Source organism: Rana temporaria, chromosome 1, assembly GCF_905171775.1.
Source record: "Rana temporaria chromosome 1, aRanTem1.1, whole genome shotgun sequence".
NCBI classification, from domain to species: Eukaryota; Metazoa; Chordata; class Amphibia; order Anura; family Ranidae; genus Rana; species Rana temporaria.
This window is the reverse complement of record NC_053489.1, coordinates 336,849,842-336,921,852: the sequence shown is the minus strand read 5'-3', so window position 1 is coordinate 336,921,852 and position 72,011 is coordinate 336,849,842. Positions and strand designations below refer to the sequence as shown.

At 43.1% G+C, this 72,011-nt stretch overlaps 1 protein-coding gene across 1 annotated transcript; it reads right to left on the bottom strand.

Moving 5' to 3' along the window:
- Positions 1-45,013: 45,013 nt before the first annotated feature.
- Positions 45,014-70,726, bottom strand: LOC120946612 (INTS3 and NABP interacting protein). The gene is made up of 4 exons (XM_040361188.1): positions 70,489-70,726; positions 52,819-52,921; positions 50,854-50,944; positions 45,014-45,344 (listed from the first exon to the last, which is right to left on the bottom strand). The coding sequence occupies exons 1-4, from the start codon at positions 70,709-70,711 to the stop codon at positions 45,249-45,251; spliced, it is 513 nt and encodes a 170-aa protein (XP_040217122.1). The 5' UTR covers positions 70,712-70,726; the 3' UTR covers positions 45,014-45,248.
- Between the last annotated feature and the right edge of the window lie 1,285 nt (positions 70,727-72,011).

The window sequence follows — 72,011 nt, the reverse complement described above, 5'->3', positions numbered from 1 at the left end:
CACAATGGCACCCTGACTGCCATTAGGTATCGGGATGAAATCCTTGGACCCATTGTCAGACCCTACACTGGTGCAGTGGGTCCTGGGTTCCTCCTGGTGCACGACAATGCCCGGCCTCATGTGGCGAGAGCATGCAGCCAGTTCCTGGAGGATGAGGAAATTGATACCATTGAATGGCCCCCACGCTCACCTGACCTAAATCCAAAAGAACACCTCTGGGACATTATGTTTCGGTCCATCCAGTGTTGCCAGGTTGCACCTTAGTCTGTTCAGGAGCTCAGTGATGCTTTAGTCCAGATCTGGGAGGAAATACCCCAGGACACCATCTCGTCTCATAAGGAGCATGCCCTGATGTTGCCAGGCATGCGTACAAGCACTTGGGGGCCATACAAACTACTGAGGACCATTTTGAGTTGTTGTGATGAAATTTCAGAAAAATGGACTAGCTTGCTGCATAATTTTTTGATTTTTGGGGTGTCTTTGAATTCAGCCCTATGTAGGTGGATAATTTTCATTTCCATCAAATTATGTGCCATCCTTTTATTCCTAACACATTACCCAGTCCATATCAGTATAGATATCCAGCATGAGATTTTTGCCTGTTGATATCTGATATGCTTTCAAAGTGTTTCTTTAATTTTTTAGAGCAGTGTATAAATACATCAAATTTCCTGATCTTGCAATTGGCTTAGTGCTTTCCCTGGAGTTTTCCTCCCATTACAACACTGAGACTGATGTGACCATGATGTAATCATGTGACTGACATATACTCATACCCAGAAATCTTGGTGCATGGTACGTTTTTGTAAATGATTTTACCATTTTTGTTCTTGGGTTCCTTTCTTTCCGTTCCTTTCTTTGGTTGTTAGGTTTGCTGTCCAAAGCTCAACATACACATCATAATCCTAATGTTCAATCTGCTTTAACCACTTGCTTAATGGGCACATATACCCCCCTCCTGCCCAGGTGAAATTTCAGCTTCCGGCACTGTGTCGCTTTAACTAACAATTGCGTGGTCGTGCGACGTGGCTCCCAAACAAAATTGACGTCCTTTTTTCCCCACAAATAGAGCTTTCTTTTGGTGGTATTTGATCGCCTGTGCGGTTTTTATTGTTTTCGCTATAAACAAAAAAGAGCGACAATTTTGAAAAAAATACAATATTTTTTAATTGTTGCTATAATAAATATCCCAATTTTAAAAAAAAAAAACACACATTTTTTTTCTCAGTTTAGGCCGATACGTATTCTTCTACATATTTTTGGTAAAAAAAAAAAAAACGCAATAAGCGACTGGTTTGCGCAAAAGTTATAGCGCCTACAAAATAGGGGACAGAATTATTATTTTTTATTAATTTTTTTTTTTACTAGAAATGCCAGCGATCTGCGATTTTTATTGGGACTGCGACGTTATGGCGGACACATCGGACACTTTTGACACATTTTTGGCGCCATTCACATTTATACTGCGATCAGTGCTATAAATATGCACTAATTACAGTATAAATGTGACTGGCATTGAAGGGGTTAACACTAGGGGGTGTGGAAGGGGTTAAATGTATCCCTGCATTGTGTTCTAACTGTAGGTGGAGGGGGGGTGACCGATCTATGTCCCTATGTACAAGGGACACAGATCGGTCTCCTCTCCAGAGACAGCACCGCTGTCTCTGTGTAAAACGGCAATGAGAGATGATCTCATATGTTTACATATGAGATCATCTCTCATTGGCCGCACAGATCGCATCGCAAACGCCCACTCTGATTGGCCGTTCGCGGCGATCTGTAATTGGCTCTGTCCAAGGGACACGGCCAACACAGAGTTTCCCCGCTGCGCGCTCTGGAGCGCGCGCAGGGAACGCCCAACGGGGCGGACGTCAATTGACGTCCTGTTGGATTTTGGGATCCGCGCTGTAGCCGTCATTTGACTATAGCGCGGGTCCCAGGAGGTTAAAATTAGCAAAGGAAAAAGGTCAGTCATCATTATTATATGAGGACCTACCTAAACTATTCAATTATTTTGTATCCATTCAGGCAGGCTATTGCACTACATAGTTTGTAGATTTAAAGGAGAATATACAGTTGTAGTGTGTGTGGGGAACTTTATAGGGAATAAATTGAAAAATTACTTGACGCAAACCATTACCTTCAAAACTTCACCGTTGCCTTGAATTCCTCCAAAATATACACATCCTACTCAGTCCTAACTTGAATGACTGCTATTCTCATGAGATGTGGAGTAACTCCCTGAGTAATGTAGTAGCAGTTGGTAATGTCACTACTGTGCTATTCATCGCTTTTCAGAGGTCTTTCTTGAAATGTGGCTTCACCTGCAAGAATCTCCTTGCTCCCACTTTATCCATACCAATGAAATGTGCATCCTCCACCTCTCTTACTGCTTTTTGATTTCTACCTCACCAGTAGGGATGAACCGAACACCCCCCTCCCCCCCCCGTTCGGTTCGCACCAGAACCTTCAAACGGGCCGAACGTTCGCGCGAACATTTAAAACGCCATTGACATCTATGGGACTTGAACGTTCAAATTCAAAAGTGCTTATTTTAAAGCCTAATATGCAAGTTATTTTAGTAAAACGTCTTTGAGAACCCGGGTCTTGCCCGAGGGAACATGTATCAATGGAAAAAAAGTTTTAAAAACGGTCGTTTTTTCAGGAGCAGTGATTTTAATGATGCTTAAATAAAAAAATAAAAAAAGAAAAGAAAAATTCCTTTAAATATTGTACCTGCTGGGTGTCTATAGTATGCCTGTGAAAACGTCTTTGAGAACCCGGGTCTTGCCCCAGGGAACATGTATTAATGGAAAAAAACTTTTAAAAACTGTCATTTTTTTCAGGACTCCTAAAAAAACAACAGTTTTTAAAACTTTTTTCCATTGATACATGTTCCCTCGGGCAAGACCCGGGTTCTCAAATACGTTTTTACTATAGACACCCAGCAGGTACAATATTTAAAGGAATTTTTCATTTTTTTTTTTTTTAATTCAAGCATCATTAAAATCACTACTCCTGAATCAGGAGCAGTGATTTTAATGATACTTAACCACGCAATTGTCTGTTAAAGCGACGCAGTCCCGAATCGCAAAAAGTACTCTGGTCTTTGGGCAGCAATATGGTCCGGGGGGTAAGTTGTTAAATAAAAAAAAATAAAAAATTCCTTTAAATATCGTACCTGCTGGGTGTCTATAGTATGCCTGTGAAGTGGCACGTGTTTAGAACTGTCCCTGCACAAAATGAGATTACTATAAGAAAAAAGTAATTTAAGACTGCTTGCGGCTTTAATGTAATGTCTGGTCCCTGCAATATGGATGAAAATCATTGAGAAAAATAGCACAGACACAGACAGTACACACACCACGTAGCTTTAGGTGCAAACTACAGAGCACACGGCCAGTACATACCAAGTAGCTTTAGGTGCAAACTACAGAGCACTTGGCCAGTACACACCAAGTAGCTTTAGGTGCAAACTACAGAGGACACGGGCAGTACACACCAAGTAGCTTTAGGTGCAAACTACAGAGGACACAGGCAATAAACCACGTAAGAATGCTGCAGCTAGCACAATCACCTGTCTGCCAGTAAATTAGGAAGAACTGATCTAGCTAAACTATACAGTGTATAAATATATGTACAACACCTGGGATGTATATATATCCTATACACACTGTAACATTAACTGACTAGCCTGCCTGCCTGCTCTATCTACCTGCAAAAAATGACACTCTGTCTCTCTCTGTTCTTTCTTAACCACCGCAACACACTACACAAGGCCGACCTTCAGGCAGCCATTTATAGTGTGGGGCGTGTACTAAACCCCCTGAGCCATAATTGGCCAAAGCCACCCTGGCTTTGGCCAATTATGGCTCTCCGTTTTTTGCAAGCTGTGATTGGCCAAGCATGCGGGTCATAGTGCATTCTTGGCCAATCAGCCAGCAATGCACTGCGATGCCGCAGTGAATTATGGTCTGTGAAACGTAACTCGAATTTGGCGCAAATGGCCCGTAATGTTCGTAATCCGACGAACGATCGAACATACGATGTTTGAGTCGAACATGAGTTCGACTCGAATACGAAGCTCATCCCTACTCACCAGTCAACAGTTTACCAGATCACTGTTTAAAAGGGGATCAGATCTGATAAGAGGAAGCAAAGTGTTAAATTGTAAGTCAGTCTTGGGCAAAAGATCAGCTGCAGGGAGCCCACAGACAATTCTGTGACTAGTCCTTCGACTTCTGCTTGATTTTTTATTTTTCCGGTACAATTTTTTACATTATGTCCAGTAAGCCTTCTTTAAACGCTTCAATAAAAGGTCTTAAAGCCTGTGAAATACTTATGTAAATGCTAGGTCAATCGGATGCTCTTCAGACTATTGAAGACCAATAACTATCCAATACTTGAATTCTTAGGCAGTTCTGAAATATTTAAGAAGTAGCATACTGTAGACACTGCAGTTGTGAAATTACCTGGATTTATTTGTCTGGATATACACTAGATTTCCAAAAGTATTGGGACGCCTGCCTTTACACACACATGAACTTTAATGGCATCCCAGTCTTAGTCCGTAGGATTCAATATAGAGTTGGCCCACCCTTTGCAGCTATAACAACTTCAACTATTATGGGAAGGCTGTCCACAAGGTTTAGGAGTGTGTCTATGTGAATGTTTGACCATTCTTCCAGAAGCGCATTTGGGGGGTCAGGCACTGATGGTGGATGACAAGGACTGGCTTGCAGTCTCCGCTCTAATTAATTCCAAAGGTGTTCTTTCGGGTTGAGGTCAGTCAAGTTCCTCAACATCAAACTTACTCATCCATGTCTTTATGGACCTTACTTTGTGCAGTGGTGTACAGTCATGTTGGAACAGGAAGGGGCCATCCCCAAACTGCTCCCACAAAGTTAGGAGCATAAAATTGTCCAAAATGTCTTGCTATGCTGACGCCTTAGGAACAAAAGGGTCAAAGGGGCCAAGTCCAACCACTGAAAAACCAACCCACACCATAATCCCGCCTCCACCAAATGATTTGGACAAGTGCACAAAACAAGGTCCATAGCAAGTTTGGGGTGGAGGAACTTGACTAACCTGCACAGAGTCCTGACCTCAGCCTTCTCTCCAACATCAGTGCCTGTCCTCACAAATACACTTCTGGAAGAATGGTCAAACATTCCAATTGGTAGCTAAGACTGGGATGCTATTAAAGTTCATATGTGTGTAAAGGCAGGCATCTCTATACTTTTGGTAATATAGTGTATAGTAATCTGTGAATATCTTTACTTCTGCTATTATTAGACAGTAGCTTTAAAATAAACATATCTTGAAAAAATCAAACATCTGTAAAGATCTTTAGTAATCTGTCAAAATGTTTTCCAATTGTTCATGCAGTTGATGGCACAGTCAGCAAATTGGGTGCCACATTGAATATCTTGGATATCTTCTTTAACTCCATCTACAACAAAAACACTTCCAAGTTATCATAGTTTTGAAATTAGATTATTTCTTTACAGTAATCTAATATTTTTTTTTTTTACTGAATTGCCTTCAAGTGACGCTAATCTCTGGTTTAAAAAAATAATAATTATATTCTTAACTCAGAAAAGTACCTTCTATCAAAAGTACAATCTAAAATGTATTTCCCTGTATTTGCAGAGTACTGACAAGCTCATCGCCTTTTCTATGTTAATGCAGTACAGCAATAAGTCATATTAGATCATTTACAGCAATGGGGCTAATCATTCTACCATTAAAGTGTATGCCCAGCTAAAACAGTAATGTATTCGATTTCCTGTCCGTTTTTTAGCGCTATCTAGCAAAAAGCCGGTGGTGGATTACACCAGGCAATGTTGGATTTGCTAGGCATCAATGCTTTTTTTAGGACAACCCCCGGGACAAGGTAAGAGGGGACAGAGAAAAGCTTAACAGGGGGAGTTAAAAGAAATACACAGAGCAGCATACAATAAATAACCCACTCTACCTGCGCTCAGCTCAACTTACCAAAACTGCTGGCAAAATAGCACCCTGTGGTATTTTAACTCAAATATCTAAAAACCAGCACTAAAATATACAAACTTTACACTTTGCCGTGGTTCAGCATTACATTGCTTCTGATCAACGCACGATTTATCGTGTGATGTCACAGCAAGTGGAGGTGGTATATTTAATAGTGTTTTAAGAGGGCTCTGCTAGTTTTACCTTTTTGTGCATTGAACTTTGAGGAATTTTACCTTTGGGTCCTGTGAAACAATCTTAGGAAGGCTTTTTAACATCAACAGAAAGACTGATTGGGCCACTAGGATACTTTTGGTAAGCCTTTGTCCACTTTGAGCATGGGTGATATAGTCCTTAAAGGGGCGGCACACTGAAATTGCACAACAAGCAATTTGGCAAGCAACGAGGGCTGTGTATGTGATGTGGATTATTATTGTGTAAGTGTATAATTTGCATGTGTTTGGGCGTTGGGTTTAAACATACTGCACAATAATCTCTTACTTGTTTTTGGCTTATATACCGGTCCTGAGAAAAAAATGGAGGAAAATATACTGGAGGTGCTGTTGCGTGTGAAGGAACTGGAGCTGACTGGAGGGGAATTGTCTTAAAATGTTAGCTTGGCCTGCATATAAAAGAGTGGGTCATATAATTCTGGTGAGGATATCATCTACCTAATTACATAAGTGTGGATTTTTTGAATGAACGTCATATGTAATGCATTATTGACCCACAAATGTAGTGGGTCAATTTTTTCTAGTAAGCGTTCTACCTGCTTGGTTATATAGGGATTGAAAGACATGAATGACCCATGCTTGTGAGAAAATTGTATGTTCAATTACATTTATTTGAAATTTGATTTACTACACTATGAGGTCCTATTTCTTCTTATGATACATTCCATTGTGACTGAGTTAAAGAGAGAATAACGTACCTTGAAGAAAGGATTCCCATAGAGTTTGCAGGGAGCTGAGACTCTACTGAAAAATGTTGTATGACTCACTTTTTATAAGAGGCCATGGAACTGTAGTACAAAAAAATGGCACCCACCTCCCATGGTTGTGGACAGAGTGCTGCTAGCCCGATAGAATATATGAAAAGAGACAAAATACTCCCAAGGGCCTATACACAGCTTGCAAGTAATAAATGTACTTGTTTTGTATAAAAAAAATATTTTATTTTCAATTGATATAAAAACAGCAATAGCAAAAGGTGAGGAGGAAGGGGAAGGGGGGAAAATGGAAAAAAGGGGAACAACAAGAGCTCTGGTGTACACAAAATTTTGCATGATAGATGTCCAATATCACATAGACATTGAACAATACACAAACAATATGTCTGTGAATGCTACTGTTAAGGATAACTCCAACGCGTTTCAATCATAATTTTGTATTCTATTTTCTTCAGGGGATATAGACATCTATAACATATCAATACATAATATTAATAATATCATCAACATCATAATAATTTGAAAAGGACCTGTATATACAGGAATCCGAAATATCAAAAGGTCCTACCTTTGATAAAGAAAGTGTTTGAATGGCCTGAGCAGAAATACAACACATCACACCAGGATATTCTCATGGTGGTCAGCCATCCAAGGAGTGGACAGTGGACAGTGGTGGAGGGAGTCATGGGTGTGCATACATTGTGTATTGTTCAATGTCTATGTAATATTGGACATTTATCATGAAAAATTTTGTGTACACCAGGGCTCTTGTTGTTGTTCCCCTTTTTTCCATGTGCCCCCCTTCCCTACCTCCTCTCCTTTTGATATTGCTGTTTTTATAGAATTTTTATATCACTTGAAAATAAAATATTTTTATACAAAAAAAGTACATTTATTACTTGCAAGCTACGTATAGGCCCTTGGAAGTATTTTGTTTCTTTAAAGTTAAAATTTAGTAAGCCTCCTTCCCACTTGAGGCATAAGGGTGGTGAATGAATTGATCTTACTGAAGATTTGTGTTGACTGTTGTGGCGATAGAGGGGACATTCTCTTTTGGATCTTATTTTATGGGACTATTGTACAGGTATTTCACTTACTTAGACACTGTTTTTTTTTTATAATAAGAGATGTGTAAATTTGTATATTTTAACAATGGGTTTTGGAAGTTTTTGAGCCATAATACATTGTATCTCCCTTGTAATGTATTAAGATTTTTTTGGTGGTAATATAAAAACATTATTTCCACCTTGGGCTTAGAACGTTTCTTAAAAAAAATAAAAAAATCTAGCATATTGTAAATGCCAGAACTGCTTTTTAAGCTTAAGCTGGCCATAGACGGTGCGATTTTCTTTTCTGAAAAATGGTTTGATTCCACCATCAACCCAGTCAGTGTTGATGAGAGGGAATCCCTCCCGCGGAGCTATTGTATTTGGTTCTTCTGGTGGGGAGGGGGGAGGGCCTTCCCTGCCAGGAGAACACATAATGATTATTGCTAGCAGCTGTAGTTGCTGGCAATAATCACATCTAAAATCTGACAGACTGGTTGTACCCAAGTTGATCAATCAATTAACTTGGGTACAATTAGCCCGGCCATACATGGTTTGAATCGCGGCCAGTCCCTGCTGAACTAGCTAAAATTCAAACCCTCTATGGTAGTGGTTCTCAACCTTGCCGTGACCCCTTGATAATATTTTACAAGTTGTGGGGACCCTAACAGTAACATTTTTGTAGCGTGGGTTGTCAGCACCCAAGGCAAGACAAGTAATTTGCACCCCTAACCCACGAACATTTAGCGCTCCCTGAGTCCTTTCCACTCTCTCTTTGTTCTCCTTTCTTTCCCTTTTATCTCTCTCTATCCTAAATTCTTTTTTTTCCCCCATCCCTCTCTCTAGCTGTCTTTCTTGTTCCTTCTCTTATTCTTTCTCTCCCTTTTTCTTTGTTCCTTCCCCTCTCTTCCTCTCCCTTCCATGTATTCTCTATTTTTATTCCTTTTCTTGCTCCTTGGTGGGGGGTGGGAAGAATGGGATGAGTGGCAGTGCTGGTAGGTGGTGGGAACAGTGGCAGTGCTGGGGAGAGTTCTGATCAGCCAACTTAGGTGCTCTTGTTCAAGTTCATCTGCTGATCTGAGAACTGTATTGGGGACTTTTAATGGCAATTATAATCACAGGTAGTGTTACTCACTGTGTCTCCAGCTCTGTGGTGTCTCGCAGCAGTGACACCTATGCCAAAATCAGGAGATAGTGTCTCAGCCCCTCCCACTTCACATTCCTCACGAGTCAGCTGACCTCTAGTCTAAGCCCCCCAGCCATGCTGTGAACTGAATGGGCAGCTGCGAAGAGGCTGAGTGGGCGCCCACATGCTCCAGGAACAGCCTAGCTGAGCGGCCACAGGCTCCAGGGACCGCTCCGGCTGGGTGGTCGCGAAAAGGCTGGGAGATCAGTGCAGGCATCAGGAACTGCCCAGGATTTGATGACCCCTGGTAAATTGTCATTCGACCCCCGAGGGGGCCCCGACCCCAGGTTGAGAACCACTGCTCTATGGCTTTATTCTGGCAGTTCCAATACGTTGTTGACAGTAAGCAAAGGCTACCATATCAGTCTTTTCTACTATTAAACAAGGATGGAAACAAAAACAGAAAAAAAAAAAGAACGACCAGATAAAAATCTTAAAAAAAGATTTTGTACCTATAAACTGATAGTTGTTTCTTGGGAAACTGCTCATTGTGCATTCTTCCAATCCAGGTAAACACAAATAAATGATACAATCTGTAATAACAAAGTAACAGTGAGTATTGGCCAATTATTCTTCAAATAAAATTGTAGTGATTATTGTTTATATTAATAGATCTTGGATTCCCCTCCTCTCTAACCATCCATATTACCATTGTGCACTAAAGAAGGTTTTGGACTGCCTCTCCTTTGCATGTGTTTATACTGTACAGCCTGCATGGTCTACTGTCTTTGCGAATGGTGAGAAGTGGTAAATTGTCTTTCGGTCCCTCAGAAGAGTCTGTGGTAAAAAAATCACCATGTACTCAGTGTTCAAGTTTTCCATCCCTGAAAAATATGGCACCAATGGCCATCCTTCCCACTAGAGGGTTTTTGCATCTGCTCCCTCTGCTGAGCTAAGCCAAAGAGTGAGAGTTTTTTGCCTAAGAAAAAAATGATTATGTTGTTTCCACTGTATTTGATATGCTGCCCCCTGACTTGGGAAGTTGAACTAGACTAATCTACATACACTAGCTTGTAATTTGAATGAAAGTCCATACAATTTGAATACTTAGGTATAGGTGCTCATAAAGTAACTACTTACTGTATTTCCTATTTTCCTCATAAACTGGAAGAAATGATCTCTTGGTGAAGAAAGCTGCAAAGAGAAAATGAACATCTTTGAAACACTGTGCATGTTCTCTCTCCTATAAAGAATTTGCCAGAGATAAAGAAAAGAGATAACAAAAGCATATTAACCCATGACAACCAATTGCCTTTTTATTTTCAAATTGACTTCAATATATTGAATTCTGGATTGTTTCTACGAGTTACTAAAAAAAACACAGGTCTTTCCATGAGTTGGTACAGCACATACTTCATATTTAATATATCTATAAAAGTTCTCATAAAGGATGTAATAATTATTGTAAAAATTGCCTCGTTTACATGGGCTTACTTAGCGTATACCCATGAGAGAGGTGAGTTTGCCTGCACAGGGATGCACAGAACACCTAAACACATGTAGTCAGTCCCATTTATGTGACAGGGGCTGCTTAGACACACTTTGTGCGTTCATAAAATTTTGCTGAAAATCCACTGCCCATTTTCAAGGCTAATGTGCAAGCTAATGTCAAAAAGGGCCCGGGAGCCAGGCACTGCTATCGGGTACATTTACCACAGAAAAAATAGAATTTCTTAATTATATCACACAGGAGAGGGTACTTTTATTATGATTATAAGAGTGATATTGGAAAAACAACAATCCTGCTTGGGATATGCCTTTATGCAGTATGTTGTGTTATTGAACCATTGTCTTAAAAGCAAGTTTTATATTTTAAAAAAAATTTGAGTATTATCTAGGGGGCAAAAGCCAAAAATATTATTCAGTGGCTGGACAGTAGGTACGCAATCTGGTAAGGCTGCAATATAACAGGAAGAGATGAGACAGGCTTAAAAAATTGTTAAATAAAAATGAGTGTATTTGAGAGACAATAGCCACAAATATTGTACAGTGGCTGGACAGTGCAGGTATAAATGGCAATTGGCATGAGCTGCTATCTGGATATTTAAAAATGATCAGCGTTGTAACCACTGCTAGGTCCAGTGGTCTGAGTCCCATTTTGTCTAAGCTCTTTATGCTGCAAACCCTTGTCCTATGAAATCTAGAAATCAAGAGTTACAGATTCCCAACTACATCATCAACGCAGGTTGAATGGCAGGCAGCAGCAAATGAAGGGGGGTATGCTATGGCCAGGGGGAAGGGCAGGCAGCAGCAAACAAATAAGTGAAGTATCATACAGCCGTAGCCTGTCTGCCCTTTCCCAATTCAGGTTGTAAAATTTAAAAACAATCTATTATAAAAGCATGTAATGCCATAATGCAGTGTCAATTTATTTTTCTTGCTGTGGATAGAATAGGAAAGGTTTAATACCCTACCGGGTCATTTTTTTTTGTCTTTGTCTGCTGGGCAGATTTCCTTTCAGGTAATGAGAAGTAATCTCCCCAAAGTGATGGCAATTCTCATCTTAGACAGTTGTCACTGGAACATTTGTCCCTCTGAGAAGATTTCCCCTCGCCTCATGTTATCATTACAACTCAAATTTGACAGAAGGTCTAACCCTCACCCAATCTATTTAAAGCCAAGTTTTGCCTTTACATACAAAAGTGGTGGTTGCGAGGCTTCAAGTTGTACATAAATGTCTCATATTTATGGTACATTTATTATTTAACTCATGGTTTCTGGCATGTGTAAACAGTTATAGCTAGATTCAGAGAGGTTTACGCCGGCGTATCAGTAGATACGCCATCGTAACTCTGAATCTAAGCCGTCGTACATTTAAGTGTATTCTCAAATTGAGATACACTTAAATGTAGCTAAGATACGACGGCCTGCGCCGTCGTATCTTAGCTGTCTAGTTCCCGCCGGCTGCTAGGGGCATGAATGCTGATTTACGCCTAAAATGCGTAAATCAGCGAGATACGCCTATTCACGAACTTACGCTTGCCCGTCGCAGTAATGATACGCCGTTTACGTAAGGCGTTTTCCGGCGTAAAGTTAGTCGAACAAAAAGCTGGCCTAGCCAATGTTAAGTATGGACGTCGTTCCCCGTTGAATTTTGAAAATTTTACATCGTTTGCGTAAGTCGTCCGTGAATGGGGCTGGACGTAATTTACGTTCACGTCGAAACCAATACGTCCTTGCGGCGTACTTTGGAGCAATTCACACTGGGATATGTCCACGGACGGCGCATGCGCCGTTCGTTAAAAACGTCAATCACGTCGGGTCACGAGTCATTAACATAAAACACGCCCTTCTGTTCCTCATTTGAATTAGGCGCGCTTACGCCGGCCCATTTACGCTACGCCGCCGTAACTTAGGAGGCAAGTGCTTTGTGAATACAGCACTTGCCTCTCTGACTTACGGCGGAGTAGCATATATGCGATACGCTACGCTGGCTCAAAGTTAAGCCAGTCTTTCTGAATCTGGCTATTAATCTATACAACTGATTGGAAACAAAAGTAAACAAAATTTGTATTCTTCAATAAAGTAAAAAATCATTGCCTGTATTTTCGTACTACTTTTTCATTCTACTGATGGAATAAAGAAAAATGTTATACAAAAGTAGATTTACCTTATTAACTAAAACTTATAAACCTAACTTTTCATCTATTCATCATTTTTATATTGAATTATATATTACATTTCATGAAGCATAAGTATATTTTCATTAAATATTCTGCAGCATGAAACCAGCTAGCCTAAACCTATTCAAATGAATAACTGTGTACTAATGCTGCATAAATCTGCATATATCACTTCTGTTAAATACAATAATAAGAATTCAACATACTTCATCTCTGAGTCTACACAGTCATAAATTTAAATCTTGCCCTAAATACATATATTTAACTTCAGGATTCCCCACCTTCAAATTAAGAACATATTTTCATTTGATTTTCAGTGACATTTTCCTTATGTGATCTACTAATAATATTACAATGCTGAAGAACTTGACAAATATACAAATGGGAATTAAGTAATGCTATCAAATGCTAGCAAATGTAAAAACATATTAAATGTAATACTCCTTCACACTATACAGAATATACAGAGCTGACCTGTAACATCAATGTTCAAAGAGCAAACACTACATGAAGTGTATTTCATTTATATGTACCAGTGCAAAGAATTATACTGTCATAGAAAAAAAAGTCCATGAAAAATGTCCAACCAGTCCTCAAAGTTCTTAAAGTGCTATAGTGCTATGCATATGCAGTATAGTATTAAAAAAGACAATATAATTATTTGCACTGGTATATATAAATGAAATACACATGTTTGCTCTTTAAACATTAATGTTACAGGTCAGCGCTGCATATATAGTGTAAAGGAGTATTCGGCTATCTCTTAATACCAACCTTAATACCAAATGTGACAGAACTCACTGTGTGTTTTGGAAGGGACTGTGGGCTGGCCTCCTACACACAGATTATGGCCCAAAAGAGACTGGAGACCTGGGCACAAGCTGGCATTGAGATAATGTAATGCTACATCCCTTCTCCCCCCACCCCCTCTTGTCTAATTGTGTTGGTAAATGGCACATAGACAATGGTCTGGACTGGAGACATCTCTCCGCAGGGGATGTATTGAGAGGCTGCCTGCTTACAGGGCAGAGTTCCGCTGGCCTCTGCCCAGCATCAGAAAAAGAGTTTGAGAGATGATCTTCGTGAGCCATTTCCCCAACAGCAGATATCCCCACCGGGAGTGGAGGAAGCAATTCTCCCTCCCCAGCAATTGGACACTACCCCAATGTTCACCCCCCCAGCAGAAGCGCTGGCTATGGGGCAGAGTTCCGCCGGCCTCTGCCCACCCTCAGAGTTAGATCCAGGGAGTCCGAGGGATGACCTCAGTGAGCCGTTTCCCCAGCACTTGGACACTACCACAGTGTTTATCCCCCCCAGCAGAAACGATGGCTGTTGGGCGGGTCCGCTGGCCTCTGCCCACCCTCAGGCCCCATACACACGAGAGGATTTATCCGCGGATACGGTCCAGCGGACCGTATCCGCGGATAAATCCTCTCAAGGATTTCAGAAGATTTCTATGCGATGGCGTGTACACACCATCGCATTGAAATCCGCGCCGAAATCCTCTGGCGATGACGTGTCGCGCCGTCGCCGCGATTATGACGCGGCAACGGGCGCGACGCTGTCATATAAGGAATTCCACGCATGCGTCAAATCATTACGACGCGTGCGGGGAATCCCTTTGGACGGATGGATCCGGTGAGTCTGTACAGACGAGCGGATCCATCCTTTGGGATGGACTTCAGCAGATGGATTTGTTGAGCATGTCAGCAAATATTCATCTGCTGAAAATCCATCCCAGGGGAGATTTATCCGAGGATAAATATCCGCAGGAGTGTACACACCATAGAATCTATCCGCTGAAACCCATTTGATGGGATTTATCTGCGGATAGATTCTATGGTGTGTACGGGGCCTTAGAGTTAGATCCAGGGAGTCCGAAGGATGAACTCAGTGAGCTGGTTCCCCAGCACTTGGACACCACCCCAGTGTTTATCCCCCCAGCAGAAGCCCCTGTCAGAAGTCACCTCAGCAGCTGGTCACAGAACCCCTCTCTAGCCGCTGAACTCTACCATTGTATATGTCCCCCTAGCAGAAGCGCTGGCTACAGGGCAGAGCGCTGTTGGCCTCTGCCCAGCATCAGAAAAAGAGATGGAGAGTCCAGGAGATAGTCCCTGCAAGATACCTTCTCAGCGGCTGTTAACTACACCAGGAGAAAAGCAAGTACCTTTTCCTCCCCAAATGCATAGCCCTACCAGCCTACGTTCCCTACTAGCTGAAGCGCTGGCATCGGGGCAGAGGATTATTCAGCTCCCCCCAATATTTGCAACACAGCCCCGGATCAGGGGAGTGCGGACAGCTGTTCCCACTCTGCAGCGACTGTTTTTATTCACGGGAGACCGTATGTGTGGTTTTGCTCCCCAGCGCCAGAGTCGTACTTTTACTTCTCCTGTTTGCCTGGGGTGGAAGTTTGTGACTAACGCAGGTCCAGAAATGTTGAGGGTCAGGAACCTGGTTAGTCTGTTTTTAAAAGGCGAGAAATGTGACAGAACTCACTGTCACTGTGTGTTTTGGAAGGGACTGTGGGCTGGCCTCTACCACAGATTATGGCCCAAAAGAGACTGGAGACCTGGGGACAAGCTAGCATTGAGATAATGTAATGCTACATCCCTTCTCCCCCATCCCCCCCTCTTGTTGCTAATTGTGTTGGTAAATGGCACATAGACAATGGTCTGGACTGGAGACATCTCTCCGCAGGGGATGTGTATTGAGAGGCTGCCTGCTTACCCTAATCCCTTTATGTTTAGCTGTAGTCTGTTTCAATGTACAAGTGTTCAGTTCCCATTGGTTGTTCCTTGTCCCCTACCCCCTCCCCTCTATGACAAAGCTAAGGGGAGTGTCCTTAACTGTGTGTAAAAGTGTATGTCTTGTAATTAATAAACAGTTTATGCTCTGCATGTTTAACCCTCAACATCTGTGTGGACTGTCTCGTGATTAAGGGGTTAAGGGCTGGTTATGGCAAATCTGCAGGCTGCGGGTGCGTTTGGAGGACAGGAGACACAGGTCTGGCGGATGTGCCCACCTGGGGTATCTGAGATCCGTCATACCAACCTTAATAAACATCCTACTTGTTCCCTATGTTCCTCCCAAGACCTCCTGCTCTCTAGTTCCCTTGTCAGCCTCTCCTATAGAACTCTATACCCCAATCTGTCCGACTATATCCTACTCTGCTCACTTTTATACGATCCTTGAATACACTTCTCTTCAGAGAAGCCTATCCGGCCCCCACCTAACAACTGGAGATTTACTTACTCCAACAGATCATCCCCCACAGCCATTACCTTTTGTATCACTTGACCCTCCCTCCTAGATTGTAAGCTCTAATGAGCAGGGCCCTCTGATTCTTCCTGTATTGAATTGTATTGTAACTGTACTGTCTGCCCTCATGTGGTAAAGTGCTGCGCAAACTGTTGGTGCTATATAAATCCTGTATAAAAATAATATGAATATTAATACTGCATAGCAGGGATCTTAAAACTACGACCTTCCAGCAGGTGCAGAACTACACGTCCCATGAGCTATTGTAAAACTCTGACATTCACAGACATGACTACGCATGATGGAAATTGTAGTTCCTATACAACTGGAGGGCCATACTTTGCAGACCCCTGCTGTATGGGGAGTGAAATACAGCTGCTCTACCTGCAATTAAATCCCAGCGCTGGTATTATTTGTATTTCTATACTTAATGTAATATATTAGCTCTTAGCTGTTTCAAAAAGTTCCCACAGATAACCCTAATGAAAATTACATTTATGCTATTGGTGGACACTGGTGGGCTCACTTAATATCCCATATTTGCTTTCTCCAACATGGATTATCAGACTTTATTCTGCTGCAAGAGATGTCGAAAGCTGGCTATACATAGCTTGACTGTCTGCCGATTCCAGCACATTTAGCTGAAATTCAAGCTGTGAGTGGTCCGGTCTTCACCACTCACTTTGGCAAACGTCAAATCAAAATTCAAAGGAGCTAGGTGGAAAATTGTCAACTGCATTAAATGCAATTATTGTTTGGGTTTGGCTATACAACAGCTAGAAGGGGAGATTCCATATATAGGTCTAAACACCTATACACAAAAAAATAAAAGGATCATATCACTATAACCCGTATGGTAATAATGAAGTTGATTTACTAACAACAAATACACTGTTTATTTTGCAAGAGAAGTGTCACTATGCAAGTGAATTTTCACCAGAGCTTAGTAAATGAACAAAAGCTCTGCAGACTTCCACCATCCAATAATGGGCAAGCAAAAATACAATGTAATATTTTCCTTGCATGTAATTGGGTATTCTTGGCAAAGTAAAAATGGCAAATTCCCTTGAAATTTGTACAGCCCATTTGCCTTAATATCAACACCAATGTATCAAAACTCTAGTTGATCAAGCCAGCGAGAGCATTAATGCCTTATTCTGGTCAGTTAACAAATTGAAGAAACTATATGCAGGTCCTTTCTCCATGTTTATCTTTCTGTTTACAGTCCAGATACACATACATGACAGCTATGTTTAGTGATAAAGGCACAATTTGTGTAAGGAGTTGTATAGTTTTAAGTGACTCTTGGACTGCCAGTCAAATATCCTAAGTAAATGGGAATTGAACGTACTCTTACTTGGTTCAGTATGCATTTTTCTAGTTTCTTAAATCTTTCTGTAACAGGATGACCCGTGACACCCAGAGACTTTGTGAGGATGGGGGATACTCCTGTGTCAGCGTCACTGATAACTCTTGGGTCTGAGTCCACCCTGTGCCCTTTGGGCATGGGGTGGCAAGTGAATCATAATTCATGTATTACATGAGATGGGACATTAATAATAGTTCATATTGCAGGATCTTGAGAGATTGCAAGTTGTTGGTTAATTGTGACCCAACCAGTCAATAGTGACTCATCTCTCTGGATAGCCTAGTGACATGTTAAAGTGGAGTTCCACCCATAAATATAACATTACATCAGTAGTTTTAAAAAAATGTCATTACTCCTTTAAGAATTTTTTTTTTTTTTAGATGCCTTCAAAGTGTTTTTGCTAGGCAGAATAGTTAATCTTCCCACTTCCTGCACCTAGGTGCTTAAGCTTCCTAACCTACACCGCACAGACTCCTGGGAATGTAGTGGGTGTAACTTTCCAGGAGTCTGTGCACTCCCCAGTCTCGAAGAATCATGTGACTTGAACAGTACAGGTGCTGAAACCTGATCTGAAACCTATTACACTGCTTGTGCAGCACTGAGCATGTGCGAGATCTGCAAGGCTGAAATCCAGGAAGTCATACAGTCTGGCTTCATGATGCCCACACTTAAGATGGCCCCAGTCAATTTCTATTTTATAAAGTGTCTAAATGCTGTAACAACCCAACAAAACGGACCTTAGTTTACAGACTAACTTTACTAGAATACATTAAGCTTGTGTATTACAGGGGTATTTATATTTAAAAAGTGAAATTGTGGCCGGAACTCCGCTTTAAATAAGGCTGGCTCTTGAAAGGCCTTTAATTGTGTGATAACACTGTCTAAAGCCTATTGATGCTCAGAGGTGTGAATAGGTGTCAAGCTGTATGCGGAGACGGAACGTCTGCCTAGGGAACTCAGTGTGTGATGGCGTTTTGTTTGTTATGCTGTTAATGAAGGAATGTGCAGTGATTAGACATGATAATTATAGGCTGGCGTCGACACGTCTAGAATGTTTAGTAATTAGCCTTGGTGTGTGATTAGGGGGGTGGAGATCTCATTGTCCCTTTGAATACTGTCACATGATTGTAACTGCATAAAAAGCTGAGAAGAAACCATTAAAGTATCATTACATTTGAAACCAGAAGCACAGAGCTGTGTGTCTCGTGTCTGGGGGGAAGTCTTATGGATCAGGTCCTGTTGGTTGGAGTGTCGATGAGCTGTCTTGGATGGGATGGAAGGTCGTAAACGGTGGTGACCGTTACAATTGGTGGCTAGCAGCGGGATAATTCCATCGCTTAAAGGACGGCTACAAGGACACGGGACAATGGAGACGCTGTATGAACAGCTGAAGCTCTCTTCCCTCAAGGACTTACTGGAGAGCCGGGGCAGATCGGCCTGCCATCGTAAGAGAAGGGACATTATTACAGAGCTTGTCCAAATGGATAGAGCTGAAAGGCCCAGCATAACAGACAGGACACCCGATGAAGAGTTTTGTTGACCGGGCTGTTAGACGTGGACTGGCACAGTATGGACCTAATCCTCCACCGGAGATCATAGACCGGGTTATAGCAGCTGTGGATGACACTTGGCTACAGCAAAGAGGTGCTGCAGCAGCATAAGTCACAGCAGCACCAACTGAAGAGAGGGGAGAGGTACAGATGCCAGTCACCATGAAAGTGGAGTTCCAGGGAGCCGGGGCAATTGGCCGCTCTCCCCAGCAACAAGCTGTGGTGGTAAAGCATTTACTCCCAGCTGAATCGCTGGCCGCAGGGCAGGATGCTACTGGCTGCTGCACACAACTGCAGCTTGAGCTGACATCGGGGGATGGGACTGTGGTCTCCCCTCAAAGCGACCCAGCAGAAGGGCTGGCAACGGAGCAGAGTGCTACAAGTCTCTGCTCTCAACTAGCAGGAGAGGGAGTTCCTGTGGGAGTGGATGGGACTGTGGTCTCCACTCAAAGCGACCCAGCAGAAGAGCTGGCAACAGAGCAGAGTGCCACAAGCCTCTGCTCTCACCTAGCAGGAGAGGGAGTTCCTGGGGCAGTGGATGGGACTGTGGTCTCCGCTGACACAACCCCAGAAAATGGCGCGTCACCGAGACAGGAGGATGTCGGCTTGGCTTTGCAAGCATCGGGGGATTTTCACCTACCAGTGGATCGGACTTCAGTCTCCACTGGTATACCCCAGGGATGGGGGCCAGTTGGCCCAGATCCCCAACCACATGATGGACTGAGCCCAGTCACCCTGTCTTCTCTCCAGCGGCTGAAAGGACTCCAGGGAGAAGGGCCAGTCCAGGCCTCTCCCCAGCGGCAGGCAGGTTCTCTGAGAGAGACAGAGGTTGGCAGGGTGAGTAATGCTCTGTTCGGAGCAATTTATTTGGGGTACGGTATGGATACCAGCATTGGAGGACTGGATCTAATGACTGACTTCGGAGTCAACCCGTTCGGGGTCTCCTCCTGTGTCAGTCTCCCACCGAAAGGGGAGAGATGTAACAGGATGACCCGTGACACCCAGAGACTTTGTGAGGATGGGGGATACTCCTGTGTCAGCGTCACTGATAACTCTTGGGTCTGAGTCCACCCTGTGCCCTTTGGGCATGGGGTGGCAAGTGAATCATAATTCATGTATTACATGAGATGGGACATTAATAATAGTTCATATTGCAGGATCTTGAGAGATTGCAAGTTGTTGGTTAATTGTGACCCAACCAGTCAATAGTGACTCATCTCTCTGGATAGCCTAGTGACATGTTTGTGACGGTATTAGAATGATATCCCCGTCAAACATTCCCTTCTTCCATAAAGAACATCACACAATATTCCATGAGGAGGAATATTCCTGGAATCTCCCAATAAGCCACACATGAGCCCAAGCTTACTGCTGGAACAAGACAGTTTAATGGCAGCTTGCTGCTGGTATATATGCAGTTTACAAGCTAAATCCTCAATCAAGGAACAATGAAATCTCCACCCCCTTCTCACACACAGTGGGGGCTCTCATACAGATTATAGGCAGACACTTCGGAGTTGACCCTGAAAACATTTCTTTAGATAATGACATCAGTGAAGGTAATTACTAGTTGTACAGAATACATTATCTAGACAGCCTGGCCCCGCATTTAGAAGGGATAATTACCACAATGAAGCAATCAGAATAATTGACATGAGCCCCTTCTAATCACAGTAAACAGTAAACACAGGTCTCCTTCACACACACACACACAGCATTAAACAAGCAGGGAGAATTACACTGAAGCATATGCTTCACAATGGCCCCCCTTTTTCTCCCTGCTCCGGCAACCTGGTTGGACCTTCCCTGGTCCAGTAGGGTTGACGGGTTCAGAGCTTTTAGTCCGAGGTTAACTCCGTTTGGCGTGACTGACCTCCCTTGGCAACCGCTTCCGACTCAGGTATGCCACCGGGTCGTCTAATCACACGCCGGTCAGTCCCCAAGTCTTTTGTGCGATCTGCAGAGTCACCAGAAGTCAGTGTGAAGACGGCGAATGGGTCTGTGCGCCGCCGTCTAGGTGTCCCGCTATGGGAGGGGGCAGGTTATGGCTCTGAAGTGACAATCACAGGAGATCCATAAAAAGAAAAAGTTATATTTGTTGAAATGCTGTAGCACTGGTGCTCAGAGTCCGGGGGGGGGGTTGGATCAGTGCCCCATAGGGTCAGCCACCCCTTGCTCCCTCCGCAGCCGCCGGTTCTCCTCTTTGAGCTTCTCCAGCTCCCTCTCCAGTTCATGGAGCCTGGGGGGGTCAGCCTGCTGTGACCTCAGGCGGTTGTTCTCCTCCTCCATTCGGCTTATGCACTCCTCCAGCTCCATGTACTCACGGATCAGCTCCTGCTTGCTCATGTCCTGCAGGCTCTCCACGTGGTCCTTCATCATCAGGAACTGGGTGGTGGTGTAAGGGGCCACCGGTGGGCCCTTGGCGAACATCTCGGCTCGCATCTGGGACGCCCGCTGCGACTCCCTCTCCTCCAGTCGCTTCTTCTCCTCCCAGGTCAGCTTGTTATACGGCTTCCATGACCTCTTCTTCTTGGGGGGTAGCCGGCGGTGCCTCTTTCTGCCCAGCTCCCTCCAGGGCCCCTCCGGCTCATGGCTGTCGCCCATGACCAGCTGACAATGGTGTATCCTGTTGTCCGTAATAACAGATTGTACCATGAGGGCTTCGTAAGGGGTGCCCAATGGTTCTTCCTGACCCAGCTCCTGGAGATACACAATGGGCTGCTGCTGGTGGGCGGTACCCAGGTTGAGACCAATTTGACCTGGTGTTGTTGTTCATGGGGCAATTCTGCTTGAAGTGACCCAGCTGTTTGCACCGGAAGCAGCGTTGTTCGTTGTCCTCCTGGCGTGGATAGCGAGGGCTAGATGTCACCGGTCTGTTAGGAGGTTGGTATCTAGCGGCTGGTGGGTGTGGGGGCGCCGTTGGTCGTGGAGGTTGTACCTGTGGTGTGACCTGGTTCGTCTTGCGAGTATCCGCATATTCATCCGCCAACTTAGCGGCCTCTGGTAGAGTCATGGGCCTGCGATCTCTCACCCAGTCTTTGACGTCCGTCTGGATGTGATTGTAAAATTGCTCCAGGAGCATTAGTTGCAAAATGTCATTAATAATAGTTCATATTGCAGGATCTTGAGAGATTGCAAGTTGTTGGTTAATTGTGACCCAACCAGTCAATAGTGACTCATCTCTCTGGATAGCCTAGTGACATGTTTGTGACGGTATTAGAATGATATCCCCGTCAAACATTCCCTTCTTCCATAAAGAACATCACCCAATATTCCATGAGGAGGAATATTCCTGGAATCTCCCAATAAGCCACACATGAGCCCAAGCTTACTGCTGGAACAAGACAGTTTAATGGCAGCTTGCTGCTGGTATATATGGTATATATGCAGTTTACAAGCTAAATCCTCAATGAAGGAACAATGAAATCTCCACACCCTTCTCACACACAGTGGGGGCTCTCATACAGATTATAGGCAGACACTTCAGAGTCGACCCTGAAAACATTTCTTTAGATAATGACATCAGTGAAGGTAATTACTAGTTGTACAGAATACATTATCTAGACAGCCTGGCCCCGCATATAGAAGGGATAATTACCACAATGAAGCAATCAGAATAATTAACATGAGCCCCTTCTAATCACAGTAAACAGTAAACACAGGTCTCCTTCACACACACACACAGCATTAAACAAGCAGGGAGAATTACACTGAAGCATATGCTTCACAATGTTAAATAAGGCTGGCTCTTGAAAAGCCTTTAATTGTGTGATAACACTGTCTAAAGCCTATTGATGCTCAGAGGTGTGAATAGGTGTCAAGCTGTATGCGGATACGGAACGTCTGCCTAGGGAACTCAGTGTGTGATGGTGTTTTGTTTGTTATGCTGTTAATGAAGGAATGTGCAGTGATTAGTCATGATAATTATAGGCCGGCGCCGACACGTCTAGAATGTTTAGTAATTAGCCTTGGTGTGTGATTAGGGGGGAGGAGATCTCATTGTCCCTTTGAATACTGTCACATGATTGTAACTGCATAAAAAGCTGAGAAGAAACCATTAAAGTATCATTACATTTGAAACCAGAAGAACAGAGCTGTGTGTCTCGTGTCTGGGGGGAATTCTTATGGATCGGGTCCTGTTGGTTGGAGTGTCGATAAGATGTCTTGGATGGGATGGAAGGTCGTAAACGGTGGTGACCATTACACTTTCTAATGGTCATCTTTTTCCATTTAAATCTTCCTGCCAGTTGAAATGTATATATGGAATAGCCTTGGGCCACTTAGGTAAATTCAAAGTTTCTACTTTGAAACTACAATTTGACTTTGATAATCCAAATTATGATTTTCCAATTTTAGCATTGTGAGTTCAAAAGTCAAAATGTTAGTTACTTTATTTATTTTAAGTATATAAGTTAAACCAGGGCTCAAAATTTCAAGTCCTGAGCTACTAGCCAGGCCTTAAGGCCCCGTACACACGGTTGGACAAAACCAATGAGAATGGACCGAGGTTCAGTTTCATCGGTCCAAACCGACCGTGTGTATAGCCCATCGGTCCAAAATTTTAAAACATGCTTTAAAACTGAACCGATGGACCGCTGCCCGATCGGTCCAAACCGATGGTTAGTACAGAAAGCATCGGTTCAAAACCTGCGCATGCTCAGAATCAAGTCGACGCATGCTTGGAAGCATTGAACTTCGTTTTATTCAGCACGTCGTGTGTTTGATGTCACTGCGTTCTGACCCGATCGGTTTTTAGAACGATGATGTGTACGCACATCAGACCATCAGGCAACTTCAGCGGTGAACCGATGAAAACGGTCCGTCGGACCAGTCTCATCGGTTTTGTCCGACCGTGTGTACGGGGCCTAAGAGTTAATTGCCACCAGTTGCCCCAGCCAACCCTCTACCCTGCCCCGCCCATAATTCCACCCCTAAACACGCCCTCATAAATGATCTCATAAAATTACACTGTTAAATGTTTTATGCAGAAATAAGTTACAAAAATAAATATTAACAAAGTGCAGCCTCATCAGTGCCCATCAATGCAGCCTATCAGTGCCCATTGGTGCAGCATCTCAGTGTAGCTTATCAGTGTAGCCTCACGAGTGCCCCTCAATGCAGCTTCACCAGTGCCCATTACTGCATTCCGATCAGTGCCCACCAGTGCAGCCTAATCGATGCACACCAGTGCAGCCTAATCAGTGCTCATCAGTGCAGCCTGATCAGTGCAGCCCGATCAGTGCAGCCCCAATGCAATGCAGTGAAATTGGAGGTATGATAGATTGGCGGGTGGGTGTGTGGTGGAATTGGAGGCATAAGTATGATTCAGACCTATGCCTCCAATTATCCCCCTACCCAATCCAATCTCAATCCCCCCCTTCCTTTCCTCACATCTTGTTTAATCCCCCATTCAATGTCTCCAACCCCTCAAGCACATGTGCTGCTTCCAATCACAGCACACTGTCATAGTTACCATTCTCCTTTCTCCTGCAGCGGGGGGAGGGGGGGCAAGCATCGGTGCACACTGAGAACGGGCTTGAGGCATGCAGCATGAGAGAGGTGGATAGGGGTGGTCCCAGGCGGCTGACTGTTTCCGGGGGTGGGATGTGTGACAGGGAGAGGGGCGGTCCCTGGCGGCTCACTACTGTATTCTAAATGTAATGCCCGTGATGCGAGTGCGGGGGGGGGTTGGATGTGCAGCAAGGAGGGAGGAAGAGGGGCGGTCCATAGGCGGTTTACTTTTCCTATTGTAATGCCCGCACTGCGAGTGCGGGGGGCTGAAATGTGTAGCAAGAAGGGAGGGAGAGAGGCGGTCCCTGGCAGCTGACTTCTGTATCCTTGTAATTTTCACGCTGCGAGGGGGGCAGGTGTGTGCACTGGCACGGAGGGAGGGAGAGGGGCGGTCCCCGGCGCTAACTATTCCTACAATTGTAATGCCCGCACTGCGACCCTGTGCACGGCGGGGGGAATCGGCTTTACATTCCTGGGACAGCGCAGCACTGGAACATACTCGCACACCTCATAATTCCACTCACAAAATGTGAGCAGGCGAGTGGAATTTTTGAGGGCTGAGTTAAACAGTTTCTAACTTTTTCTTTATAGTTAGCAGGGACTATTTTAGTAATTAAAGTAGTTAAAAAGTGGGCAGAGATTTTTTTCTGAACGAGTACAACATCCTGAAACCTTTGGACTAGTCTTTATGGTCCTAAGTTTCAAAAGCTACATGCCCCTTCGACAGAAGCCAGATGTTGGAGCGGCTTCTGTACACACAGGCAAAATGTTGGTTGGTCTCTATTGAACCGATATTCGGGCTGTGTGGTACGTGTGTTAAGTTGCCCATGTGGTTATAAATGATGGGATATCTTCCTGACACTTATTAGATCTGAGGTAGATATTTAGATGAGTGATAAAGTATCTTCAATATTACAGAAAATATTCAATTGCAAGCCACTAACTAGTACTAGCCATATCATGACCCCAATAAATGAGAACATTCACAGGAAAGATATCACCCGATGATAGCAGCTCCTTTAAAGTGGCATCTAATTTACATGTGTACATCAAGCAAGTATATGGTAATGCAGATTCTGTTATCATGTAGAAAAGTATATTAAAACAAAAAAAATTAAAACATTTTTAAGACCCTTGTACCTGCATGTCATCTGGAGGCTACAAATCTAGAAGAGGGAATTCATAAGGGAAGTAATAAGCTCACAGTAAACATGGTCACTTCATTGCAAAACTTATAAGAATACATGGTCAATTAAAAAGAGAATAATGGCCATAATTATGACCACAGAATGTGACTATTTGTTACCATTTATACAGTACATAGACAAGCATATTTGGATTTTAAATATTCATACCTCTCCTCAGCTTTAATTTTGTGTTGGAACTGAATCCGTCACTTCTATCTAATATTAAAGGGCAATATAACAATAAAAAAGGAAATTAGAGAATGTAACAAACACAATACAAAACATAAAATATATATCCTGAAAATCCCAAATGATTCATATAATTTCCTATTTACCTTCTATTTTAACTGACGATTACTCTAATACTAACCCCAATATTGATTGTTCTTTGCTTTCTCTCTGATAAACACGGAACTTCGATTCAGAGCTTCTCCTTTCCTGACAGACTCAATGGCAGCCTACGTGTGGGTTAATCCCGCCTCTCATACCTCATAGGACCCTACTCCCATAAAGCTTTGCTTCTCACCATAGACTGTGTTCTTTTTTGTCCTCCTCTTAGGACCTAGGTAGTTTTACCTTAAAACGAAATGAAAATACCTTTCGGTCCAGTCCTGGTGGTTTGCACGGGAAGATTGATTATTCAGGCGGTTCTGGAGTCCAACAAATCCCAGCTATTAGCAGGGGGGACACAGGCAGTGGTTGCAAAATTTTACAGAGCTTACTAACCAGCCATTGGCAGGCAAGCAGCAACATGGCCAAACGTCCTAGCTATTAGCAGGAGGCCGCTTTTAGCAAAAATGCCCTGGTCGTGCAGTTTGAGCGTCATAGCTCCCAGTTCCAGGCCGGATCGGGTGGATTCCTTGGTAATGTATTGCTTATCTTGTTTACATGGCAGCTGTTTTTGTGTGTTGTTTGTCCTGGCTCCGTTCGGTTTCCTGGTCATGGCCGCTGGAACGCATCTGCGTTCCAGTTCACCGCTTTCGGTCATCTGCGCATGCGCAAGTTTCGGTCTCAAATCGAGGCTTGGTTGCGCGTGCGCAGTCCGGACTGGTTGCCGCGATCACACCACTCACAGCGCAGGCACGCGGTGTGCGTGGTGTGCGCGGTGACATCATCACAGGGCGGCAGGTTTGAATGGCTGTCAGATACAGCTATTCTTGGGACACCTTACTGGCTTGTTGCTGCTTCCCCAGGGACACGATCCCTGTTCCTTAGGTAAGGTGCTATGCTGCACTGCTGCTCTATTTTTTGCTGAATTGTCTTTACCATGCCATGCTCTTATCGTTTGTTTGGTGAATCACTTCCAGTTGTGTCTCCTTCTGCTATAATCATGTCACCGCCCCCCAGTGGCCAACCCTTACGCTGCAGGTAGGATGGAATTTATTTTTCCTCTGCCTGTCTGTTTGGGTATATTGTTTAGGAGTATGTTAACTCTTTCTTACAAATCGGGCCCTCTAGGTCTGAACATCAGCCTTCAGCACGTGAAGACAATGACAATTCTAGTCCATAACATCGTCAGTCCAGGTCAAGCTCTAGACGTCCCAGATCATCCTCTAGACACCATAGAGAGGATTCCAAATCCATGTCTGGGCGTCATTCTCACCGCCATTCCAGCCACTCTGATAGAAGAGTGTGATGGGGATGTAGGGCTCAGGTCTCGGAAGGTAAATCCCTCTGTGAGCCATGTTATTCCCGAGCTGTAAGGGAGAGAGGAGGTGAAGACCAACAAGTGGAAGCTCTGGTCAGAGGAGTGGTTCAGGAATCCCTGAACAAATCTGACTCCAGCTGTATTATCACCCCTCCTGTTGATCCAGTCCCAGTGCTTGTGCGGGATGATCCCGAAGCTCCGGGTCCATCTCAGCGTATCCGCTCCCCAAGTGAATTCTCCACTAGTGAAGTGGAAAGTTTTAACAATCCCACAGGATTTGATTTCTCCCAAGTACCAATTTTTGGTCAAAGCAGTCAAAGTCGCTTTGAAATGGGAGGAAGCGGTGAAGGCACCTTTTAAACATAGAAAATACTTCAAACAACTCAAAAAAAAAAATGCTCAAACTTTCCCCTTTTGGGTGAACTTGGAGAAATTATCACTGATAAATAGTCTGGCATGGAAAGGAAAAACTTGTTGCTCCCTAAAGTAGCAAAGATGTACCCATTCAAAAGTGAAGAGGTGAAACATTTAGTATCAGCTCCTTTGGTTGATGCTGCCTTTATGAGGCTGGAAAAACACGTCACACTCCCTCTGGAAGATACCGTCTCCTTTAAGGACGGTTTGGAAAGAAGGATAGATACGAATCTAAAACGTTTATATATTACGGCAGGCATAGCTTGTAAACCAGCTTTGGCCCTTGCAGCCCTGTCTAAGGCAATGGCGGCATGGACAGATGTAGTGGATTCTACCTTGGCAAACATCTCTGAAGATATGGTCAGAAGCATGCCAGTCAATGAGCCATGATTGGCATCTGTCTTTCTGGGAGAGGCCTTCCTTGATATTATCCGCTTGGTGGCACGGGTCATGCTCTCTTCCGTTACAGCTAAACGTGCTTTGTGGCTACGCCCTTGGGTGGCTGACCCTGCCTCTAAACAGGCATGGTGCAGGATCCCCTTTCAGGGGTCTTCCTTTTTTGGGAATAAGCTTGACAGCGCCATCACCCATGCCACAGGGAATAAGTCGGGGTTCTTTCCTCAGGATCGCCGTTCTTTCAGTCAGAGTCCTTTCCTAGGCAAGATCAGGACCGTTTAAGAGATGCTCATCGGCACAGGCCTGGTCGTGAGTTCAGGAAGAACTGGAGAAGAAACCAGCCTTCTGCTCAGAAACCCTCAAAAGGAGCTTCTTCTGCTGGACGTGATGCTCCTAAGTCTTTTTGATGTAGGATCGGCTCAGACGGTACAAGTTGGAGCTCTGCTTCTTCAGTTCTGACACGTCTGGGCAGCCTCGATCAGAGATTTCTGGACTATCAAAACAGTATCTACAGGGCATAATTGGACGTTTGTCAGTCCACCCACACTTCAGTTCGTACCCACAGCACTACCCTGCTCAAAGGAGAAGAGACAAATCCTTCTATCATACACAAACTCTCTCTTGGCCCAGGGCGCCACCACACAAGTGCCAATAGCCGAAAGATTCCAGGGAATGTACTCAACCCTGTTCATGGTTCTAAAAAAGATCGGCTCCTGGAGACCAGTGATAGATTTGACACATCTAAATACCTTTATCAATAAGGAGAAATTCAAGATGGAATCACTGCTCACAATTTGTCAGACGGTTCATCCAGGCGACTGGCTTGTGTCTATAGACCTAAAAGATGCCTACTTTCATGTCCCGTTAGCGGTAGAGTTTCAAAGATACCTTCGGTTTGCAGTAGACAGTATTCACCTCCAGTTTACTTGTCTCCCGTTCGGGCTTACAACATCGCCTCGAATATTTTCAAAGCTCTTACTGGCTGTCGTAGCTTTATTCAGATCCAATGGTATTCGTCTACACTGGTCCCTGGTCATCTCCACTCTAACTGAGTTCGGTTGGCTGCTAGACAGATAGAAGAGTCATCTAGAGCCTACACAATCTTTCTCGGTGCCCAATTTAATACAGTTTAGAGTACCATCTCCTTGCCCCTGGAAAAAATCCTGGTAGTTCGGGACAGAATTCATCTTGCACTGGAGTCTCCTTTTCTCAAAGCCTCACAATGTCTCAAGATGATAGGCACCATGGTGTCCACGGTCCCCATGATTAGATGGGCACAGTGGAGGATGCGGCCCTTCCAGAAGGGTTTTCTCCAACATTGGGATTCGAGGTCTCGGATCGTTTCATACGTAAAACCTCCGATATGCTGGAAAGTCTTCTCTGGTGGCTACTACGGAAGAACCTCCTCAACTGCCATTCGATAGCCCCCGTCTTCTGGATCACAATTACTTTAGACGCCAGCAACAGAGGCTGGGGGGGGGCTCTCTGCCTGAAAGAAGTAGCTCAGGGAAAGTGGGACTTTCAGTCCCGGAAGGTAATTTTCAATGTCCTGGAACTCCATGCAGCCTTTTGTTCCCCACAAGCCTTTCTTCACCTAATAAAGGGGTTCTCAGTTCTCCTAAGGCTGGACAATACGTCTGCAGTATCGTACATCAAGAGGCAGGGGGGGCACTCGCAGTCTCTCCCTACTGAGGGAGGTAAATCCAATCATGTCTTGGGCACAGACACATTTGACAGATCTGACAGCTGTATACCTTCCCGGAGCTCAAAATCTATAGGCGGATTTCCTCTCGAGAACATCTCTCGACAACAACGAGTGGTCTCTCCACATCAAAGTTTTCAACTGGGTCCTGTCCCTAGGATTTGTGCCGGAAGTGGATCTGTTTGCATGTCCATGCAACTTCAAGCTGGAGAAGAATTACACCGGATGCCGCTGTCCCCAGGCCTTCAGGGTGGACGCCTTAATGGATCAGTGCAGGTTCCGCAGAGCTTATGCCTTTCCTTCAGTCCCGGTCATCCTCCGGTTCCTATCGAGACTCAGGTGGGAGGAAGCCGAGGTAGTGGCGATAAATCAATACTGGCCCAACAGGCCGTGGTTTCCGTTGCTGTTCCAACTGAGTTTCCGGGATCCAGTTCTGCTCCCATCCAGACCAGATCTCTTGTTGCAAGGATCGACCTCTCACCCGTGTCCAACCCATCTGCATCTGATGGCCTGGTTCTTGAGAGGGGAAGGCTGGAAGCATTAGGGTGTCCAAGCGGAGCCATCTCTATTTTATTAAACGCTAGAAGATCAAGCACCAATAAGGTCTACCAAAGAATTTGGTCAAAGTTCTCAAACTACACCTCTTCCATGGAGGGTTCTCCTAGTGATCCCAGAATTCAATATGTTCTAGGCTTTCTTCAGACGGGTCTTGATCTACCTTTATCCGTTAGCTCATTAAGGGTTCAAGTTTCAGTTATCTCCGCTTTCACAGGTATATCCTGGGCTAGACACACCCTCGTCAGGCAATTCTTTAAAGGAGCTATGAGGCTAAGACCTCTAAGAAAACCAAGGTTCTCTAAGTGGGATCTTCCTCTAGTCTTGGACTTTTTCTCAGACTTTCGACACAAAGACCAACTATCGATCAAGGATCTTTCCCTCAAAGTAGTCTTTCTCGTAGCCATAACATCAGCTAAGAGGGTTTCCGAAATCGGTTCATTAGGATCCAAAGAACCTTTTCTTACATTCTTCCCGGATCGTGTCGTATTGATCCCTATGCTAGGTTCAAAACCAAAGGTGTCATCGGTTTTTCATGAGAACCAGGAAATCGTCCTTCCCACTTTTCGGTCTTCTGAGAACTCTAATATTTATCCTTTGGATGTCGGAGAAGTTTTAAAGCAATATCTGGAAGCTACAGCATCTTTTCGCCAATCTGATCATCTATTTGTTTCCTTTAATGGGAAAAACAAAGGAATGCATGCTTCCTCCAGAACCATTGCGGCGTAGATCGTCCAAGCTATACAAGGGGTTTATAAGGCGAAAGGATTGGCTCCTCCGGAAGCGGTAACCGCTCATTCTACTCGGAGACTTTCCACTTCATGGGCGGCTGCCCGGCATGTTTCCCCAGATGTGATCTGTAAAGCCGCCCCTTGGTCGTCGTTAAACACGTTTATGACACACTAATGCGTAGAATCGGTTCTTTATCGTTGGTTAATTTTGGTTTACATGTTTTATCTGTTGACAATGTCAATTAAACTTTTTCTTTAACCAGCAATTGCCCACCCTAGTGTGTAGGGCTAGTCATTTCCCACACGTAGGCTGCCATGGAGGCTGTCAGGAAAAGGGAAAATTTATATGAAATACTTACCGTAATTTTCCTTTCCTGATGGACTCCATGGCAGCAGGAGTTCCCTCCCTTTGCTGGAGTAGGCTATATTACAGAACACAGTCTACGGTGAGAAGCAAAGCTTTATGGGAGTAGGGTCCTATGAGGTATGAGAGGCGGGATTAACCCACACGTAGGCTGCCATGGAGTCCATCAGGAAAGGAAAATTACGGTAAGTACAATTGCAGTGGCAATTAGGCATTTGCCCATTTTAAACATACTATGCTGTTTAAAGGTTAAGCAGGTGATACCATGCTCAGGATTATAACCCATGATCTGAGTCTTTCTAGGTAGGAGTGCTACCCACTAAGCCATTGAGATGAACGCAAATATACTTAGAATATACAGTAGTACAATGAATAACAAATGACCATAGATCAAGAGAATCTATATTCTCCTAAAATAAAAATGCAAGATCATTTCTAAATTATCAAAAAATAGTAGCTGTGACTTGTTTTGCTTATTTTGTTAATATTTATATTATTATCATTAATGTAAGAGGTATATCTCTATTCTATATATATCAAACCTTTTTATGTCTAATTCATATTTTATGAAAATGTTGCGTTCTATTGATATATATGTTCATTCTGTAATCATGGTACTTCTTTATATTCTAGGTATAACTGTACTCAGTACAGTGGCTTAATCTTTAGCACTTAGGTAGCAGCACTTAGGTCATAAGTTCAAATCCCACCCATGCTACCACCTGCCATTTTGGATAGAGTAGTGAATGGTAAGACTCCTGTCAGTTTTTTTTCCCTATATTTCTTTGTCCTGTCAGGGTTTTTTTTTTTTAAGTGGAATCTCTGAACTGACTGTACTAATGAATCAAAAATATCTTGTAAACAAAACATTCTGGAGATCCAGTTGTTTTATCTTTACAACATATGTTTTTTTTTATTGGCTGTATTAGGCTTACAGTGTGAGGCAGTGCATGTGATTGTGCCTAGTTTGTGCCTAGTTTACCTTTTGTTTGCTTTAAATCTATTAAATCAGCCATGTAGTCCAAAACGTAGGCAGATAAAAAAAAAAAAGAGCAGCTGGTTTGTTAACCGCTTGCCGACCGCCGCACGTCGATGTATATTGGCAGAATGGCACGGCTGCACATATTGGCGTACAGGCACGTACCCTCCGGGACCCTATCGCCGCCGGTGTCACAGAGCTGAAGCCACGCCCCCACACAGTAAGAATCACTCATTAGGTCGCACTTAACCCCTTCAGCGCCCCCTGCGGTTTAACCCCTTTACTGCCAGTGTCATTTTCACAGTAATCAGTTCATTTTTATAGCACTGATTACTGTAAAAAAGACAATGGTCCCAAAATAGTGTCAAAAGTGTTCGATGTGTCCGCCATAATGTTGCAGTTACGATAAAAATTGCTGATCGCTGCCATTACTAGTAAAAAAAAAATATTAATTAAAAAGGCCATAAAACTATCCCCTATTTTGTAAACGCTATAACTTTTGCGCAAACCAATCAATAAATGCTTATTGTGATTTTTTTTTTATCACAAATATGTAGAAGAATACGTATCGGCCTAAGCTGAGGAAATAAAAAAAAAATGTATACATTTTTTGGGGATATTTATTATAGCAAAAATTAAAAAATATTGAATTTTTTTTTTAATTGTCACTCTATTTTTGTTTATAGCGCAAAAAATAAAAATCGCAGAGGTGATCAAATACCATCATAAGAAAGCTCTATTTGTGGGGAAAAAAAAGGACGTCAATTTTGTTTGGGAGCCACGTCGCACGACCGCAACATTTTTAGTTAAAGCAACGCAGTGCCGAATCGCAAAAAGAAATAACAAAAAACAAAACAAAAAAAAACAAAAAAACAAAATGGTTCGGGGCTTAAGTGGTTAAAGCACAAAGATATGTGGAGAGTGTCATTCCTGATATTTGCTTCTTAGAATGCTATTTGCCTGGCTATTATTCTGAGCTCCCTCTTAGATTATAAGCTCTAATGAGCAGGGCTCTCTAATGCCTACTGAGTTAAAGTGGAGTTCCACCTAAAAATGGAACTTCCACTTTTTGGAACCCTCCCCCCCCCTCCCGTGTCACATTTGGCACCTTTCAGGGGGAGCAGAGACCTATCTAATACAGGTATTTGCTCCCACTTCCTGACATAAATCACCTCAGTGATCTACGCCACTTCCAGCGCCTACTCTGTACCCCTGCTTTCTTCTGGGAGACACACTCCCAGAACACAGCAGGGACCAGTGAAGGCACGCATGTGCAGTAGGGAACCAGGAAGTGAAGCCGCAACGCTTCATTTCCTGATTCACTCACCGAGGATGGCGTGGGGGCAGCTGAGAGCCGAGCGATTGCGGGCACCCTGGACAGGTAAGTGTCCATATATTAAAAGTCAGCAGCTGCTGTATTTGTAGCTGCTGGCTTTTAATATTATTATTTTTTGTGGGACCTCCGCTTTAAGCTGTATTGTAATTGTACTGTCCTTATGTTGTAAGGTGCTGCGTAAATTGTCAGGGCTATATAAATCCTGTATAATAATAATAATAATAATAATAATAATCCAATAGCTTCAATAATATTATACTCTGTTTTTTCTGATGTTTTATGTGCCCCCGTCAGTTTCTCATAACTACTGAAGCTAGAGACAACCAGGTGACTAGTATTTTCAGAAGTTTATCACCAATTCTCCATATTCCATTCAGTATAGATTTTCTTTGAAAAGGGCTATAAAATGTTATTTTTTTTAGTGAAACCAGATTATCATTTCTTCCTTTTTAGAATTTCATCCATTTAGAGCCCTTATGATCAAAATAAATATGTACAAATAGATATAACCAGAAAACAGTAATAGGGAATAACAAGGAAATGTGTGGCTTGGTGATTATGAAAGAAAACAATATCTGCATTATTTTCCCCCAAGCTCCTCCAAACAGTGTTCATTACTGCTTTCTGTTTGGGTATTTAAGCATCTTTAGCACTCTTTAATAATATTCTGCAAATGAATGTTCTGGGTAAAGTAATCACAGTAGGCTCTGATTCTGTTCAGAAATAGAACATTTTCTTTTAAAATGCTAATGTTATCATACTAAGAACCATCCCTGCTAGCAATGATAATATCTGTTTCAAAGACGCTTTGCAGCATTTACATCACAAAATGTTTTGTCTTTGTTCATAATGGTTTTAAGATGTAATTATGTAATCAACTACTCTGAATTTTATATAACGGTCCATAATTGGTCTTGACAAATACTTACTGATGTGTTATCTATTATCTGGTATAGCATATATTTTATTGTCTAATAAAACATTTTGAAACACCTATTTGTATACTGTACATTCTGTAAGTCAGTGGCGTGCAAGAGTAAAGACAAACGTTTCACTTGGTATTTAGTAGAAAAGGATCTGTGCTGAATGAGAGACCAAGGGATGAGGTGAGCACCTTGTCTCATGCAAATTCTAGAAGGTACTCTGTAAGACAAGATTCTTACCTAGTCATAAGCCTAGTACACACAATTTTTTTTTTGCATGCTAGTCTGCAGATCGAAAATGAAGTGGTTACTAGAGTACGAAAATTCTCGTATGACAGAATAAAAATGTCATGTATTGTATTGTATGTTAGGGCCGAAACAACTAATCGATTAATCGACAACTAATCGATTATGAAATTAATCGATTATCATTTTCATAATCGATTAATCGGCCAGTAACATAATGGGGTTAAAAAAAAAAATGAAAAATTATCCCTTTATAGTACAAAAAGAGCAAATCTCTACTGAAAATATTACTTTCACTGTCCCACAGTAAAAAATTAACCCCTTACAGTAGCGATTATTTGCTCTTTTTGTACAAATTTTGGTTTTTTTAACCCCATTATGTTACTAAACATCTCAGGCCTGGGTCACACCTCTGTGCTTTTTGCAGAAACACACTACGTTCATTTACATGGTTTCACATCCATGATTTTTTCAGCTGCTGTGTATTTGGAAAGGGCAAGGACTTTTTTTTTTTTTTTAAGCAAAACGGTGCCATTTTTTTTTTTTTTTGGTTCAATATACTTCAATGGAGAAGCTGCAGAAAAACATTTGTGGCAATTTGTTTTTTCTATTCTGCCCAACAACAAATTGGCCCAAAAAATAAATAAAAAAAAAAGCAAATCGCAATTTTTTTGTTTTTTTTAAGGTTATTAACCGATTATTCGATTAATCGAAACAATAATCGGCCAACTAATCGATTATGAAAATAATCGTTAGTTGCAGCCCTATTGTATGTGTATTGTATTTTTGGATGAAAATTGTACTGATTAGGCAAAAATCATAAGATCTGGTATTGTACGAGAAACATTTTCGTGTTTGTCCCTTTGGAAAACTTGGGATGAAAGATGTGTACCAACAATTAGTGACAATTGCAATCACTTTGAAAGCGTTTTTTTTTTGTACAATTTTTTGATTGTGCGCATGGTCCTTTACAGTGGGAAAGAAGCTGTGATGGTTGAGGGGTCAAGGAATGGCATGAGCACCTAGTTGCATACAGACAAGATCTTGTGTAAGAAAATGTTCTTCCCTTCTCTTATAGCAGAAAGGACCTTTGGTGGCCAAGGGGCTAAAGCATCATGAGATGACTACCTAGACTAATGCAGACACTAGATCAGGGATAAGCAATTAGCGGACCTCCAGCTGTTGCAAAACTACAAGTCCCATCATGCCTCTGCCTCTGGGTGTCATGCTTGTGGCTATCAGAGTCTTGCTATGCCTTATGGGACTTGTAGTTCTGCAACAGCTGAAGGTCCGCTAATTGCATATCTCTGCACTTGAAGGTCCTGAGTAAAATAAGATTCTTATCTAGAGGTAGAGGACTGTGGTGGCTAAGGGGTCAGGGGATAAGGTGAGTTCCTTGTTGAATGCGTAAACTAGAAGACCCTCTGTAAGATAAGATTCTTACCTAATCTAACGGTACAAAAGGACCTGTGGCGTCTTGGGACAAGTGTCATCCTTTACTAGAGATGCTAATATTTCTAAAGGACTTGTGACAGAGGCAACACTTCAATTAGGAAGGGGGTGTTCAACAATTCCCCACATTTCTATTTATTGTATGTAGAAATCCAATAAAGGTTATTGTCGATTAGCTGCTTGGGGTTTCCAAACCCTACACATTACTCATGGTTCTAATAAAGTACAAACCGAAGTAGAGTTTTTTTTTTTTAAAACAAATAAAATAGAGATTTTGCAAAACAGGGGCAAGAAAACATTGCTAGAATTATTATGTCTTGATTTTGTAAATTGATGTGAATTGCTTTATAATCTAAAAATAAAACAAGGTCAGATGCATATCTTTGGTTGGTGTTTTAAATTAACACAAATATGTTAATCAGCTTCTTTTAATTTTGTTGTGGAGTGTCAACATTCGGAACAAATACAGATAAGATGGTTCATGGAACCAGTTTTATTCTAAACTTCAGTGATGCTGTTAAAGCACAATTCCATGTTCTGGAGTTTTATATGTATTCCTAGGGATGAGTAAGGCTGATGTATGTTTGATGTTTCAATGTACTGCTGTATGTTTGATGCGCAAACAGATTTTCTGACTATAGCAAATTGATTTGAAAGATTTCAGACTGGTACCTGCCATGTTTGAATAAAACTTGAAATGGATTTGGCGGTGAAGATTCCTTATAATATTTCATACATCAAACCTTTTTGTATTGCATGTCTATTGGGGTATAACTCCTCCTACTGTCACTTCTTATTCACACTAGATATTCTGATTTCATAAGATTCATCTGTTTACACACAAGTTCATTTGGAACCAGTGACTATAAGCCCTGGTTTACATTGATGTGACTTGAGAGTTTGAAGTCGCAGCCCATTAACTTCAATAGAACCGTTGTAATCTGTGCAACTCAAGTCGCTCTGACTTAGAAAAAGGTTCCTGCACTACTTTGGTGCAACCTCAACACCATTTGCATGGATTTCTGTTAAAGAAGCTGTATGCAAGTTGCGATTAAATCGCGCAGGGATCTCAGATTCAATGTTGTGTGACTTTGAAGCTGTGGCAGTGTGAACAAGGGCTTAAACATCATTCAAACTTAATGAAACTTTAAAAGCTTGTGAAGCTGGAACTGCTATCAATTGTTTTGAATAGTGTGGAAAACATAGAAGCTCTGTCAGAATTGTTTTGCTGTCCATATTCCAGCTGGGGAGGTTTCCTCGAATAATGACTACCCAGTCTATTACTATACCCTGGCTTTTGGTCACATCAGCAGCTTAGGAGACAAAACGGTGAACACTTTATGTTAAAGGGGTTGTAAAGGTTCATTCTTTATTTTCTAAATAGGTTCCTTTAAGCTAATGCATTGTTGGTTCTCGTACCTTTTCCTTTGATTTCCCTTCTAAAAAAATGTTTTCTTTGTCTGAATCTCTCACTTCCTGTTCCTCCTCAGTAAGCTGTTCTGGCTGACTAACTCCCAGCCAGAACATGGGGGCAAGCTTACTGAGGAGAAACAGGAAGTGAGAAATTCAGACAAAGAAAAAAACATTTAGAAGTAAAATTGAAGGAAAAAGGTAAGTGAACCAACAATGCACTAGCTTAAAGGAACCTATTTAGAAAATAAAAAACAAACCTTTACAACCCCTTTAAAATTTGAGAAAAGGTCCACTTTAAGGTGGCCATAGACATTAAAGAGTGGTTGGACATACTGGCATGATGTGACCACCAGAAGATTTTCTTTAAAGATTTGTGTATAGAAATTCCAACTCTACTTGCCTGAGCGTGCATGTTTATGCCTATGAAAGTGTGAGTAAATTGTGATCAGACAACCCCGACTCTAGCTTATGATAGGTAAAAACAAACATAGCTGACCATTATTTCTCACTTATAATAGGAAGCAATACAAATCATAGTCCAAAATGTTGGACTGGGCTACTGTCATCTCATGTCCACAGTCACTTTTATGTTAATTTAAATCAGAAAAATATGTACTTTTGCAAGCAGTATTATGTCAATTTTAAATGCTTAAAAAAAGGCAAATGCATTTAATCAAACACTAACAGACAGATTTTCTTAAAGTATAATAATATGAAAAGGTTTAGTATCACTGATGAAAATTATGAAATCTATTATATATTTTTTAAATATCTAAAAAAGCATAAAGAATTACAACCCTAATATACTTCCCTTCTTATGCCTATATTAAAAAATATATATTATTGTTGATATTATAATATATATGCAAAAGTTCTATTAAGTTGATATGATTTATGGACTTACCTGTGAGCCAAGAAAAAGAAATAAGAAAGAAAACCATAAGAATCAGAGTTCTCATCTTTGTACTTTATCTTCGTCCTGCCCCTCTTAATGTGCCTACCTTGTGAATACTATCTTGCCTTTTCATGCTGAACTCTATTTATATAGTGAGGGCTTTCTACTTTTTAAGGCTAGCTTTAATGGCACTTAACCACTTGTACATACAAGTATAGGATTCTCACACTGGTAGTGAAAGGATACTAATGTGATATGAAGAGTCATAGAAGAGAGCAGCTCTTTCATTTAAGTATTTGTATATAATGCATATCAGCACAAATTCAAGACTGTGCCGCCTCTTAGAAATATATTAATAGACCTAGTCAACACTGGTAGAGAAGCATTGGCTGATAGTAGACAATCGGTGTGTGTGTGGCTTTTTTTTTTTAACCGAATTAGTAGAACTAAAAGCATGGTATACAAAGTGCACTTATGTATTATAGTTGTAATTTGAAAATGCATCCTTGCTGTAAAGCCAATTCTATACCACTGTGAGATAGTAATAGCAAATTAATTTCACGCTAAAAATAGAAAAATGTAGACAGCTTCTAAAACCAGTATTACAAAGGCAGAAGTAATTCAGTACAACAATGGTCTTCCCAGAGTGACAAGATTATCTCAAGCAGTTGTTCATAGTGGTAATATAAAAGATGTCCTCACCTCTTCTTCTGGTTCCTCCATTAGAAGCTTTTGGTACTAGCAGTTAACACCACAGCAGCCACAAAATAATTTTCAGGTGGGGAAAAATGGTGAGATTCTTTGAGTGGAGGGAACATCTTGCATATACAGGTGTATCTCATAAAACTAAAATATCATGAAAAAATGTGGAAACCTTGGCTGAAGAGGATGCGATACTCCCCGTAAGTAAAAAGGCCCGGAGTAGGAAATACCCCATTACGTTACGCCGAGTTTTGTGAATCGCGCCGGGTAAAAAAAGGTGCGTCGGGAAAAAAAAGATGCGTCGAAAAAAAAAAAAAAATTGACAGCGTCGCGGGAAAGAAGGGTCTACTTTTACATGGTGTACTAACTTTACACCTTGTAAAAGCAGCCCTAATTTTGCGACGGCAAACTAATACTTACGGAGAAAAAACGAAGCTTAAAAGCTTTGTGGATCTCCGTAAGTGCTAATTTGCATACCGGACGCTGGATTTCGACGAGAAATGCCCCCAGCGGCAGCTGCGGTACTGCATCCTAAGATCCGACAGTGTAAGTCCCTTACACATGTCGGATCTTCTGCCTATCTATGAGAAACTGATTCTGTGGATAAGTTCCATAGATAGAAACAGGGATACGCCGGCGTATCAGTAGATACGCCGGCGTATCCCTTTTGTGGATCAGGCCCAGATATATTAGCATAAAGCGAAGGTTGGGATCAGTCGGTAAAAGAGATAATACAATTATGTAAGAAACTGCCTTTCTCTCTTTTTTGATATATGTATATACATGCATGTATTTTTTAAGTGTGCAGAAAATGAATAAAGAATATATAAGTTAAAAAAAATATATCATCAAAAAGTTAATTTATTTCAGTAGTTAAATCCGTAAATTGAAACTCATATATTTTATATAGATGCATTACACACAGAGTGATATATTTCAAGCATTTCTTTCTTTTAATTTTCATAATTATCTTAGAAAATTTGAATATTACATGAGACCAATAAAAAAAAAAAAAAAGGATTTTTAATACAGAAATGTTTGTGTACTGAAAAGTATGTCCATGTACAGTATAGTATGCACTTAATACGCAGCTTCTTTTGCATGAGTTACTGCATCAATGCGGCGTGGCATGGTGGCGATCAGCCTGTGGCACTGCTGAGGTGCTATAGAAGCCCAGGTTGCTGGTAGCGGCCTTCAGCTCATCTGGGTCTGCTGTCTCTCAACTTTTTTTTTGACAATACTCAGGTCAGGCGAGTTTGCTGGCCAATCTAGCACAGTGATACCATGATCAATAAACCAGGTATTGGTACTTTTGGCAGTGTGGGTGGGTGCAGGGGTGGATCCAGAGTCTTGTCTCGGGAGGGCCACTGCCAGAAAATATATTTTTTTGGAGGCAATTTATTGGGGATACGGCTGCTGTTGTCGCTTCAATCATCCCGGCACCATGGTTATTAGGATGGTGTCAGGATGATTGAAGCGCATTATTTCTATTATTACATTGTTATATAAAACAAAATAGTTCAACTCACCATAATGCAGAATCAGTGGGAGCCCTGAGTGTGTCACTTGCCATGTCACCTGCCAAGCGTTGCAGATCGTCACTTGCCACGTCACCTGCCACATGTTGCAGATTGCCACTTGCCATGTCACCTGCCACAAGTTGCATTGTCACTTGCCACGTCACCCGCCACATCACCTGCCACACATTGCGGATTGTCACTTGCCACACTTTGCGCATTGTCACTTGCCATGTCACTCGTTACATGTTGCATTGTCACTTGCCACGTCACCTGCCACAAGTTGCAGATTGTCACTTTCCTGCGTCCCAGAGTCAGGCAGCAGAGAGATTATGTAATCTCCCTGCTGCCCGCGGCTGCCTGCACATTGCACAGCTAGGGCAGAACTGCAGGGATGCAGGGTCGGGCGCCGGGCAGTGAGAGATGATGTTATCTCTCTGCTCCCCCGCCCGCTGTGTGCCGGCTCGCTGATTGGTCAGCCGTCCGCTCACCTACCGAGCTGCTCCTCCCGCTCCCTCATCCGCCTGCCAAGCCTTCTGCCCGCTCACCCACCCAGCTGCCCGGCATGCCCACTCTCTCACGAATTCCCAACATGGGAAAAAAAACATCCCATGTTGGGGATTCGTATAGACATTCTGCTGTTAAAACCTGGCCGATACTGAATACAATGTTTTCACTGGCACTTTTTCTGTCCAGAAAAATTAATAAGTGGCTGGATTTCCTAAAATCGCTTACTCTATCCAAATAATATAACAGACACCGTCTGACATCCAAACAATGAAAGGAGGACTCTCTTTTATTCTGAGGATTTGAACAAAAAGATGGGCGTACTATCTCCTGTGTTCTGTGGAACTTAGATACTACCTTGGGAAGGTACAGGTGGTCCTGTCTAAGAACAACCCTGTCATCAAATAAACAAAAAAAAAAAAAAAGTCTCTTTAATCAACAGAGCCTGCATAACGCCTATTCTTCTGGCTGTCGATAATCGCCAGAAGAAAGGTAAGCTTAAAAATGAGTAATTTAACTGAAATACGGTCTATTGGCTCAAACGAAGCCTTAGCTAACTGTTCCAATACTAAAGAAAGATTCCAGGGCAGGACTCTAGACACCTGCACTGGGGACATTCTATCTCTGGCCGTCAGGAACCTTTTAATCAGTGGGTCCAGAGATAATCTTCTGTCCAAAAAATAGGATAAGGCTGCCACCTGAACTTTTAGAGTCTTGGTAGCAAGCCCCAGATCAACGCCATCCTGGATGAAATCCAGAATGACAGAGGTCTCTCGTTGGGATACTTCTCTTGCTAGACACCAGCGTGAGAAAACCCCCCACACCTTGGCGTAGATATGCCTGGTGACTTCCTTTCTACTTGAAAGGAGGGTGTTGATTACTCTTTCAGAACAGCCCTTCTCCCGCAGGTTCTGCCTTTCAAGGACCAGGCCGTCAGCTTGAATAAGCTGGGATCTGGATGGTAGACCGGACCCTGACAAAGAAGGTCTGTCCGGAATGGTAGATATGGAGGAGGAGCTACCGACCAGTTCTCCAGAGCGGGGAACCAGGTCCTCTTGAACCACCAAGGGGCAATCAAAATAAGTCTGCCCTCTGCGAGATTCAGCTTTTGTAAGACTCTCGAAATTAGGCTTAGAGGGGGAAAGGCATAAGCCAGGTGAAAGTTCCACACCTCGGCCAACGCATCCACTCCCTCCGAGTCTCACTCCTGATTCTTTTTACTCTTCTGTTTCCCTTGCAGGCGAAGAGATCCATCTCTGGCTTGCTGAACTGTTGGCACACCGGGTTGAACACCTCTGAGTTCAACTCCCATTCTCCCTGGAGAATTGGTTGGCGACTTAAATAGTCCGCTTCTAAGTTGTGAACCCCCTTTATGTAGGCTGCCGTAAGAGAGGAGATCTGAAGCTCTGCCCAGCCCAGGATCACCAGAGACGAGGTCAGAAGGGTGCGAGACCTGGTGCCTCCTTGATGATTCAGGAAAACTACCGTGGTCGAATGGTCGGACAGAATCTGGACCTCCCGGCCCTGAATTCTCTCCTCGAACGCCTTTAGGGCTTCTTCGACCGCCAATAATTCTCGGAAGTTTGAGGAAGCGCCCCACTGATCTTGGTTCCAAGAATCCTGGGCTCAAAGCTTGTCTAAGTGAGCCCCCCACCCCCAGGCACTTGCGTCTGTAGTTATCCTGAGGGGGTCGGTTTGACTGCACAGATAAACCCCCTGTAACCTCTGAGGAAGAAGCCACCACCTTAGAGACTCCTTTACTACATCTGGGATGGAGACCCTGTCGTCTAGTGTCTCTCCCATTCTGTCCCAGGAGGATAGGAGGAATTGTTGGAGTGGAGTGGAGCTGAGCCCACGGAACTGCTGTGATACAAGAGGTCATTAGACCCAGCAGTCTCATGATGCCTATGAAAGAGGATACCTCTACCTCCAACATAGACCTGACCGCTGTCACCTGTGCGGATACTTGTTCCGCCAGCTGCTGCATCTCCTCAGAGGCATAAATCGCACTAAGGAGGCCCTCCATGTCGTCAGCTGAGAAAATGTGTTTTCCTGCCCTGGAATCCTCTTCCTGACTATCCACCAGACCCTCATCGGATAAACCCTGGTCAGGGATCTCTGAGTCTACTTCTCCCTCCGATTCCTGCGATAAGAGGGATCTCAGGGATTCTTGGCGTCCTCTACCCATACTCCCTATGAGTCCCTTAGTTTTAAGGGATGCCTGGAATTCCTTAAGTGTCGTAAGCATCTGGGTCTGGACAGAAAGGAAGCCTTTCATAACCTGAGATGTCTCCTTTCCCGCTAGCTTCTGAATGCATCTGAAGCAGAAGGGCTTGGAATAGTCTATTATTTCCATTGCAATAACCGCATATTTTAGAGCGGGCAGGGGCTTTAGAGGAACGGCTGGCAACCCTCTGGGCAGTGACGTCCTCTTCTGCAATATAAAATACACAGGTATGCTAAACAAAAAGTGCAATAGACCCTGTGTGAATAGGGGAAAGAGTCGGGGTACCCTTCCCCATCATAACCCCTGCTGGCTGGGTAGACTCACCCCCTATGGTCTCCTCTGTAGCCGCGGACGTGACAGGATTTCCTCATGCTCCATTGTGCCGTCCGGGGCCCTGAATTGCAAGTTGTAGAGCGACTGGAGGAGTGGAATGGGCGCCTCTCTTCCTAGCACCATTCTGCTGGAGGTTGGTGAAGCAACAAGGACGCTGGCCGTCGCCATGTTGCTGGAGACCGGAACCGGAAGTGACGCGGCACGCGGCGACGTCATCCCCGATGCTAGGAGGAGGAGGTAAACACCTACTCCAGGCGCCGGGAAGATGGCGCTGCACTCAGCTGCATGCCGAGTGGCACCAAGCCTGTCCAAACAGCCCGCGGGAGCCACCAAAATGGATACCCGCAGAAGGACACGCCAGCCCCCCTCAAGAGTGGACACCCAAACAGGTAGGGAGGGGGAAGGAGGAAAAACTAGCCCCTGAAGTTTCTAGGAACATCCCAGCACCTAGGGTCCTTCAGTACTCAGGGGGGTTTCTTCAAAGGCTGTCCTCCCCCGAGTGAGGAAAGGGATACCCCCCCAGGAAGGACGGGAACATCCTGCTAGGCCCAGAGGCTTCCCAGGCATGCGGCCCAGCTCCCAGGGGGGCGGGGAGACCTCCAGCCTAGGCCTTCAGGTCCATAAAAATAACAGTACCAGAAAAATAAACAGTTTCGCTGTGGGGAAACACAATCAAAAAACTGAGCATGGGGAGGTGCGGGGATTTTAACCTCTTGATTGATTGCGTTTCCTGTCAGGTGGAGCCAGTCATCTCTCTCATTGTGCCGTCCTGGAAGACGACTTGAGAAATACATTTTTTCCCTAGATATTTTTGTTGTTATTCTATCTCTCACTGTTAAAATAAACCTACCATTGAAATTATAGGACTGATCATTTCTTCGTCAGTGGGTAAACGTACAAAATCAGCAGGGGATCAAATACTTTTTTTCCTCACTGTATATATGCAAGTGTACCCAAGCTCCCACAGAATACATGCATATACAAAAAACAAGGGATACCATACTACAAAACAAAGCAAGTTCATTTTTATTTCAAAAGAACAATGGAAAAAATGTGAGTCCTTGCATTCCAGTCACCAAGCTTCTTATGATCTGTTGGTTTGTAAGTCAAATTTTGTTAGAATAGTGCCAGTCTCACATGACTAACATGAACGAATATGTACAATTGTTAAACAGAGTCCTCAGCAATTTCATATAATATTTGCTGCAAACGCTGTCTCTGGAAGATGATGGTGACTGTCATTCAGCTTCCAAACGTGGGATAACTGGGAGAATTAGATTTCCAAAAGCAGAATCTTGAGTTATGAAGTATCCTGAGGAATGTGCATGAGCATGCTGTAGAGAGAGAGCACAGGGTTAGAAAGTATGTTTATCATCTTGAAGACAGGTATTGGATTACGTCACGAAAGAGCAGTTGACATGACGTGACTTAGCAGACATCAGCTTCAAAGTGACAGTATGCAGCATGTAACCCTGAATCTCAAGCCCAAGTTCAACCCAAACCCCCTTTTTTAAGAGAGTAAAGAAGGGTTAGAAACCGTCAGGTGTTTCTTTCTGTCCGAGTGCAGAGACAGATCGGCGGCTCTCCTGACAGGGGGGGTTCGTGCTGATTGTTTATCAGCGCAGCCCCCCCCTCGGATGCCAACACTGGACCACCAGGGAGTGCCCCCCAGGTTGCCAAATGGAGCAAAAAATAAAAAAAATAAACACAATCGATGCCAATCAGTTTGTTTCTGCACAGGGTAGAAAGTAAATTTTCGGAATAAAATGTGCCGACCAACATTTTATTTATCTTAAAATATGCATAGCAAAAAAAAGAGCAGTACTTAATTAACATGTTATACTCACCTGCTTTGTGCAATGGTAAACTGCCCCAGACCTCCTCTTCCAGGGTCCCTCATTGGCACTCTCAGCTCCTACTCTTCTCTGTATGCCCCCATAGCAAGTCGCATACTGTGCATGTGCGCATTCCTGAACCAGGCTGTGTGCGTCCATAAACAAACACAGCAAGGCCTGGCCCGATGCTCACAGGATTTCACTTAGACTGGCAACAGTAGCTCACACTGCTCTCAGTGTAGTGTAGTGAGAGCAGAGAGAGAAAGGGGAGAGGAGGCTGGCAGCCAGAAACAGTACTAGATTAATGTAGCACTCATGTAGGTTTTTGAGGGGCAGACAGAGAATGCATTTAAGTTAAAAAAAAACAAAAAAAACAAGTTTTAGCTTTGGAATCACTTCAGCAGATTAACCCCTATTAGTTACGTACTGTCAGAAGATTTGGGGTTAAAATAATTTATATACCGTATATACTCGAGTATAAGCCAAGTTTTTCAGCACATTTTTTTGTGCTAAAAATGGCCCCCTCTGCTTATACTCGAGTCACCTTTTTGCACCTGATCTCCTGGACTTTGGGGACCCGGTACCGGCCGGCTGTAGCTCCCTTGGCACACATATATATCCACTCTTCTCCTACAAGTGTGCAAAGTTTGTTGTCCGGGGGACCTACGGCCGGGGAGCACCGATTTTTCAAAGTCGGCAACCCCTTCCATAGACTCCCATGTTAAACGGTCATTTCTCTGGTCCCCTGGACCCAAAACCTGGCACACATGTAGCCACAGTTCTCCTCTACAAGTGTGCAAAGTTTGCTGTCTGGGGGACCTACGACCGGGGAGCACCGATTTTTCAAAGACAGGCACCCCTTCTATATACTCCCATACTTAAACGTAAGTCTAGTCATGGGCACAGTGAGTCATGGGCACAGTGAGACATAGGCACAGTGAGGCATGCAGATGGACACCCTAGGCTTATACTCGAGTCAATACGTTTTCCCAGTTTTTTTGTGGTAAAAGTAGGTGCCTCAGCTTAAATTCGGGTCGGCTTATACTCAAGTATATACGATATTAATATATTATATATGCTAATAAAAAGCCGTATATTTCATATTTTTCATATTACATGAGGGAAGCCATATTCCCTCTAAAGTTGCAATTAAGTTCATAGCTCATGAATAGGCATTGTACAAAGAGTTATTTTCTGTCTTACTATGAGACTGTGAATGTCTTGTTTGTACCAGTATCCCAAACCATAATTCAAAGGTTTTGAACACTTAGTAAAATAAACAAGATAAGAAAATGGCGAGGAGCTCTTGTTTGGACAGGAATTATCTTTGCATGAACGAAGCAAGAAGGGTTATTTATAAATAAGCCATTGTATTACATATGTTAAATAATAATGTTTCTTTCATAATATGGTTATAATGTATCAGTGTTAGTTATTCATATATAAACCTGTTTAATACATAGATATTATCATAACAGGGGTTGCAAGTATACTATCCTATAAAAAAAGTGTAAAAGTATTAAATAACTGTTAGGCTCAAAGCTAAATTCACAAACCCATAGCCAATTATGTGGGGTTTATCATTCCCAATTGATACATTTAAGAAGCGCCAGGACGGCTGGGGATATTGACACTTGATTGCCAACCGATAGACAATTAATGGTGTTTCACCAAGCCAGGGGCAAAAGGTCATGAGAATAATATTAGAAGTCATTTCTTATACAATACTGCCTCTAGTGGTGAATATAATAATTACTCAAGATGGCTGCATACTTGGTTGTCATGGTCACCTACAATAACATATCGTCATCTGACATCATCAATTATCTAGTTGTAATAAAAAAAAAACTTTTGGAGGGAGATAAAAAAGTAGTTGCAGAGATCTCAAGCGTATCTCTCGCTTGACATCTGGCGATCTCGCTGAAAAATGAAGCTGAGAGGAGGGAGAGAAAACACAAAGATGTAGGGAGGTTTGAATGAGTCCGGTGTGCGACTCATAACGGAATTTTCCTAAACTGACAGACTTCTTAATGTCCTGGTAAAAGTATTATGCCCTGTACACACGATCGGTTCGTCTGATGAAAACGGTCCGATGGACCGTTTTCATCGAACGAACCGATCACGTGTGGGCCCCATAGTTTTTTTTTCCCCCATCGGTGAAAAAAAATAGAACCCGTTTTAAAATTTTGTGATGGTTAAAAAAAAAAAAAAAAAAAAAAAAAAATCGAAAAAAGCGATCGTCTGTGGGGAAATCCATCGGTCAAATATCCACGCATGCTCAGAATCAAATCGACGCATGCTCGGAAGCATTGAACTTCATTTTTCTCTGCACGTCGTCGTGTTTTACGTCACTGCGTTGGACACGATTGGATTTTTAACTGATGGTGTGTAGGCAAGACTGGTGAAAGTCAGCTTCATCGCATATCTGATGAAAAAATCCATCAGTCCGTTTTCATCGGATGAACCGATCGTGTGTACGTGGCATTAATCTTTTCATGTATACCTTTTCAGGTCATTGAAGCTTGGTTGAGCATATGCTTGACTAATCCAAGCCATTGTTAGTTCAGTTTTGGAGTGAAATGAATTCTAACTTCAGTATGAATTTGTTTTGCTTCTAAAACAAGGGAGATACATATATTGTTATATCTCATAATACTGACTTCAAACTTTTAGAATTGGATTGGTTATAGCATGTGTTAAACCATTGATTCATTCTAAATCTAAAATATAAGCTTTGATCAAATCATCAAGCTGTGCACAATATAACATTGTTGTTTGTGCATTTAAAGGGTTATTAAAGGAAAAAAATTTTTTCCTTTAACCACTTCCGGACCGCCGCATGTACATTTACGTCGGCAGAATAGCACGGACAGGCACATTGGCGTACCTGTACGTCCCTGCCTAGACGTGGGTCCGATCGGGACCCCCCCCCCCCCCGGTACATGTGGCGGTTCCCGTGGCTTCAGGAGCGATCCGGGACGACGGCGCGGCTATTCGTTTATAGCCGCCCCGTCGCGATCGCTCCCCGGAGCTGAAGAACGGGGAAAACCGTATGTAAACACGGCTTCCCCGTGCTTCACTGTGGCGGCTGCATCGATCGAGTGATCCCTTTTATAGGGAGACTCGATCGACGATGTCAGACCTACAGCCACACCCCCCTACAGTTGTAAACACACACTAGGTGAACCCTAACTCCTTCAGCGCCCCCTGTGGTTAAGTCCCAAACTGCAACTGTCATTTTCACAATAAACAATGCAATTTAAATGCATTGTTTGCTGTGAAAATGACAATGGTCCCAAAAATGTGTCAAAATTGTCCGAAGTGTCCGCCATAATGTCGCAGTCACGAAAAAAAAAAAAAAAAAAAATCGCTGATCGCCGCCATTAGTAGTAAAAAAAAATAACAATAATAAAACTATCCCCTATTTTGTAAACGCTATAAATTTTGCGCAAACCAACCGATAAACGCTTATTGCGATTTTTTTTACCAAAAATAGGTAGAAGAAGAATACGCATCGGCCTAAACTGAGGAAAAAAAATTTTTATATATGTTTTTGGGGGATATTTATTATAGCAAAAAGTAAAAAAATATTGAATTTTTTTCAAAATTGTCGCTGTATTTTTGTTTATAGCGCAAAAAATAAAAACCGCAGAGGTGATCAAATACCACCAAAGGAAAGCTCTATTTGTGGGGAAAAAAGGACGCCAATTTTGTTTGGGAGCCACATCACACGACCGCGCAATTGTCTGTTAAAGCGACGCAGTGCCGAATTGTAAAAACCCCTTGGGTCATTTAGCAGCATATTGGTCCGGTCCTTAAGTGGTTAAAATAACAAACATGTTATACTTACCTCCACTGTGCATATCGTTTTGCACAGAGTGGCCCCCGATCCACGTCTTCTGGGGTCCCTCAGCGGCTGTCTCTGGTCCTCCCCGCAAGTACTGACCACAGCCATGCGAGAGCTCGCATGGTGGTGAGTAATTGCGGGCGCGCTCCCGTGATATCACTCGGCCCCGCCCCACAGCACGCCGCGTCACTGGATGTGATTGACAGCGCCGCCAGCCAATGGCTGTGCTGCTCTCAATCCATCCGCTCTAGCCAATCAGCGGCCAGGCTGAGCGGCGATGAGGATCTCGGGACCGCGTGTCAGGTAAGTATAACAGCATCAGATGTTTTTTCACCTTAATGCATAGATTGCATTAAGGTGACATTTTTTTTTTACTTTACAACTCCTTTAAGAGTGTAAGAAGAAGGTCTGTTTGTTTTGAGAAGAGATCACATCATAGTGTTACGGTAAACAAAATTTGTTTACACAAGTCCGTGGACTCACGGAAGCTATTCACAAGTTACCAAATCTAAAATGTACAAGTATCATTCAAGTATTGAAATGTGGCATTTTGTTATAAGAAATTGAATAAGAGAAATGTAATATTATGTTTCATCATCTATCTTTAATATGTAGAAGTATATCCATTTATTTGTATTATCACTAAATATACCTGATATTAATTGCACTGTAATTTTAAGTTAATAAATATATATTTTTAGCATATCATTTGTGTCACTTGTCTTCAAAATAGCACGGATAAACAAACTTGAATTTCTTGTTGGCATTGGTGAAAATTATAAATCTCCCAAAACTAAGATTTACATAATTTCATAAAAAAACAATACTATTTTATTATTTCACTATAAACATTTAGACAGTACTATAAAAGGAATTTATCTAAACTGGAGCAGACAGTATCTGCAGCAGCTGTGCATGGCAACCATTGCTCCTTTTACAAAATACTTTGAGATTGCAAAGGCATTTGATTTAAACAAAGTGAATTTACACGCAGGTGTTGAGGAATATATTTAAATCAAAATAAGTGTTCCATAAAATGGGCATATAGTTTGTAGCACAGAACGTTTTTGTGAAGAAAAATTCCCTCCATTAATTAATTAATGAGCATTGGAGAGTGTTGGCCAAGGCAGTATTATTTCAGATGCTAAATAATATATGTACCTGAAGTGCTGCCTTTTGCTGGGCAGCTATATGCTGTTGCTCTGCATGGTCACGGAAATCCTTGTTGACATTTGGTCTTGAGAGGGCTATGCTGTTGGGAAGGCAAAGTCAAAGCATATTATGATATTTGTCAAACTAGACAAACTACAAACTTAACATCAGGTAAACAGCTAAAAAAAAGTGAAAAAGCTTTTCTGCACAAAGTGATCTGGCCCTTAGTAAGACTGTTATTTTTCAGATTACTTTAACCACTAGCCGACCAGCCGCTGCTGTTTTACGGCGGCAGGTCGGCTCAGCTGCGCGAAATCACGTAATATAACGTGATTCCACATTTCAGCCACTAGGGGCGCACGCCCCCTGCTCGCCCCTGGTGCTGATGCGAGTGCCCGGCGGGCGCGATCACCGCCGGGCACCTGCGATCGCTCGTTACAGAGCGAGAACCAGAAGCTGTGTGTGTAAGGTCCTTTCAGGGGGAGAAATTACTGTTCGTCTGTTCATACAATGTATAAACAGCAATCAGTCATTTCCCCTAGTCAGTCCCACCCCCCTTCAGTTAGAACACACCTAGGGAACATAATTAAGCCCTTCCTCGCCCCCTAGTGTTAACCCCTTCCCTGCCAGTGAAATTTTTACAGTAATCAATGCATTTTTAGCACTGATCGCTATAAAAATGCCAATGGTCCCAAAAATGTGTCAAAAGTGTCCTCCATAAGGTCGCAGTACCGATAAAAATCGCAGATCGCCGCCATTACTAGTAAAAAAAAAAAATATATATATATATATATAGATTAATAAAAAATGCCATAAAACTACCCCCTGTTTTGTAGAACTGTTGCGCAAACCAATCAATAAACGCTTATTGCGATTTTTTTTATGAAAAATAATTACAAGATTACGTATTGGCATAAACTGAGGGAAAAAAAAACGTTTATATATTTTTGGGGGATATTTATTATAGCAAAAAGTAAAAAATATAATTTTTTCTTCAAAATTGTCGCTCTATTTTTGTTTATAGCGCAAAAAAAAAAAAACACAGAGGTGATCAATTACCACCAAAAGAAAGCTCTATTTGTGGGGGAAAAAAAAGACTCCAATTTTGTTTGGGAGCCACGTCGCACGACCGCGCAATTGTCAGTTAAAGCGACGCAGTGCCGAATCGCAAAAAGTGACCCGGTCATTGACCAGCAAAATGGTCCGGGGCTGAAGTGGTTAACAGACCAAACAGTCTAGCAAAAGTGTCAGTTAGAAGGTTGAGACAAATCATTTACCTATGACAGAATGCTTACAAGGGTCAGCATTTATTATTGTAAAATCTTTATCGCAATAGGAAAAAAAACAAAAACATTTGGTTAACTGCTTGTAACAGTTGGAGATGAGCTTTATTTGTTCGTCAAGTACATCTAAATTTGCTAGTCTAAGGCCAGCCATACAAGGTTCGAACCATTTATGGGCAGGCTGAATGTACCAACCTGATCAACTTGGGTACAACCAGCATGCTGGATTCTCTTGCGATTATCGTTAGCGGATGCTATAGCCGCTAGCGATATTCACTGTCTTCTTCAGCTTGCCCCCCCCCCCCCTCAAAGACAATGGCCCGGCGGGAGGGATTCCCACCTCAAGACTGTGTTGATGGGAGAAACCTATTAGGTTGACTCCAATTTTATATTAGGTTGACTCACATTTTATTTCCAACTGTATAACTGAACATCAGCTGGGTAAGGGTACCAGTTACTATTTACTTTAACACTTACCATTGATCTCTGAAATTTTTCATGATATCATCTACATTATAAAAATGTGTTTTTGTGACTGGGTGCGAAGTTGACATTCTTTTTTATGTAGCTGGCACTCTCAATTTCTTTGAAAATATTTTTCAGCACACTATGCTCAAAAGGTTGCCTACCCCTGTTTTATACCATGCTGTTATGTTGCCATTTAACTACAAAGGCAGCAGATGCGAGTTACCTTGCACCTGGGCTGTTGGTTCCAGACTGATTCTGCAGAAGTAATTTCCTCTTCTCTTTGTCGAGTTCTGCTAAAATAGCAACTCTGTTTTTGTTCGGAAAACCTGAAGAACAAACACAAATTCATGGAATATGGAATGGGCAGCCAATTAAACTTCCTAGAAATTATCTTAGCTTGTTAAATGAAAAAAAAAAAATAAAAAAAACGGCGTAATTTGTATTCAAGACAAGATAAAGAACCAATTTAACATTTACAGCTATCGGGTTTAGAAGAGAATGTTACTTTATTAAAGATTCAAAGGGCTATAGAAATAAAAAATGATTGACAAACCTGACTGCAGTTATACAAAAATGAAATCTATGACAAAGCAATGACATTTATTCTGAACAACTAAATACCTTTGGTAAATGTGTATCAGTAGAATGCCAAATGCTGCAGTCATTATCACTACTGACCTACATGAGCAATGCAGCAAAGCTGGGAAGAAAATATGTAATCAAGGCAGGTTGCAAAGAGCACTCATGGAAAAGTTAGATAGAGGTCATTATTTATACTTTTACACATTACAGCGCCAAAAAACGTGTATGTATAGGCAATATTTTCTATTCTAGTTTTTGAAACGTAAAGAATAGTTAGACCCTCTGTCAGTATTTTTTATTTATTTTTTGCTGTATCCTCGCTGGAGAGATTAACCCTCTTTATTTGTCATAGTGACCATTATCACAGAGATGCTGATTTACTAAAGAAGTTTTTCTTTCTTTGCTGAAAAAAATTGTGTAAATATTCACTTCATTTACGCAATCATTTAAAAAGCATCTGATCGTGATTGGGTAATTAAAGGGGTGGTTCACCCTAAAAACGACTTTTTTTTATTACACTGCCCCCCCACATTACAATACGATTAAGGCTATTATTTTTTTTTTTATGCTGTACATACCTTTGTACAGCATATTCACCCGTGGCATCCGGCTTGCGAGTCCCGCGGGAGTGGGCGTTCCTAACATGTCTGTGATTGACGTTTGACCAAAAACGAGCTCCCCCCGTCGCGTAAGCCGCGTCACGATTGGCGAAAGGAGCCGAATGGCGATGCGCATGCGCAGTATAGCGCCGACTCGCCGTTCGGCTCCTTTCGCCAACCGTGACGCGGCTTACGCGATGGGGGGGAGCTCGTGTTGGGAACGCCCACTCCCGCGGGACTCGCAAGCCGGATGCCACGGGTGAATATGCTGTACAAAGGTATGTACAGCATAAAAAAAAAATTAATAGCCTTAATCATATTGTAATGTGGGGGGGCAGTGTAATATAAAAAAAAGTCGTTTTTAGGGTGAACCACCCCTTTAAGGTGAGAAGAAATTTGCATTTTCACATGACTGGATAATTAAAGTGCTTATTCTGTTTTTTGTTTTTTTTCTGCAAATATTTTCAACTTCTTTAGTAAATCAGCTCAAAAAAGTGATGGGAAGTACACGATTGGAAAATCCAACAAGAAAACCGTGTATTTTTTTCCGACGGAATCTTGGCTCAAACTTGTCACACAAAATTCCGACCGTCAAGAACACCGTGAAGTACAACACTACAACGAGCCGAGAAAAATTAAGTTCAATGATTCCGAGCATGCTTCGGATTTTTGCATACAGACGATCGGAATTTCCTCCAAGAACTTTTCTTGTCGGAAAATTTGAGAACTAGCTCTCAAAATGTTCTTGTCGGAATTTCCGATTGTGTGTACGCGGCATAAGGCACATGTCTCAAACACAAGGCCCTCGGGCCAAATGTGGCCCACCAGGCCATTTCATGTGGCTCTCACATTCAGGGCTTTTCTTCAGTTGGAACGTGGCAGGACTCCGTTAAGCCATCTCCGGCCCTCGCCCTCAGCTCCCCCCTTACCGTGCAGGGCTCTATTAAGCCATCTACGACTCTCGCCCTCAGCTTACCACTGTCACTTGTAAACACAGAAAATTCCTGTATGCAAAAAGACAGCTCTTCTCTCTGTGGTTCTCACAGATCCCTGCCTGCCATGCACTCACTCATGGAAGGGCATGGTGGGGACAGGTGATAACCAATGATCTCCCTGCAAAGAAAAGAAGCAGAGCTGCCTACACTGTCAGGTGGCACTGTAGCTTGGACAGGTAGGTTTGATGAGAAGAAGCTTTTTTTGGGTCAGAGTCAAGAAGGAGGGATAGAAAGGAGGAGGATAAGGAGAGGGAAGGACCCCTTTCACACTGAGATGTTTTTCGGGCGCTTCAGCAGCAGCGCTACACAGGAGCATTTAACCCTTAATTTGGCTGCTAGTGGGGGTTAAAAGCGGAATACTGACAAAAAACACAAACTCCTGCGCACAAGTGGGATCCTTGATAATTAGTCAGATGTCTACATACAGTTCTCCTTGAATGTCAAAAAAAAAAAAAAAAAGTAGTTTTCATTATTCTATTATTTCATTAAAATTTGCCAAACGGTAGTACACGAGGCTGGTGCGCCTTTCTTTCTCCCTTTTTGTCTTCTATCAGGATTCCCCCATCCATGAAGGGCAGCAAGGCCTCTGTTACTACGGGTTTTTTTTTTTTTGACATTCAAGGAGAACTGTATGTAGACATCTGACTAATTATCAAGGATCCCACTTGTGCGCAGGAGTTTGTGTTTTTTGTCAGTATTCCGCTTCGTTTTGGGGTCTCCAGCAGCAGAGTGTGGTTTTCTTCCTTCATCCATTTATATACATTATTTGGGACTACAATGGTTATTTCAATAGAAGAAAGACAATTAAGAAGATCCTCCTTGGCCAAAGGTTTTACTACTAGCATTGACTCGTTTGAGTCTGATAATGCCATCACTTCAGGTGATACTGTGGCTTCTGTCGATAACGTACCCTCTCCTTCAAGAGAGGATGTAATGGTTTCTTTGTTTCATAGTCTTAAAGATGCACTTGAGAAAGAGATGTTGCAGTGGTGGGATATTTTGTTACTTCAAAAATATTTAGAATTCAACAGGATTCCTAGAGGTCTGAGGATCACCAAATTATGTTTTTTTCTTGACCAGGATTAGAACGATAATTGGATTTCCTGTTTGCATGAATGCAACCGGTCTTGGTTACGTTTCATCATTACCCAAAGGGAGCGTAACCTTGTCAAAATTCGTGTTGATATCAGCTCCCTTCAGTCTGAGCTATCAAAACTGGTCGATGTTCCATCATTTGAGAACTGGGATCTCAAAATTAACGAGCAGACGATGAATTATGAGAAAGACCTCATTAGCAAAAAATCAGGTAAATTTGAGCGTGATCGCTTGGACTACCTACACAAACAGGAGTTTAATTGGAAAAAACCAAAGGGTACCCCGAATAGTGGGTCCCAATCTGGTCCAACTACACATCCTAGGAATGTACACAGTGACAATGTATCTTCACGCTTCATTGCCCTATCCCAAGTGTCTGGCCCATCCCAGTCCCATACCCATTCTCGATCCACCAATAATAATGGCTATCACTATCGACAGTCCAATAATAACAAGAGTAATCATTTTAGATCAAAGGCTAAGCGTAGTGGCAGACAGAGTAAATTTAGATTAGAACATCAGCGCCAGTCACCTTCAAAAAATAGCCAAACCACCAAAGTATTGGCACCCCTGTTGGGAACAATTGACAGTGAGACAACAGCTGTCTCGGGCCAGATAGACACCCAACTAGGTCTGGAGTTAATGGGCAAGTTCCATACCCATAATCCTTTTTCGGCCCTTGACAATCTTGACACTAACAACGTCAGTGAGAGCAATACTAGCGCCATTCCCCCCTTAATTTTTTTAGGGGTGACGAGTGCTCCAACAGGGGGTGCCAAGACGGAGCAAGCATTTGTGAACCCCCTAGTGACCACCCCGTAGTAAAAATGGCAAGGAAAAGAGGGGAGGAATCCGACGAGGAAAGAGAGGGGGAAAGAGATCAAAAACGAGGCAGGGTCTAACGCAATCTCACTCTACCATCAAAATTCATAATTTATCCAGTTCGGTCTTTACTGACACTGAACTTGACCTTCTAAGGAAGGGTCTCAATTATGCCCCACCCAGTGTGCCCAATCTATTTGAGTTGTTCATCGACCTCAATAAATATATTAGAAAACTTACACTCCAACGGTACTTTATCCTTAAAGATAACGGGCAGGACACTGAAACCACTAGTGAGCCGGATTCTGCTCCTATGGAGACTAGTTTTGAGGACAACGAAACAGCTCTGAATATGTTGGAGGAACTTTATTTAGAATCTAATACAACTGAAGGGCTCCCCTTGGAAAGCGTTCTACCTATGGAGAGTACCATCACCCACACATCATTCAGATGTAAATCCTCCTTCTGTCCGAATTGGGCCAAGGGTAGATTCATCTCCACATTCTATGACGTTGTTTTTGAATCGTTTAAAACTAAATTCCAGCATGGAGGTTCCAGTGTGAATTACCATAAAAAACAACAAGGCATTCTCCAAGATAGCCTGACGAAAACGGTAGTTGGTCTCAAGGAAAATCAGGATATAATCATAAGGAAAGCAGATAAGGGGGGGAGCCTGGTCATCCAGAACAGATCGGACTATATCACGGAGGCAATGAGGCTATTAAGGGACACAGATACTTATAGCCTCCTTAAAAAGGACCCTGTTCTTGAATACACCAAGGAGCTTAAGTTATTATTAGATCGTGCTCTCCTAGATACAGTACTTACGAAAAATGAATATCTTTTTCTGTTTAATAGATTTTCAGCCACTCCGCATTTCTACCACATTCCCAAAGTACATAAGCGTCAGTCAAATCCTCCTGGTAGACCCATCATATCGGGTATCGACAGCCTCTCCAGCAATTTGGGCTGCTATGTTGATCATTTCTTACAAAATCTAGTGGTCAGCCTCCCGTCCTTCGTTAGAGACTCTGGCCATATGCTGGAGATCCTCTCATTACATTTGGCAATCTAACTATAGATGGCTTTCCCTCGATGTATCTTCTCTGTATACGTCTATTGAACATAAGCATGGCCTTAGGGCCTTGAGCCACTACCTGTCAGAGGCCAATCATCTGAATCCTCTGCAGGCCAAATTTATATTGGATTCCGTGGAGTTTGCTTTAACACATAATCATTTCTCTTTCCTAGGGGAGCACTTCCTGCAGATCAAGGGTACGGCGATGGGGGCTAGGTTTGCACCCAGCTATGCCAATCTATTCATGGGCTTCTGGGAAGAGGCCTTCATTTGGCATAACAACCCGTTCAAGGCAAACCTAGTCCTGTACGCCAGGTATATTGATGACATTTTAATTATTTGGGATGGAACAGATGGTGAACTTGATGAATTTTTGGCCCATTGCAAGTCCAATCCAGTTGGGCTGGAGTTCACTCATATAATCAGTGAAGATTCCTTAGTCTTCTTAGATCTCGAATTGAGCAGTGACCCCGACGGCAGCATTGTTTTAAAAACACATTTCAAACCTAGTGGAGGCAACTCCTTTCTTCATGCGAGGAGTAACCATCATCCTAGATGGATTAAAAACATTCCGTATGGTCAGTTCTGCCGTCTGCAACGTACATGCACCAAAAAGGAAAACTATTTGGCCCAAAGTGAGTTCCTGACCAAAAAGTTCAAAGAGAAAGACTACGACCCTGCACTCATAGAGGTAGCCTGCAAGAAATATGCAGATCTCTATGATGTGGTGAGCGATTGCCCTCTGGTTCCATCTTCCCGGTCCAACTCTGATCCTTGCCGAACTTGTTTTTCCACCCAATACACCAGTAAGGCTTTTGAAATTCAAAATATTCTTAGATCCTACAACAAGACCCCGTGTTGAACGGTGTCCTCCCTGCTAAACCCAATGTCATTTTCAGAAGACCTCGTGATCTAAGGAGCATGATTGCTCCGAGTCGTGTTACGAAACCCATCAATGCATCTACCAATGCCTGGTCCTCCCTCTTTGACCAAAAGGGGAGCTACAAGTGTAGTGTTAAAAACTGTGGTACTTGCATTTTTATGTGGCATAGGAAAAAGACAGTGGCTGGCCTTGATGGTAAAATCCATCAGTGTAAACAGTTTATCAACTGTGGGACGGAGTTCGTGGTTTATGGAATCATGTGTCCATGTGGTCGCCTCTATGTTGGTCGCACCTCTCGTGCTATGAGAGTGCGTATCGGGGAACACAAGCGTGATATTCTCAATACTAGAGAAAAATATCCAGTCCCTAGGCACTTTGTAGAGGCGCACCATGGGGACCCTTCTGGTATGAAAGTCTTTGGCATAGAGTCTATTACGGGTGATCTTGACAGGGGTAGGAGGCACCAGAGGCTTTGCAAACGGGAAGCTTATTGGATTTTTACTCTCGGAAGTCTAGCCCCTGGGGGCCTCAACGAAGATCCTGAAATTCACAAAATCTAGGTAAAAATTTAAATTTAATTAAAATTTGGTTAATATCCATTTTTCAAAATATTTGTAATAGTCGATTGGTCCAGTTCTTGTTCCCATTTGTGCCGTCTGGTTAGGTAGTTTTTATTTTTTTTTATTTTTTTTTTTAGCTCCCCCGGTTGGCCCCTTTTAGTATTGATTCATTTCACCCCAAAACACCCTTTCTAGGTGTGTCTTGATATCTATTTTGCATAGACTCCATTTTTAGGTAATGACCACTTTTATACCAATTGCTTTTTATATTTGCATATGTAATTTATTTTAAATACTATTTTTTCTTTCTATAAGAGTTTTAAAAGTAAATGAATTACTAGATGCTTTTTCTATATGTATTTGTTGTGAACCTGCATGTGCATACGGGAGTGCACATACGCACGGACACATGCATTGTTTCACTCATAGTATGTTTAGCCCTCCCCTTTTTTCTGACCATCCTCCACTTCCACACTGATTGAGTCGGTGGCCCGTGTACAGCATGATTGGTCTGATGAGTTATATATCTAGCCTTGCAAAGGGGATTCCCTACCCCTGAGAGAATTATATTGATGTATTTATATTATTTTATTTTATGTATTTAGGGTAGCAATTTTCTTTTACGATTCCAATACAATACAACATTTCGTCTATTAGCGTATAAGTATGGACCTTTTTCCGGGTTCGTGCAATATTGCAGGCTTTCATCTGGACCCTTGCCTTTTTACATGCATACGTTTTTATGGATGCCAGTTTATTTATGCATTTACTGTTTATATTTATATTTGTATTTCATTTTATTTTATTATTTTATTGTGGTATCAGCATGTCTGTATGCGGGCATACACGTGTGTCGATAGGTGCCCTCTTTTAGCCACCGGGTGTGCTCTGCTGGGGTCCGTCCAGGTTTGCTCGTTCTCCTCCTCCCCCCCTTCTCTAACTTTTCTTTCCCTTTTACTCTTGTCATTTTTAGTTTCCTTTCTCGACACTCGGGCCCCGCAAATATGGCGGATTTTGAGCCCTGGTGTCTCCAGCATTCCCTCTGACGATTCGTCAGAGAAGTAGGCGATGGCTGATGACGCGGCAAGACGGCGCGCCAGCCTGTGGAGCGCAGACGTATTTGTTTGCGCTCCATGAAAAGCAACACATGTTGATTGAATCGCCCCCTGCTTGGCTACTTCGGTAGCGGTGACGACTCCCTAGCAGGAGAGATGTTCGTCCATCGGCCCCATGGATTCTTTATTACTATGTAAGCCATCCATGTAAGTAGTCTATGTCTGTCTTTGCCCATCTCTTTTCTCCCCCTCCCTCCTTTTCCTCATGTGTATTCCATGTTTTTTTCCCCCCTATATACATCTCTCTCCCTTTTGTCATCAGCGATCACTTTATTGAGGACTATGATGTGCAGTGGGTGCATTTGTAGTCCTCATCGTCGGATCTACAGTACCCCTTCCCCACCCTGTGCATCTGATCAGCACTTCACCGTCACTATAAATAGCGATGGTTGAGTATTACCATATACTTTTTTATATATCTCTCTATATATATATTTTTTATATATTTTTTATGTATTTCATTCAACCTTATACTTTTTTCCTTTAGCATCATTACTACTATCATTACCACTATTGTTGCTGTGCACATTCATCCTCGGCTTCATTAGCAATATTTCCAGCTACCACCATCATCATTTTATTTTTATTTTTATTTCTATTTTATTTAGATTTATTGTTATTTCTATTTTTATTGTTGTTTTTACTTTTATCTTTATTTTTGCTTGTTTGGGGGTGTAGTCTGGACGGCCCCTGGGAGTGTTTCTGTGGTCGGTGCCTGGGCCTACATGTTTTCCTATTTAATCAGTGTAAGTGGATGGTCATGCACTGCTGGGCTCTGAGGAAGAGGTCTCTGTCACCTCGAAACGCGTCAGCCAGCAGCAACGCACCTGGCCACCCCCCCTACATTCTGGAGTGTGGTTTGAGGGGTATTTCAATTATCGTTTGACAAGCCTTTTATCATTCTTTGTTTGTGAGTAGTTTTCATTATTCTATTATTTCATTAAAATTTGCCAAACGGTAGTACACGAGGCTGGTGCGCCTTTCTTTCTCCCTTTTTGGGGGTTAAAAGCGCCTGCTAGAGGCCGAATAGCGCCGGTAAAAGTGACAGTAAAGTGCCGCTAAAACTAGCAGCATTTTACTATCAACGCCCACCCCAGTGTGAAAGCAACCCAAGAGTCAGGGAGTGAGACAGAGAGACAAAAGGAGGGGGGGGGGTCTGAGAGACAAAAAGGAGCAGGGGGGGGGTCTGAGAGACAAAAAGGAGCGGGGGGGTCTGAGAGACAAAAGCAGGGGGGGGGTCTGAGAGACAAAAGCAGGGAGGGGGGGGGTCTGAGAGACAAAAGCAGGGGGGGGGGTCTGAGAGACAAAGGCAGGGGGGGGGGGTCTGAGAGACAAAAGCAGGGGGGGGGTCTGAGAGACAAAAGGAGGGTGGGGTCTGAGAGACAAAAGGAGGGTGGGTATGAGAGTCAAAAGGAGGGTGGGTATGAGAGTCAAAAGGAAGGGGGGTCTGAGAGTCAAAAGGAAAGGGGGTCAGAGTCAAAAGGAGGGGGGTCTGAGACAGACAGACCACATAGCACTGTCCCTTGCTGCAGCCCCTCCCCCTCTTAGTGTGCTGGCATGCATGTACAGGATACCGGGTACCTGATGGCCAGCAGTGGCAGCGCCGAGTCTCCCTCTTGATCCAGGGGGTTCTCTAGCTGGAATCAGTGAAAGTGTTGATATTGAGGGATGGGTGTCACTCATTTGCAGATAACTTGGTTCCCCCTCCTTGCTAGACAAGAATATAGGATAGGCGGGGCCTGTGAGTACCAGTGCTTGCAGGCGGAGCTGGAGAAGATGGGCGGAGCGGGTGGGAACTGTGCCCGTGAGTGCAGGAGGAGAGGATGGGCGGAGCAGGCGGCGAGGATAGACGGATCGGGCGGAGACTGTGCCCCTGAGTGCAGGAGAGGAGGATGTCACCAGATTAAGGAAAAAGTAAGCCCAGAAATTCAGGGCTCAAACATGCCTCCCTTCTGCACGTCCCTGAAAAGGTGACAATAGGGAACAATGGTGAGGTATGTGTGGGGTGTTGGGATTTATTGTCAGGGATGCTTAGTGTCAGGGAGATGCAATGTCAGGGATACTAGGTTCTTCATAGACCCAAATGAAAAAGCCATCTACTTGTAAGCCTGCAGGGAGGCTTCTCCAACTGAGTGCTACCAAATATGATGCAGGCTCCTGGACCATATTGCCCACAACAAGGGGACTTTAGTTAAATGGGAAAGGAGGTCATTAGGTTTAGGTTATTTGAAAGAATGTTTGGACTTTAGGCCTCCTTCAGACCTTTGCGTTGTATCATAACAGTAATACAAGGCACTCGTATTGGTGTGGTGCATTGTGTTGCCATTCATTTAGAATTGCACCCGAATGCACAAGTACCCCAAGTGTCAATGGACTGCAGTGAACTGCATTTCAAAAAGCTGCAGGTCTGTTTTCCCATTGTCATGCAATGGCAGCGCATTCTTCATGAAAGGTGTCCTAAAATGCATTTCTACCCTTTAGCCAAAATTTAACCACTTAACCTCCCTGGCGGTATGATTCTTTCAGAAAAAACATGCTGAAAGCGGTACCATTATTTGCAAGGAAATTTGGCGTTTTATATTGTAGGTCTGTAATTTTTAGAAATAACTCACTTAAATCTGACCAAACAAGATTCTAATAGGCATCCCGGGTATGACATTTTTTTAAAAACAAAATTATAAATTATAATATATAAATTATAACAAATAATAATATAATTATAATAAAAATTATTCAATAATGTAATCAACTCAAAATCACTGAAATTTTCTCAGTTGCAGAATTGTCGCTGTCATTTTTTTTTTTTTTATGACGAATTTCCCCACAAATCGCTATCGCACAATTCTGCAAGTGATTATTATTTATTATCGCTGTTTTTTAGCTGATCTAAAACTATTTTTGACATAAAGGGACACTTTTGGTTGCTATGGACAATCTACAGTTTGCAGGGAGAAAGAAACGTTTTTATTATATAAAATGACATGCAGGGCACTGGACAGACCACTAGGGACAAGGGGGGTGTTTTTTTTTTTACATACAGTACTGTAATCTATAAGATTACAGTATACTGTATGTAAAGTGTTTGTTTACTTTTTTGAATTTGGCGCCGTTCTCCGTCCCTGTGCGTCGTAACGTCGCAGGGAACGGAGATCGGCGTTACACAGAGGCACTGTGTGAATCGAGCGAGCATCCAGCGTGGCATCGCTGGATCCAGGGACAAGGTAAGTAAACACTCCCTGTGGATCTAGCGAGGCAAGCCCGAGTCTGACTCGAGGTTACCGCTCGCAGCAGGAAAATCTAACCCCGAGTCAGACTCGGGAAAACCGCCAGGCAGGTTAAGCCCCGGACCAATATGCTGCCTAAAGACCCAAGGGGTTTTTACAGTTCGGGACTGCTTCGCTTTAACAGACAATTGCGCGGTCGTGCGACGTGGCTCCCAAACAAAATTGGCGTCCTTTTTTCCCCCACAAATAGAGCTTTCTTTTGGTGGTATTTGATGACCCCTGCGGTTTTTATTTTTTGCGCTATAAACAAAAATAGAGCGACAATTTTGAAAAAAATGCAATATTTTTTACTTTTTGCTATAATAAATATCCCCCAAAAACATATATAAAAAAAAAAAATTTCCTCAGTTTAGGCCGATACGTATTCTTCTACCTATTTTTGGTAAAAAAAAAAAAAAAAAAAAATCGCAATAATCGTTTATCGGTTGGTTTGCGCAAAATTTGTAGCATTTACAAAATAGGGGACAGTTTTATTGCATTTTTATTTTTTTTACTACTAATGGCGGCGATCAGCGATTTTTTTCGTGACTGCGACATTATGGCGGACACTTCAGACAATTTTGACACATTTTTGGGACCATTGTCATTTTCACAGCAAAAAATGCATTTAAATTGCATTCTTTATTGTGAAAATGACAGTTGCAGTTTGGGAGTTAAACACAGGGGGCGCTGTAACATTTAGTGTTCACTTAGTGTGTGTTTACTACTGTAGGGGGGTGTGGCTGTAGGACTGACATCGATCGAGTCTCCCTAATAAAAGGGATCACTCGATCGATGCGCCGCCATAGTGAAGCACGGCTTCCCCGTTCTTCAGCTCTGGGGAGCGATCGCGACGGGGCGGCTATAAACGAATAGCCGCACCGTCGTCCCGGATCGCTCCCCGAGGCTTACCGACCGCTGCATGTAGCGGGGGGGTCCCGATCGGACCCCCCACCCACGTCAAGCAGAGCACGTACAGGTACGTTGATGTGCCTGTCCGTGCCATTCTGCTGACGTATATCTACATGAGGAGGTCGGCAAGTGGTTAAGAAACCCCACTATTTGTGTTCCTATTCAGACAGCACACCTTAGACCCGGTTCACACTGGGGCGGCACCACTTTGGGGGCGACTCGGCAAGGCGACCTGAAGACAACTTCAGAGGCGACTTGCAAAACGACTTCTGTATAGAAGTCCATGCAAGTCACCCCGAGTCGCCCCCAAAGTCGTACAAGAACCTTTTTCTAAGTCAGAGCGACTTGCGTCGCTCCTATTAGAATGGTTTTATTGAATAGAACGGGACGCGACTTGTCAGGCGGCTGAGTTTTTTTCAGTAAGCAGAATGGAATCATTAGACACTCTGCACTTAACACAAGGGATATTCTTTTTTTTACTTTGATATTATACATTATATATAAAAACCCACGTTGTTGAACCAGTGTGCTAATGGATGTAAAACGAGGAGCCTGTGCTCTCGTAATAGCAGTATATTTGTAGCTGAGTACCGCACAAGTAGATTTAATAGAAACAGAAGAATGTTAATGATATAACATGTCTCTTGTATCAAATTACTCATACTGTTGACATTTTGCTCAAAATTGGTTTATAGAAATGCTTGCAAAAAAAAAGAAAAAAGAGAAAAGAAAGAAGCACACAATGCACCTATAAAAACCATCATGCAATAGTAATATCACAAGATGTACTCTAGCTATTTCAGAGAATGTTAAGAGATCCATCTCTAAAACCACAAAAAGACCATACATATTCAACTGCCAGGTCAAAGTGGCAGGGCAGCAGAAGTGAGGATTGGTAGATATTACCAGACCAGAACACGCAAATACATCTAATAAATACTCTATTTTTACAATAAAACTAAAGTCACTTGGATTTTATCAATTAGTCAAGCATAAAGTGATTTTAAAGTCAAGTCTATGAGACAGCAGAGATAGGTGAGCACAGCTCTGGATCGATACAAGACTCTGGTAAGTATAAGGGGAGGGGGGGGGGCACATGCACTGAAAGGTTTTGTACCCTAGTGCACAGAATGCATTAACCCCATTGACGGCGACATAACACATATATACGAACATATATATCGTTAGTACGGGGCCCGGGCCTCTCAGTGAGCCCCCAGTCTCTGTGCTGGGAGTGCGCTGGGTGGCACGCTCCCAGTACAAAAGGGAGATACGCATATTTGCGGCCCCACTGAAAAAAGCCCAATGCAGTGGGGCCACATATACAGTGCTGTGAAAACGTATTTGCCCCCTTTTTTTGGCATATTTCTCACACTTAAATGATTCAGATCATCAAACAAATTGTAATATTACACAAAGATAACTTGAGTAAATCCAAGATGTAGTTTTTAAATTCATTTATTAAGGGAAAAAGGCAGATGTGCACGAGTACCTCAGCCATCCAGGACTCTCCCTCCCGATTGGCTGAGACACAGCAGCGGTGCTATTGGCTAACGCTGCTATCAAAGTCAGTGCAAAGTCAGGCGAAGCCGAGCCAAGGCTCCGGGTTTGACAGGACACACAGAGCTACAGCTCGGCTACCCACATAGCAAGCTGCTTGCTGTGGGGGCACTCGTCAGGAGGGAGGGAGCAGGAGAGCCGAAGAGGGACCCAAGAAGAGGAGGCTCTGGGCTGATCTGTACAAAACTACTACACAGGGCATAAGTATAACATGTTTGTTATTTTTATTGAAAAAAAAAATTACAATCACTTTCATTTTAAAAAGCACCTGTCATTTTATTATGCAAGAATCATTCATCCAAGGATTAATTAATTGCACATATCAAAGATTGTTATTTATTGAAATATTGGTCAAAAAGAGCACCTGTCACTTTACAAATATAATTAACAGAATATGCTCCACTGAATAAGTTTTGTTAACACTATAATGTAGACACCATATTGGAAATGAATAGAGCACCAGGAATCTACATCGTATATATTTTTTTTATTTAAAGGGCACCACACACTAATATATATATATATATATATTTTTTTTTTTTTTTTTTTAATAGAGCAGCACCACATCCACTACCGTTTTTTTTTTCTCCACTTCAGACTCAACCAAAGATAAAAAGGATCCATTAGACGAGGAGAGGACCACACTTCACTTGCCGATATCATCTCCTCTATGGTGTCACATCATAAGTGGATCATGATCATTTTAGTTAAATTTATCATTTATTTTTCTTTCGTTCTTTTTTTTTTTTTGTCCATTTAAAATATTTTTCCTCTTTTTTTTTTTTTTTTAAACTCAAACGAAAGATGAAAACAACACAACACTCCGAATCTGAGTGGAAAAAAAGAATACCCTTTTTTCCCCTCCCCTTCCTCCCCCACCCAAAACCTCCCCTGCCAGCTTCCTTTTCATAGTTTCGGTGCCAATATTACACTAAAACTCCCCTCTCTTAATTATATCTCTATCCCTTGCGCCCTGACTCTCCCAGGACTACATAAGAGAGACCGCCCGGGGTCAAATGTGCCCGCCCGATCTCTCTCCCACCAATCATCCCACATACATACAGGCCTATCCTACCCTTAACTACTTCAATACTGGCGTATTGTCATATGGCGTCCACAAGGTGGCTAGTCTCCCGGTCGCTAGGGGGTGCACGTCCCGCGGGTGCCGATGCGTGCCAGGTGCCCCCGATCAGCAGTTAGAGCCAGGGACGTGGATCTCTGTGTGTAAACACAGAGATCCACGTCCTGTCAGGGAGAGGAGACCAATGGTGTTTCCCTTAGGCCCCGTACTCACGACCAAACATGTCTGCTGAAACTGGTCCGCGGACCAGTTTCAGCAGACATGTTTGGCCGTGTGTAGGCCCGAGCGGACCATTTTCGGGCGGATCGGACAGGTTTCCAGCGGACAACGGTTTCCTGGACTTGCTTTAAAACAGTCCGCTGGAAACCTGTCCGCCCGGACATGTACAGTCGTCTGTACAGACCTACCGTACATGTCCTGCCGCCCGCCATCCCTCGCATGCGTCGAATGACTTCGACGCATGCGTGGAAGCATTTTAAAGGCAGGCCGCCCACGTCGCCGCGTCATTGTCGCGGCGACACCGCGGACATGCCCCGCGTATTGTTTACGCGCGGACCTCTGTTCGATGGTGTGTACAGCCATCGAACAGAAGTCCCCGGGCAGTCCCCGGGCAGACATGTCCGATGAAAACGGTCCGCGGACCGGTTTCATCGGACATGTCTGCTTGTGAGTACTCGGCCTTATACATAGGGACACCAATCGGTCACCTCCCCCAGTCAGTTCCCTCCCCCCACAGTTAGAATCACTCCCGAGGAAACACATTAAACCCCTTGATCGCCCCTTAGTGTTAACCCCTTCCCTGCAAGTCACATTTATACAGTAATCAGTGCATATTTATAGCTACGGATGAGCTCTGGCATGTTAGCACACTCCACATGCAGAGCCCGCCAGGAAGTCGGCACGGCGCTGCGCTAATCACAGGCAGGGAGACATTGTCCCTATGCGTGGCTGCAGAGATCGGGAAATGTCTCACTGCCTGTGATTATCGCAGTGCCGACTTCCTGGCGGGCTCTGCACGTGGAGTGTGCGAACACGCCGGAGCTCATCACTATTTATAGCACTGTTCGCTGTATAAATGTGAATGGTCCCAAAATAGTGTCTGAACTGTCTGCCGCAATATCGCAGTCCTGACAAAAATTGCAGATAACCGCCATTACTAGAAAAAAAAAACAATAACAAAAGGAAGTCATAAATCTATCCCCTATTTCAGGGATATGCAATTAGCGGACCTCGAGCTGTCCCATCATACCTCTGCCTCTGGGTGTCATGCTTGTGGCTGTCACTTGCTATGCCTCATGGGACTTGTAGTTCTGCAACAGCTGGAGGTCCGCTAATTGCATATCCCTGCCCTATTTTGTAGGCACTATAACTTTTGCGCAAACCAATCACTGTATGCTTATTGCGATTTCTTTACCAAAAATATGTAGAATACATATCGACCTAAAGTGAGAAAAAAAACCGTTGTGTTAAAAAAAAAAAAAAAGGGATATTTATTATAGCAAAAAGTAAAAAATATTGATTTTTTCCCCAACATTTTCAGCCTTTTTTTTGTTTATAGCGCAAAAACTAAAAACTGCTGAGATGATCAAATACCACCAAAAGAAATCTCTATTTGTGAGAAAAAAAGGATGTCAATTTTGTTTGGGAGTCACGTCGCACGACCGCGCAATTGTCATTCAAAGTGTGACAGTGCTGAAAATTGGTCTGGGCAGGAAGGGGGTGAAAATGCCCGGTGTTAAAGATGCAGTTTTACCACACTCCTATAGTCAGCCATGCAGCCGGAGGGGATTCCGCATGCTCTGGTGTTTTGCACTGTGGCAAATTTAATGTCAAGATACCAGGTGGAACGGTCTGTCAAACGTGTCCATTTAGGTCAATAGGGCACCTCCGCTACCATGTGCTATATACCGTATTTATCGGCGTATACCGCGCACTTTTTAGCACTGAAAATCAGGGCAAAATCGTGGGTGCGCGATATACGCCGATACCCGCGCCGAGTTTGAACACTGTGCCGGCATATACCGAGCGCAGTACACTCGTGTATAGTCGGGCAGGCTCGGCCCCTCTCGCGCTCACGTCCTGGACGTCCAGGACGCGAGCGCGAGAGTAGCCGAGCCTGCCCGACTATACCCGAGTGTACTGCGCTCGGTATATGCCGGCGCAGTGTTCAAACTCGGCGTGGGAAAGAGGGGATCGAGCGGGGAGGACGCCGGACCCGACGAAGAGGACACCCGAAGCCGCAGCCGGACCCAACGAAGAGGACACCCGAAGCCGCAGACGGACGCCGGACCCGACGAAGAGAGGACCCGACGAAGAGAACACCCGAAGCCGCAGACGGACCCGACGAGGCCGCCGCGCAAGACACCAAAACTGTAAGTAGTAAAATGTAATAAAACTTTTTTTTACAGGAATGTCGGGTCCACTTTAGGTGTGCGCGCTATACGCCGGAGCACGCAATACCCCGATAAATACGGTAGTTGGCTTGAGATTGTGGCACTTTAATCCCATTGCAAAAAAAAAACACAGGCATTCAGGAGGCAGCAGGGGTGAGAAGCAGCTTAGCCACACTCTTAAAATAGGGCGACCAGATATGCCGGTTTCCGGGGACAGTTCCCGGATTGAGGACACTGTCCCCGGACCAAGTCTATCCCCGGATTGGATTTGAACAGGGGCTCTGGCAATTTCAAAGACAGTCAGTGCAGAATTAAAAAAACGAATTCTAAATTACACTCCCCCGCTCTGCCGCTAGCTTAGGGGGGTGTATTTTTTTCCCCCCATGATCTGTGCCCCTTTCCGATGATCATGTGCTGGTCGGAGCGGAGGGAATATTTCTTCAGTTTCGGACGCATGCCCATTCAGCTCCGCTCGCATGTTCTTCTGCCTTGGCTCAAGTCCTGGCCACCCACCTGCTTATCTCCTTGCCTTCTCTGGCGGAGTGTTCTTCCTCCGCTCCCCACTCAGTAGTAGCTGGGACCCGGAGAGTAAGACTTGAGAGGCTGTGAGGCAGGCGGCGTGGCGACGGGCAGAGAGTCACTGAATGCCGCCATTACTAGTAAAAGTCCCCGGATTTTATTTAAAAAATCTGGTCACCTTATCTTAAAAGCAACCCACTGCAGATCACTTTTCAGAGAATGTGCAAGTGTGAACTTAGCCTTAGGCACTCTGAATGATCTGAGAATCATCTGAAACAGATGGTAGATGGATGCAGCTGAAAGCAAGCTAATAGTATACACGGGGGACATCCTCAAGTTTGCCTTTACATTTCAATGTCGCCTGCTGCAGTGTCACCGAACCATCAGAGGAGGGCACACCACGGAGAAGCTTCTATGTAAACAATGAGCACATTACCTGCTGCCGGTGGAGGAGGTGGTGGCGCCGCCGCTGCCATGTTGTTCTGCCTCTGATTAGCAGAGGGGGCGGGTTTACGGTTGCCTGGCAACCTGAGAACGCCGCTGCCGACATTTCCCTCTCCCAAAAATGTTCGTGAAGAATTACCCGAATTACAGCGGATATTAACGATTGTAAAATCACTCTCGGCATGTTTTTCTAGTAGCGCCCTCTGCTGTAGCATCGTTTGCTTACTATACGTGTGGGATTGATGCCCTGAGCAAAAATGGCCGTCGCCCTATTAACACGGAACTCATTTTGTCATAGAGCTTTAAGGAAACGTTCTTTGGTAAAACTAGAAACAATTTGTATAGTTAGCGCCCTCTGCTGGTATGTTGGCAAATCTGAGTTACACAAATTCTAATCTCGCCTAGTAATTTGTTTTGGTTTTAGGTAGAGGTTCTATCTACAGTGCAATATTTTGAAAATAGATGTAAGCTTTTTTTTTCTTTAACTGTATCCAAACCATTTAAGCTTTGAATAAGGCGGGGAATACTATAGACTCTGTCTGCTTTTTATTGCTTTTTAAATCCCCAGTGGACTGGGCATATTTCTGCTCACTTCCTTTTTCTGCGTTGCTCCCATACCTCCCAACTTTTTGAGATGAGAATGAGGGACCTATCAGCAAAAGTATACAGGCATAGGACACACACCTTGTTACACCCCCTCAAAGGAGAATTGTACCACTACTATTCCTTTATATTGGCTTTTGGAATTTATAAATGCAGAAATTTAGAAATTAGATGAAAGGTTTAGTGCTGGAAAAAACTTTGATAGTTAAAAAGTGCATTTTATATACATCTACTGTATATAGATCAGACCAAAATGAGGGACAAATGAGGGGAAAAGAGGGACATTTCCCCAAATCAGGTACAGTCCCTCGAAATCAGGGACAGTTGGGAGCTATGTGCTCCCTTGTTGGCGGGATGCACTAGGTGTCACTCCATTGTTGACAAGCGATATCCTGTAGTACTTATATTAGGGAGAGACAAATACCTTAGACCCCTTTCACACTGGGCCGCCCGTGCGTTAGCGGTAAAGCTCAGCTTGGTTAGCGGCGCTTTTTGGCACCTGCTAGCGGCTTAATAAGAGGAGGTTAAAAACGCATGTGTTGCGGCCCTTCAGAAGAGCATTTCAGGCTCTTCATTGCAATGGGCAGGGGCATTTTGGAAGGGCTCCCAAACCACCCCAAAGATGCTGCTTGCAGGACTTTTTCTAATGTCCCACAAGTGTACCACCCCAGTGGGAAAGATCTCTGGCTTTCACATTCGGGCAACATGGAAGGCAGTTTTCAGGCTCTAATTAATTTGGCCAAAGAGGGAGCAACACGTGGAAACAGGTGAGTATTTACCCTTACACTTCATACTGGTTTTGTTGCTTGTGAGTTGTGAAAAGCGACAGGATTACAAGGGTGCCCCCCCCCAAGTATGTTTTTGTAAGGATTACAAGGGTGACATGAAGTATAACTAAAGGCACAACTTTTT

Bases quoted from the DNA above. Each gene is read 5' to 3' on its own strand.
- LOC120946612 (XM_040361188.1), bottom strand. From the start codon at position 70,711: ATGCTACAGCAGAGGGCGCTACTAGAAAAACATGCCGAGAGTGATTTT. The intron at 50,945-52,818 runs GTAACTCGCATC...CCTTCCCAACAG, and splicing joins ACCAACAGCCCAGGTGCAAG to CATAGCCCTCTCAAGACCAA. The intron at 45,345-50,853 runs GTACATATATTA...CTCTCTCTACAG, and splicing joins AGCAAAAGGCAGCACTTCAG to CATGCTCATGCACATTCCTC.